Source organism: Engystomops pustulosus, chromosome 2, assembly GCF_040894005.1.
Source record: "Engystomops pustulosus chromosome 2, aEngPut4.maternal, whole genome shotgun sequence".
Classification (NCBI taxonomy): Eukaryota; Metazoa; Chordata; class Amphibia; order Anura; family Leptodactylidae; genus Engystomops; species Engystomops pustulosus.
Genome location: NC_092412.1, coordinates 57,675,142 through 57,747,230, shown reverse-complemented (window position 1 = coordinate 57,747,230; position 72,089 = coordinate 57,675,142). Strand labels below are relative to the sequence as shown.

Sequence of the window (72,089 nt, the reverse complement as noted above, 5' to 3'; positions counted from 1 at the left end):
AAATTTACATATTTAATATATTTAATTTTATGAAGAACCATTAATGTATATACAGCACCCACTTATTTATCTATTTATATACAGCAACTTTTAATTTCAGTACAGCACCCCATAATGATTTATGTATTTACAACACTTCACTCATTCATTTATTTATATGGACCACCCCATTAATTAATTTAGTGAGTAATGCTGTGACCAGTTAGGCCCCTTCCACACTTGCGTTGCAGATCACATCAAAGTCTGATCAGGGTGCGATCAGGGTTTGGTCAGTGAAAAACGCACATTTTTCATCAGAGTGCAGTCAGTTTTCAGTCAGAGTTTGTTCAGTGTCTCAGTTTTTCACGCGCGTTTTCAATGCATTTTCAATGCGTCCTGGAAAGGACTGAGTTCTATTTTTTTTTTATGGCAATTGATGCGTGAAAAACGGATTGCACTTGCATTGCACTTGCATGTGTGTCAGTGTGTAATGTGTTTTTGATGTGTCTCCATAGACTTGTATGGTGCGTTTTTCACCCGCGTGACTTGCAAAAGTAGAACATGCTGAGATTTAAACGCGCGTGTGTGCAAGAAAAAAATGCACGTCTGAAAAAACCCATTGATTACAATGGATCAGAGTGCAATGCAAGTTCTGCATGTCAAAAGCACGCGCAGAACATGCACTTGAATAACACAAGTGTGAAAGGGGCCTTAGGGAAGCAGGATGCCAGTCATGGACCACCAACATTACACATTTTGGTTTCTTTCACAATATGGGAGTTGTCATGTGCTTTCCTATGCTTTTCATTGACAATCCCATATAAACAGAGCAATAATAAGCATATGAGACCCTTAGTGATTAAACCCTTAGTGATTAAAGTGCCATTCTCAATAAACTGGAGGATTTACTGGGCTCAATAATCACAGTGGAATACAGAAGCCCATGTATAAAATGATATAACATCACTCACCTGAAAGAGAAGCAATGGATAGAAGCTATCAGGTGAGGATAATATTTCATGTACAATGTAAGAGTTGCAGAACACTTCAGGAAGAACACGTTTCTAACAAACTATAACACGTCTATAACAACTTCTTCTCTTGCTGTGTCGATTGTTTTGTATTTAATGGTTGGTTATACTATTTTATTACTTTATATTCTTCATTGCATTATTTTGAACCCTTTTCTAACTTTTTTTTAAATGAAAATTTTAATAAACATATAATTATCATTTTACCAAAACAGAAGTGATAAATTAAGAACAATGAACGTGTCATTTAGAAAATTGTGTCTCATTAGTAGGGCTGAAGAAATTGAGATCTGGACTTCTTAGTCATCAGTATATGACAAGTTATGCAGAATAGTTTTCCCACAAAACTAATCCATACCTTCCAGAGATAGCAATCTGCTTAGTTAATTCTACTGTATAACATGCTGCCTGCATATACAGCACTATGTACAATCTGCTGAGTTCATCCTGTTCTATAACATGCTACTAATCGATAGACCACTATGTACAATATGCTGAGCTCCTCCTGCTCTATAACATGCTACTAATCGATAGACCACTATGTACAATATGCTGACTCCTCCTGCTCTATAACATGCTACCTGCGGATAGGACACTATATACAATCTGGTTATCTCTACCTTGCCTATGAAGTGTGTAGGGTGCGCCAGATTCATGAATTGTGGTGCACAGTCTTTATTAATCTGGCGCCCCCTGCACTCATCTGGAAGTGGGCACCATTCTGTTTTGGTGCACATTGTTCATGCTACAGAATTGTGGTGCAAGGCCCGTTTAAGCACTAACATGCCCTATATGAAGCATGTTTGTTCTGTCTTGTTGGACAGCCGTGAAACAAAACTGACACAAACAATTTAAAAATACATGTGCAAGCAGTTTGCACATGTACAATCTGCTCAGCTACCAGTTCTCTGTATCATGCTACCTGCACATTGGGCAATATGTACAATCTATTCAGCTTCACCTGCTCTACAACATGCTATCTGCAGATAAAACACGAAGTACAACATGCTCAACACCTTCTGCTCTATAACATGCTGCCTACAGACAGGACACTATGTAAATTCTGTTCAGCTCCTCCTGCTCTATTACATGCTGCCTATAGATAGAACACTATGCACAATCTGATTCTAATTGCTTCTGCTCAATAACATGCCACCTGAAATGATTTTGCATTTTCATGGTGAAAGGTTATCATCAAATATTTTCATAGCTTTACTCTAAACATATATGTATTTAAAAATTACACTGATACAGAATATAATATTGAGATATTCCTGATAATTAAAATTGGTTATGTGATTCTTCTTGGCAACAGTTTGATTGAACATACATTACTGCTTATCTGTACAGTTTGGGCAATGTGATCTGCTCTACTAAATGTCATAATTAAATGTCAAGGACAATATAGATATTGATTTATAATGGCAAATGTCATGGCTCATAACCTTCTTCTGCTCAAGTTCCTTAGCTGAAGCTAGTTGTGATATCAGAAATGAGAAAACATAATGTCACAGCAAATACCTAAAGTAAAAACTATTCCGATGTCACTGCAAAATGATATCACATGTCACAGCATGTTACCTGTCTGAAATCCTCCTGTGACCTCATAGCAGTTTCTTCACTTTTGTGATGTCACACAAGCTGACAAGTTGTTTACCTGATGATGTCACAGCAACTTTACTGGCTAATTCTGGCTTGTGATGTCACAGTTATGCAACTGAAACAATTGTGATGTCACAGCAAGTTACCTAAGTGAACCCACTTGTTATGTCACCTGGGAGAAAAAATACTTGGAAGAAGTCAGGCCGGTACAATCCTGACTTATACATGCTTTAAGGGAAACAAAGTGTGAACAGAGCCTTAATATTACAACTGAAAACTGTATTGTGTGCTAATGCTTGGACAGGGTAATATATGGGAGAAAGATGCCTCGGCCCCAATAGAGTTAGTCTTAGCCCCAATTGCTAATTAAAAGGACGTATTCACACCTATGAGAGCTTGTAGTGCGACCTGGTAGAGCCCAAAGGAAGGAAAACCAGAGTACTGTCATCATGGCCATACTGAAGAGTTTAGAGTTGGAAATGCTGTTTGTCATTATAATATGATGGAGAAATAAAGAAGGTTTCTTTTTTAGTGCTGGAATTTTGGACATTTATTTTAGCCCCAATAGAGATATCTTATTGTTTATTACTTGTCTTTGGTCTTAGCTTTGCCTCATACTAGGTTTGGTTGTACATTTCTAATCCAAACACTTGTGATCTGATGTAGCATTTGTTTCCATTGCACAGGGTTCTGTTTCTTCATGAAGATGAAGCAAGATAAGAGTATGCAGAATGCCACCAAACCATCTTACTTTGTACTTTCTGGTCTTACGGATGACCCTAGGCTGGAGCTCCTTCTGTTCACCCTATTTTTGTTATTTTACGTAGTCACTTTGCTAGCTAATATTAGCATCATTGTAATCATCAGTGGAGACTCTCGACTTCATATCCCAATGTACTTTTTTATAAAGAACCTTTCTTTTTTAGACCTTTGTTACTCTTCCGTCATACTACCTAAGACCTTGGCTACTTTCCTTTCAGTTACAAAGACAATTTCCTTTGTAGAATGTGTAATGCAGATGTATCTGTTCGGAGCTTCAGTGAGCCTTGAATGCTTCTTGCTAGGGGTAATGGCCTATGATCGCTATGTTGCAATCTGTAACCCATTGTTGTATATGATACTAATGAAGAAAAGGTTCTGTGTACAGCTAGTGGGCTTTGCTTACCTTGGGGGTTACCTTAATGCATCCATTCATACATCCTGCACTTTTCAGTTACCGTTCTGCAAAAGCAACAAAATAGACCACTTCTACTGTGATGTCCCACCACTGTTGAAGCTGTCTTGTAGTGATACCACAGCAAATGAGCTTGTCATGTTCATTTTTGGAGGTCTTGCTGAAATCAGCTCATTGACTACTATTATGGTGTCTTATAGCTATATTATATCAACTATATTAAACATCAATTCTCAGCAGGGCAGGAAGAAATCTTTCTCTACCTGTACGTCCCACCTCATGACAGTTGGCATATTCTACAGCACCATTGTCTTTATGTACTTACGGCCATCGTCTAGCTATGCTATGAGCCAAGACAGAATTGCCTCTGTGTTCTACACTGTGATTATCCCCATGCTAAATCCCTTAATTTATGGTTTAAGAAATAAGGAACTTACAAGAGCATTCATGAAAATCAGAGAAAAATATACACCCTGGTTACTGTTATTATAGTTATTGTCTACTATTAGAGGCAACTAACCGTCTACATATTGCGTAAAGTTTCACTTTTCTTTTTAAAAGAATAATTTTTTGCAGGATATGATTTTTTAAATGCTTAATTAATGTCCCATGTAATCACGATTCCATAGTTTTTTGGGGAATTTGTACAAAAGAACTTTTGTAAAATGTGACACCATTTTCTGCCACCTATCACTCATCTATGAAGCGATTAAGGGGACAAGCTGTAGATTTTATTGGTCTCTCTTATGTATTACATACAACTTTTTTAAACTTTGTATTTCAGTAATATGAAGGGTAAATAATGCTTTATGATATTTTGAACAGGTTTGGATTTGCCAATATAACATATGTACCGACAGCACAAGGCCCCCAGTAAATAGGTAGCTCAGCACATGCCCCCGAGTAGATAAGTAGCCACAGCACATGCCCCCATTGGATAGGTAGCAACAGCACATGCCTCCAGTAGAAATGTAGCCCAGGCACATGCCCTCAGCAGATAGGTAGTTACAGCACATGGCCCCCAGTAGATAGGTAGTTAGAGCACATACCCCCAGTAGATAGGTGGTCACAGCCCATGCCCCCCAGTAGATAGGTAGCCCTAGTACATGCCCCTATTAGATAGTTAGCCCCAGTACATGCCCACGGTAGATAGTTAGCCCCAGCACATACCCCCAGTAGAAAGGTACCCCAGGCACATGCCCTCAGCAGATAGGTAGCCACAGCACATGACGCCAGTAGATAGGTAGCCCCAGCACATGCAGCCAAGTAGATAAGTAGCCGCAGCATATGCCCCCCAGTAGATAGGTAGTTACAGCACATACCCCCAGGAGATAGGTGGTCACAGCACATGCCCCCCAGTAAATAGGTAGCCCCAGTTCATGCCCCCAGTAGATAGTTAGTCCCAGTACATGCCCCAAGTAGATAGTACGCCCCAGCACATACCCCCAGTAGAAAGGTAGCCCAGGCACATGCCCTCAGCAGATAGGTAGCCACAGCACATGATGCCAGTAGATAAGTAGCCCCAGCACATGCCGCCAAGTAGATAAGTAGCCACAGCACATGCCCCCTAGTAGATAGGTAGCCACAGCACATGCCCCCAGTAGATAGTTAGCCCCAGTACATGCCACCAGTAGACAGTTAGCCCCAGCACATGCCTCCAGTAGAAAAGTAGTCATAGCACATGCTCCCAGTAGATAGGTAGCCACAGTAAATACCTCCCAGTAGACAGGTGGCCCCATCACATGCCCCCAGGCCCCAGTAGATAGGTAGTGACAGCACATGCCTCCCAGTAGATAGGTAGTTCCAGCATATACATGCCCAGTGTAGATAGGTAGCACCAGCACATGCCCCCACTACCTGCTCTCCCTTCAGCGGCTTCTCATCACTCCCACTCTCTTCTCTATGACCCAGGTGGCGCTGCCAACATTGCTTAGGCAATAATGGCTGAGTAATAGAGAGGAGTGGATGCCACTCTACTCGAAGACACAGGTGCTGTCACCTAAGGAACGGCACGACAATGGCACCTTGGGCAGCGGTAACATCCCTGTCTGCATCCATTGATCAACGCTGTGTGTGTCTTAATTAATCAATGATTTGTCTGTGGGCCAGATGCAGCCATCAAAAGAGCCACATCTGGCTCCTGAGCCATAGGTTCCCGACCCCTGTTCTAGGGTCTACTGGGGACTTTTCTTAACATATAAAGTAGGTACCAAAGGTATTCATACACCTTGAACTTTTCTTTTAAAAGCATTACAGCCTCAAACTTAGTATCAAGTATTTGTGACGTTTAACCCCTTAACAAACAGGCCCTATTTGGTTTTTGCAATTAAATTTTTCACTCCCTACCTTCAAAAATCCAGAACTTTTTTATTTTTCCATGTAAAGAGCTGTGTAAGGGCAATTCATAATGACAATTCACAATGACAGTATTTAATATTCCATGCCGTGTACTGGGAAGCGGGAAAAAAATTCTATATAAATATATAGTGAAATTGGAGAAAAAAACCTCATTTGGCCATTTTCTTGTGGGCTTGGATTTTACGACTTTCACTGATTGCCCCAAATGACATGTCTACTTTATTCTTTGGGTTGTCACGATAACGGGGATACCAAATATATATAGGTTCTATAACATTTTTATACATTTACAAAAATGAAAACCTCCTGCACAAAAACAAATTCTTCATTATGCCATGTTCTGGAGCTAATAACTGTACGGAGCTGTGGGTGGTGTCATTTTTTGTAAATTTTATGATGTTTTCAAAGCTACCATTTTTAGGACTGTATGGCCTTTTGATCACTTGGCCTTTTCTGACTTTGATCGCTATTTTCTGTTACAGGGGTAAACGTCAGGTATAACAATTATTATATTTTCATAGATCGAACATTTTGGGATGTGGGGGCACCTAACATGTTTATGATTTTTACTGTTTATTTATATTTATATCAGTTATAGGGAAAGGGGGGTGACTTGACTTTTTAGGGGGTTTTATTTAAAAAAATTGTTTTAATTTTTAAATTCTTTTTTTTACTATTTTTTCAGACCCCCTAAGGTACTTTAACTGTAGGTTGTCTGACTGATCCTACCATGTACTGCAAGTTTACACATCGCAAATCACACATTGTAAAACATAACGTGAAACGAGACAGCCTTGGCTCTTTGTGTGACCGAAGGCTGTAATAGCAAGGGATCAACCGCAGCCATCGTGTGACATATGACTATGCCACAAGTCGGTAAGGGGTTAAAGGAAACATATAATCAAGATCACACATTTTTACCTAATGACAGGTTCTGTGCTCTAAGTAATTCTTTGTCAGCTCACATCTGTAGGAGGGAGAAGGAGAAAGAGCAAGCAGAGCAGAGAGGAGAAGATGGTGATGCCCCATTACTTGATCCATTTTGGAGGCAGTCAGTTAAACTTTTACCAACTTTTAAAAGTTATTGGAAGCAGTAATGTTAATTATTAAAGCATATTGGGAAATACTATTAAAAAGGTTATGGGAACCTGTCATTAGGTGAAAATGTGTGATTCCAATGACAGGTTCCCTTTATTTGTGCTTTTGCAATTTACTAATTAGGTTACTTTTAAATTAAATTGAACTCACTGGGGGGGATATGTTATATGTAATGCATCTTGCAACAGCTTTTAGAGTCTAAGGAGCTGTGTTTTTATTATGATTTGTAAAGAGCTATGCAATTTGATTGCGCTATATAAATAAAGATTATTATTATATAGTGGGTTAAAATACGTCATAAATCAGACATATGAGGTGTTAGGCATTTCAGTGTACTTGCAGCTTGTAAAAAGTCACACAAAACGTTGCAGATTTTGTCTCAACCAGTTTTAACTATTTTCTGCACCAGGAGGGAACATGAGTAGATTTGCACCAAAATTTACAATATTTTAAAAAGTCTCACGTCATAAAACTGACTTGCACATCTGCAATGACTTGTATTAGCAGGTATAACTGAAAAGTGGAGTAAGTAGGCAACAGTAGCTAAAAAGGCACAAATAAGATGCTAATCAGCTGAGGCAGTATATGTACGCCCGAAATTTGGGCTGAACACAATTATAAATTCCCTCTGGTGTATTTTATTTAGGGCTTTGTGCCACGGAAAATACCAGTAACATAAAAATTTGTGGCTGCAATGTTTAAAAATTTTGGAAAAGTTCAAGGGGTGTGACTACTATTGTAACCAACTGTATGCTTGGTTTATATTGGTTTTATGTATTCCTTCTTTAATGGATGTATGGTGAAACATCATGTCTCCCGTCTAATAAAAATGTTAGCAATAGTTGTACAGTATTTGGGATTTAGGGAAAAGCCTGTAGAGGACTTCACTGCAAGTGAACCATTAACAATCTGTGATCCAAAAGATTTCTTGTACTTCATCAAATGAATGAGGGGTGTCCAAATGTTATTTACCAAAACTAAATTCATCCAAGACCATTAATAACAAGTGTGGAAGAGGCCCTCTTATCAGGGAGAAATAAACGCCAGGCATCAAACCTTTCCAACTCTGTAACATTGATCTATAAAGCGCTGTGGAATTTCATGGTACTATATAAATAAAGATTACCATTATTATTATTTATTTGAATGAGATATAATAAACCATTTATAGCCAACAATAATTATAGTTACAGTTCTTTAGTGAAAGCCCTTAGCCTCATACACATGAATGTTTTATGCTCATGGAAACACGGCCTTGAGCAGGAACACATAGAAAGGGATGGTGATGTGTGCTTTGCCCAAAAACAATGGCTGCCACACATCCCCAATATTCGATTATGTGCATATGGCTTTATATAGTGCTATCAGAATACCTAGTAGTGTGTTCCCTAAAGCAGAGGTCCCCAACCGCCCTGCTCAACGAGGGGGCGGCACCGGCCAGCACTGAGCTCCTGCACCCGACGTCCCCCCCTCCAGGCTCTCGGCTCCCCCTGCCCCCGCTCAAGCTCCAGGCTCCTTTCCCGCTCCCTCCGCTAACGTCCCCCCTGCTCCCTGCTCTCCGCCCCCCGCTCTCCGCTCCCTCCGGTTCCTTGTTCTCCGCTCCCTCCGCCCCCCCGCTCCCGGCTCTCCACTCCCGTCTCAACCTGTCTCCGCTAGTATGTTAGTGGCATGCTGTGTGCATTTTATACTACTTGGTGGCACGCTGGATGCATTTTATACTACATGGCGGTATTCTGTATGCATTTTATACTACATGGTGATACGCTGTATGCATTTTATACTACATCGCGGTATGCTGTATGCATTTTATAGTACACGGTGATACGCTGTATGCATTTTATACTACATGGCGGTACATTGGATACATTTTATACTACATGGCGGTATTCTGTATGCATTTTATACTACATGGTGATACGCTGTACGCATTTTATACTACATGGCGATACGCTGTATGCATTTTATACTACATGGCGATACGCTGTATGCATTTTATACTACATGGCAATACGCTGTATGCATTTTGCATTGCTTTATTTTTACACCAAACCAATATGATGGACCTGGTCCGGACACTCCCTGATATCTTATATTATAAGCTCCACCCCTCCATAACCCCACCCCATATGACCAAAGCCCCGCCCCCACCCCCACCGGGCCATGGAAAACTGATCTAGCTTAAAGCCGGTCCCTGGTGCAAAAAAGGTTGGGGACCTCTGCCCTAAAGTAGCTGTGCCGACAGTGTCACCTAACATAACTACACAATAAATACTCCTCCCATAATGTGCCCATTAAAGTTGTTGCAACTGTACCATAGCAGAGGTCCAAATGTGCCCAATGTTTTCTCAAGATTACCGCAACAAATAAGTGCTCCTAAATAGAGTAAGATCATATTGGTCTACAGGATGCAATGTATATGTGAACTGCCTTACAGGCCACATGATTAGATTGGTCTTTGGCTATAAAGGTGGATAATGGGGAATAGAATCAACGGGCCCTCCATTACTGTGTCACTGAGCTTTGTCTGTGACCAAAGGACCCCCAAATAATTATGTGTTTCCAATCTGCCGAGCCTGTCAGTGAATAAGTAGACGACAATCATAATGAACAAGTTTCCAGACCCTTTTATAAGCTAAATCTTCAGCAGATGAAAAATATACAAATGAAAAATAATGAAAAAATAATAATAATAGATAATAATAATATCTAATAATATTTTCATTACTCAGGTGTTTCAACTAGGAATGCTCCCCTGGTGGATTTGATGCTATGAGAGCACCATTATTAACTAAGCTCCCATGCTATTTGTTACTCTAGAAAGCTAAGACAATAAATATAAGACTCATCCAGCCTTAATCTGAAGAAACTGAACCATAATATTGTGAGTATCAGTTTTGCTTGTGCTCATGTATATCCTCTTAAAATACAGTCATGTGCTCCTTATTACAATATTGACTTTAAAAAAACATTGTAGCTTTTAAATTTGCTTACCATTTGTGTTGTTCTAATATGTCTTAGGGTATTGATATAGTAGTTAAAGGGTTATTCTCATCTGGGCATTCACATTTAATTTCATATGCATAAACAATTTGTTTCTCTGAGCAATTACTCCATCAGTGGTGTCTGTATCCAAGAACAGCTGTCCTCTGCTTCTAGGAGGACAACATGGCTATGTTTAAGGAAAATTATCTTCACACGGGTACATTATTTTTTAATAACATCCGATTGAAGAATTGTATCTATATGGTAGATAAATCAAATTAAATGGGAAATGTCGAGATGAGAATAACCCTTTAAGGTTAACATTAATTTCTGACTGAAGTTCCTTTAATCAACAAGAGGAAATTATATTAATGTATAATTCAACCCATAAAACAGAACATAGCCCCTACAGCATAAGTCATCATATATGGTCACTAATGTATAACCAAATGTGCTTAAATTAATAGTGCAAGAGAATATAAGAAACCTTGTTCTATTAGAGAAATTTCTGCACTTCAGGAAAATTTCTTCCATCTCACCTCCTTAATGTACATTCACTCTCAAAATCTCTCTTGAATCCATCTTGGTTTACCAAGATGGAATGCAAATCACAAAAGAATCAAAGTGTTTCCCTATTGAAGAGTACATAGGGGAGTAACCTAGTAAGAGAAAAGGACTTCTTAGGGCACAGAGGTTTTCTTAATTCCAAATGTTTTTTTCCATTTCTTCAAAAGATAAACTGCTAAATTACTATTATATCAAATTTTGAATAACTAACCTGTTGAACCGTGTTGGTTGTATTTTGATGTAATTGCTTTATGTTAACTTTTGAAAATTAACTAAATGAGTGAAAGATAAAATTGGAATAACCAGAAACAACAGAAATGTACCATTTGCTTTTATGTATTATGAACAAAACATACCTTGAGAATGCTGTAGCTACACGGACGCAGAAACATATCTTGTTAAATTCCCGAGCTGAGTGGATTTCCTGAAAAATTGATTAGTCATGTCTGGACAGTTCAGGAAGCTCTGTGTGTATTTTTATAATAGTTTTTTTCAGCAAAACCACTCAGCTCAGGGATTAAACAAGATATATTTCTGCATCAGTGTAGCTACAGCATTCTCAAGGTATATTTGCTTCATAATGCATTAAAAAAATTGTAGATTTTCTTTAAGGAATTAACCAGGAAGACATGCCGACTATAGCAAAACAATACACGGTCATGGTTTTTATTGATTTAAAACTGTAAGTGTAATGTTCGTGGACATATCCCTGCCAAAAAGAAAGGTACATATGGACCTTGGGGAGTCATGCGGATAGTTTATACATGTCTTGTCTTTCAAAGTTGTTCAGAGCTGAAACAATACATTGCCAGTCTTTGTTAGGCTTCTAGTGAATTGTAGAGAGGATTTTTATTTGCCAAATCCTGGACTTTTCAATAAAAGTAGCACACCACACTTTTTCACATAAATCCCCTTTCTGGCCATCTGAAGCCTATAATGTTGTCTCTTTAATGTGTGTGAAGATGTATCACTATTGTCTATCACCTTATAAATCCTTTTATCTCTTTATGTTTAGTTTTAATAAAACTATAGGTCATGAGAAGCATGAGCAAGAGGAAAAGAAGGAAATCTGTATTGCCTTTCTGTGAATCTGATTTTCAGTAACTACTAGGATCATGTAGAGAAGTTTCTATGTAAAGAGCAGTTTCAGTACAAGATATATAAAATGACTGTACAATCGGCAGATAAAAGAAATAACGAAACTGCTATGTGCAGGTTTGTTCTCTTAGGTCTGACTGATAACAACCATCTACAATCTTTCCTTTTCATTATCTTTTTCCTAATATACATCCTTACAATCGTGGGAAATATTAACATTATGCTTTTGGTCCAGCTTGCAGCGGGTTTACAAACGCCTATGTACTTCTTTCTGAGCCACTTGTCATTTTCAGATCTCTGTTACTCTACTGTCATCACCCCAAAGCTCCTGGACATCTTAATGGCTGGGAATACGTCTCTGTCCTACAATGCCTGTATGCTGCAGCTCATTTTGTTCAGTGTATTTGGTAGCCTAGAGTCCCTTATCCTGGCACTGATGTCGTGTGACCGCTGTGTGGCAGTAAGCAGGCCGCTATTATATCCCTGTATCATGAGGACATCAGTATGCAGACAACTGGTAGCATGCTGCTACACAGTTTCCATAATGACCTCACTATTAAATGCATCCTATGTGTTACGGCTCTCTTTCTGTGGACCGCAAAACATTCACCATTTCTATTGTGACTACCCCCCTTTGCTTAAACTTGCATGCTCTGACACCTATGCCAATGAGCTGGTACTCTTGTCCTCAGTGGCAATGGTCAGTGGCATATCAGTGGTTACTATTATGGCTTCTTATGGTTATATCATATATACTGTGCTTGGTATTAGGTCCACAAGTGGCAGGTATAAGATTTTCTATACCTGTTCATCTCACCTTACTGTTGTGACCATGTTTTATGGCACTATACTGTTCATGTACCTGCGCCCTAGTGTGCAATATTTTTCAGAACAAGACAAAGTGGTGGCTGTTTTTTATACAGTGGTAATTCCTGCATTGAATCCTATCATCTATAGCTTGAGAAACAAGGAACTGCAGGCCGCTGTCAAAAAAATGATAAGGAGAATATGCATTCAGGTATAGCTTCAGGTAATTATTTCATAGGGATATTTTTGACTTTTGTTTAAGCACTATGTTGGAAGTAAGCCAACATATCAACATCTACTACGGTAGAGGCAATATCTCAGCAGAAGTTATAAAATGTGGTAACACATAGACTATATGGGAATCCATAGCATAGCATCCATCAGGAACTCCCCACTGGCCAAGAAAGACTTGGTGCCTCTCCATACCCTTTGTATGACACTTGGGCCAATTGCTCAACCCTATGTATTGGCATCCAATTTGAAAAGGGTAGGGCCGGGTTGTGGAAAAGGAGTTAAAACCAAGTCCAAGTGGGCACCTTGAGGATCTAAGGTATTTATTTATCTAATGCCTAGTTATGGTGCCACACCATTATTTGTAATAAAAGCAAATCTGGACAAAAGAGCTGCTCATCATCATCATAGTAGCCCATTGTTGTCCAAGAGTTGCCCAAGGACCACTGTGGAAAGCTACAGAAAGGGCTGGAATCAGCATCTACCATGGTTCAAATCAAACAATAAGTGATGAACTCAACTTTCATGGCCTTTATGCATACTCACCATGAAAGACACCATTGCTGAACAAAAAGCACATTCAAGGGCATTTAACTCTTTGGATCCTATAATACATACCATGTTTGGACCACAAAAGGCACCACATATTACCCCCAAAACACCAGACCAACAGTGATGTTTTGAGGTGGGAACAGATTGGTGTGGGCCTGATTCTCCACATAAAGCACTGGCAAAATTATTGTAGGAAGGTTTAATGGACAAACATACTGAGAAGTACTTGATCATTTCTGCTGCCATCTACAAGGATGATGAAGATGAAACAATAGTGTGAGTACATTTTTACAAACACACAGCCAAAGAAACTCTCAATTGGCTCCAGAGAAAGAAAATAAAGCTACCAGGGATCAACCAATCACTGGACCTGCATCCAATATATAATCTATGGAAGGAACTAAGCTCAGAGATCGTAGAAGGAACCCAAGAAACCTTCAGGATTTGAAAAGTGTTTGTGTGTAAGAATGGTTTAAAATCACACCTAAGTAATTCATGCTACTAGTTTCTCCATACATAAGGCTTCCTGAAGCTGTCATAACCACAAAGGCTTTTGTACAAACTATTAAATTCATTTCAGCAATACATAATGCTCCACGCCGTACTATTACAGCATGGAGCTGTTAAGCATATATGGAGAGGGCTCATATACCTACCGATAACACCCTGCTAGCACTATTGATTACCATAGGCCAAGTTGCTGGCGACAATTAAAAGATGGTGGTTGATCGTTAATACCTGTGATGACAGACTCGGGTCTTTGTAATAAATCATGTGTAAAAGCACCATATACTGTAGTAGAGTAGTATTGCAGTATATGGTAGGAACAACCAGAAAGTCTAGAGGGTCTAAAAAAAGTAAAAAAAGAAAAAAGAAACTTAAAATAAAATCACCCCCTTTTTCCTAAACTGATATAAAAATAAACAAACAGTAAAATAACAAATAACTCACAAGAAAATAGTCGGCAACTGCTTCTGATATAGTGGATACTTGATTGTTAAAAACCTCTGGTGGTGCTTCATTCACAGAGTTCAGTTTCGTATTTGAGTACTATATTATCAGAATACAGAGATGTGTATCAAAGTTTTTCGGCTGCCACTTTTTCAAGTTTCCTGAAGTTGGCCTACTTAATCATTGCAATGTATCTTAGATTTTTCCCTTTGTGATACATCTGATGAGTTGCCTGTTTAGTCTAATTTTTGCTAGCTTTTGTTTTGATGTGCGACTTTTTAGTCCCAAATAGTAGCTGTCATAGTAACTCTGGGTCTAGCATGCTCTGTTTTGTGATGTCTCTCTATTCTGATGTTATAGTAAAATAACAAACATGTTAGGCATCCCCATGTCCCAAAATGGCCAATCTATTAAAATATATACATGTGTTGAACCCCAATATATACATGTGTTGAACCCCAAAATGGAAAATAGTTGTCAAATGTCCAAAACACCCCTTTTATTTCATAATTTTTAAAAAAAAAGTGATCAGAAGTTCATACTGTCCTGCAAATGGTAGCAAAAAAAACATCAGCTTATCACACAGAAAAGGACATATTACACAGCTCCATACATCGAAGTATTACAAAGTTATTAGAGTCAGAATAAGGCGAAACTAATTCTTTTTTTTTTCATAATTTTTTAACATTTATTAAAAAACTATAAAACCTATATAAATTTGGTATCACCATGATCATACCAAGCCAAACAATTAGGTAGACAAACCATTTGGAGTGCACATTATCAAGCATGCCCACGAGAAAATGGCGCAAATAGGTTTTTTGCCAATTTCACCACATTTGGATTTTTTTTTCCAGTTTCTTAGTACAAGGCATGGAATAATAAATATAGTCACTAAGAAGTACAATTTGTACAAGTCCACCCCCAGCTCCTTACAAGAAAAAATGAAAAAATGATAGATTTTTGAAAGTGGGTAGCGGTACATGAAGTAAAAAAGGCTGCAAAGGGGTTAATCTACACAGGGTTGGAGATGTATGTCAGGCGCACCACTTAAAATTCATCTGCTGGAGTATATAGGACCTGCAAGGAATACTTGATAAGACATGGATAAGACAAGTTCCAATAGTCATCTGTTTTTGTCTTGCCGTTTCCTGGGCTGAAGATTTATCAAAATTGTGCAAGTCTCTTTTAGAGTTTTCAGTGAATTTTGGCAAACTGAACGAAAGCACAGAAAGTCACATATGGCTCACAGTTGCTGGTTTTGTTCATTTTAAAATTTTGCAGATATTTACAATTGGTAGTGAAAGAGCTCTTAAAGGGGATTTCCAGTGATAGCAAGTTAATCCCTATCTACATCAGGGGCTAAGTTGATGTTTGGCGGAGGTCTCAGTTAAGTTCAGTGATCATGAGAACGGGGGTCCGGTGTACCCCAGATGAATAGAGCAGCCAGTCACACATGTGCCCTGCTGCTCTATTCATCTGCGTCAGTTCCACAGTGATTGGGGAGGCAGTTTGAATGTGCAACTGGCTGCTCCATTCTCTTGGGCTGCAAGGGGAAGGACCTCTGTTCTTGTGGGGTTCCATAGCTTAGCCCGAATCCACTGTATAAGGCTAACTTGGTAAGTTGCTGTCACTGGACAGTCCCTTTAAATTTAACATCATTATACAAAAAAATGCCTCTCAATGATTATTGAGTCTGCCATAATTTCATTACTCCCTCCCCCTTGCCAAATGTTTTCGCAACTTAAATATCAGAACCTATTAAAGTTTTCTATACTTCCCTTTTTTTTCTACAACTCTGATTCATTTCAATGAAAAATTATTTTATAGTGTTTAATGTAGAGAAGCATAAGATGGCAACTACCCCCTTTTTCATATGCTACCAACTGCAGCTTATTGTCATCCATGCAATTACACTGTAATACACTCTGGAGTCAACACTGTCTGCGGCTTGAACTCTATTTAAGGGTGCTCAATCCTCACAGTAAACAGCAACATATAAAGATAAAGAAAACGGGAGGGCACTCCCCAGGTAAGTAATGTTTTGGTTAGCTAACAAAGGGAAATGTGCCTGAAGAAAAATCAGAAACTGCATCTTGTTGAGTTCCCTCCCATTTTCTTTCTTGTCTATATTATATATTATTTACAGAAACCTCACAACCACACGGAGGGTGGACATTATGACATTTAAAATACTAGGGGGAGACCTCAACACTACACTGTCACCGGCAGAAGACCAAAAACAACACACATCTAGCTCACAGCCCAACAGCAAGACACAAATCCAGAACAGAATTCGCAACACCCTGATGGAAGGGAATATACACATTTCTCACATCCGCACTCTAGCTGGTCACGCATAAACTATATATTGTTATCAGACAGTGTATGCCCACAATTGCTATCATCAGAAATTGGTGACATGGCATGTCCGATTATGCCCTGGTACAAGCCAACCTACACAGAGTACACCCCAAGGGCACTGACATACTCTGGCTTCCAGCATTTATAAAGAAAAGAGTCAAGAAACAATATGAGAAAGCTAGTGAGGCACTATGAAAGACATACACAACATACACAACGGCAGAGTTCTACAACGCCCTGAAAAAACCCAGTACTGACATTGCACTTCAACGCAATACTATACCACAGCACGCTTATATTAAACTAATCCCAAAAGAAGGAAATGATCCACTGGAACCGGGGTCATATCGCCCAATAACTTTGTTTGACCAAGATATTAAACTATTATCAAAAATAATGGTGTATAGGCTAGCACATTGCATGCCAGGTCTAGTGGGAGAATCCCAATTAGGTTTCATAAAGCTGTTACTTACATCAGGAAGGTACTGACAGTGTTAGATAGAGTAAATATCAGCCCACAGGAGGGAGAACAACCAGCTTTTCTGGCACTGGATGCCGAGAAAGCATTTGACAAAGTCAGGTGGGTATGTCTAGCACTAGACAGGTTCTGCAACTTCGGAAAATTCCGCAATCTGCTACCAGGTACCGCTCGCGTACATACACCAGGTTTTGTATCTTCCCTATTTGAACTATAAAAGGGAATGCAACAGGGATGCCCTCTCTCGCCGCTGCTATTCGACCTAGTGCTAGAACCCTTAGCCAGATCCTTAGAGGACTCTGATTAATTTGAGGGCAACGCGGTTAGAGAGAAAAGAGTGAAAATCGCCCTGTTTGCGGATGACTTAATGACATCTCTCACTTTGGTACATTTGCGGAATTCCACATAAACGCAGGCAAAAGTGAGGTGTTCAACCTTCTCAACAGGCAAGATAGCCTTAAAAGAATCTATTCTGCTCATCAAAGTGGTGCCCGCATCATACCAAGAGATACGCATAGGTCACACACCCAACTCCATCTACACACTGAATTACCCGCCCCTGATAAGCAACATGCAAGAGGAACTCTCTCGCTGGCATCAACTTCCCCTCACAGTGATGGGTAGGTGCCATCTAATAAAAATGATCACATTCCCCAACCTGCTACAACCCTTACAGACCATACCAGTGCTCCGGAAGTACAAAGATGTGGGGAAACTGATGAAAGCATTCCACCACTTCATTTGGTGAGGCAAGAGACCTCGGATTGCTGATGCTAGTATCAGTATACATTTATCTACATTAAACCTCATCAACCATTTCTGCCCACTCCTCAAGCTCCCACAAATCCCTCTGTAATGCTAAACTATCGACCTCAGTATTTATTACATTACACAGCTTAGTATCATCTGCAAATATTGAAACTTGACTGTGTAAACCCACTACAAGGTCATTAATAAAAATATTAAAAAGAAGTGGCCCCAATACTGACCCCTGTGGCACTCCACTGGTAACGTCTATCCAATCTGAGAATGTGCCATTAATGACGACCCTCTGTTTTCTATCACTAAGCCAATTACTTACCCAAATACACAGATTTTCCCCTATTCCCAGCAGTCTCATTTTATATACCAACATTTTATGCGGCACGGTGTCATATGCCTTTGAAAAGTCCAGATATACAACATCCGCAGCGTCCCCCAGATCCAGTCTTGAACTTACCTCCTTGTAGAAACCAATCAGATTAGACTGACAGGACCGATCTCTCATTAACCCATGCTGATGCTGGGTTATAAGGTTGTGCACAGTGAGATACTCCAGTATAGAATCTAACAAACCCCTCAAATATTTTCCCCACCACAGAAGTTAGACTCACGGGTCTGTAGTTTCCAGGATCGCTTTTTGATCCTTTTTTGTATATTGGTACCACATTTGCTATGCGCCAGTCCTGTGGAACATAACCAGTCCTCAGTGAATCTTCAAATATTAAAAATAACAGTCTGTCTATCACGGTACATAGTTCATGCAGAACCCGGGGGTGTATGCCATCTGGCCCAGGTGATTTATCTATCTTAGTGGTTGCGAGGCGGCGCCGTACCTCTTCCTGGGTTAAACTGTTGGCATTCCAAAGAGAATTTACATTATTCCTCATTTTGTCTTCCACCAGGGGATTTTCCTGGGTAAAGACAGTTGAGAAGGCGACATTCAGTAGATTGGCCCTTTCCTCATCTCCTTCCACCATGACCCCCATGTTGTTTCTAAGGGGGCCCACACTCTCTGTTTTTAGTTTCTTATCATTTATATACTTAAATAATTTTTGATTATTTTTGCTCTCCCTGGCAATATTTCTTTCAGTCTCTATTTTCGCGGCCTTTATCTGCTAAGCAAGGAGGAGGGGTGTGTGAACTTCCCTAACATTAGAGGCTACAACTTAACTAGCCTTCTAAGACATATCATAACAAACCAGTTATTCCAACACTGAATTAGAGAGGGCTCTGGCGGTGCCACATGCACCTTATGCACACTAGCTAATCAAAGTGGCTTCCTATATTGAAACAGTCCTTTTCCGTGACACACTGGTGACATGGAAGGAGGTGAGGAAGCTGCACAGTCTCCCCTTTCCCACTATACATTCCCACAGGGACTTCAAGCCTGGCGCATAAAGCAGGCTATTCCTCTCGTGGAAGGTGAATGGGATTAGGAAGATACAAGACATGCTGCAGAGACAGAGCCACCCTGGCTCACGGAGCAGGAACTCCAAAACAAATACTCACTAACGGGGTGTGTGACCTTCACTTATTACCTGATTTACAATTTCATAAAGACTAGGGTTACAGATATCTAGGCCTTAGAGACTTCCCTTACCTCACTTCTGTGCACAGCACCAAGCAACTGATGCATATCAATATTATATTGCGACTTAAAACAACAAATACTGAAAAATACCTCAGTACAAGTGGGGAGAAGATGGGTATGCAGATTTGCCAACCGGGAGTTGGCAGAGAGCTTACTGGGAGGATGGAAACAAGGAAGTGTGTAATTAGCGAACAATGGCGGGAAACATACTTCAGAATACTCCGCCATGCATATTACAGTTTTGACCTGCCAAAAACATCCTGTAGACCAGACAGGATTACGGAATGCTCCAAGTGCTCAACCCCTAACACTGATCTGTGGCATGGGCTATGGACATGTGACCACATTCAGGTATTTTGGGAGAAGGTCAGAGATCATATATCTACACATTGGATAGTAAACCTACACTTAGACCCTCTTGATTTTCTATGATGTGGAGAACAAGGAAACACAGGGGGATATACAATCAGACAACATGCCTTCCTCTTGGTGGCTAAGCGCAGCATAATGAAACATTGGATACATCCCCCAACATCAACTATATCAGAAGTAACAACACAGGCTGGACAGAATAGAAATGTTAGGACACAAAGAAAAAACAAAACAAAAGTTTTTTTCCCATAAACTGAGAAAATTCATTATGATGTATATGTCTAGGGCAGAAATTGTGGAAGTGGTCACCCCATTCCGCCTTACACAGTGGCCTTAACCCCGATATAGAGTTCCACTTAAAGCTATGATCCTACTCTACCCCATACATGTCACGTTAGACATAATGGAAACGATACTGGATGCAACCACAGACTGAGCTCATGATACACTTGCACAACTATAGAAATGTTTGTAATGAGTCATATCAAAGTGGTGACCATTCCCGTGAACCATGCATAGCACTTTTTTGTTTTGTGTTTCTGATTTTGTTTTGAAAATAAAATAAAATGTTGTTTCAAAAAGTAAACATTATTTTATATAAATTGGAAGACCAGCATATTTTTACCACATATATTTACACAATCATTACATATATGCACTGCATACATGCACAGGCACAAAAACATTCTTATAACATGTAGTCATACACATGAATGCTCACAAGCATGTAGCTCATCAGCTTTTTACCACTGGCATCTTCATGGTCAGTGAAATATTGGTCCAGTTGGCTGTAGGGGTAAGTCACTGTAAACCCAACTGCCCACAATCGCATAATCGCACAGAGGTGTATAAGGGAATAATCAGAGCCGTGGGATACTATCGTCTCGTGCATCTCTGTGTCATCTTATGACCATAGAAGCTTTCCATGGCCAGAAAGCAAGCAGAGATAGAGAAAACTATGAGCAAATGATGCAGAAAGTATATTGGAAAATAATATAACTTTTTATTACGCAAACCCAAACTATCAATTATTTGCTGAAAGTGGACAAACTCTTTTACAGTTTGGATATTTACTTTTGTGAATATAATTCAGTTCATACATGATGATCCAAAGTAATATTGATGGCCAAATTTCACATAAAATGGTTTCTGGAATAGGACATTTATTTTTATACTTACACTGAACCTTATATATTATTTTATTTCAGATTAGAAATTTCTACAACTGACTTGTGCAGTAAATCACAGGTATCTGCACTATTTGATTGAAAAGTTAATAAGTAATGTAATGTTTTTAAAAGCAAAAATTATTAAAAATCAGATCAAACAATTATAGCAGTATCATCTTTCTCTGTTTTATTACAACAAAAATATATTTAAATTGAAAAAAAAATCTTAAAAGAAATCTACCACCAGGATAAAGGATTGTAAACCAAGCACACTAACATACTGGTGCGTGTCCCCATGTGTCAGGATCTGCTCTTCTTTTAGCTTCTTAGCTGTTTTAACAAAAATGAGCCTGAGGGGCTCCAGGCTCCATTGGCATCTAAGGAGCCCCTCAGACTTATTTGCATAATTTTTCAAAACAAGAAAGCTTAGAAGCTAAAAGAAGAGAGATCCTGCCAGAGTTGGCACACAGTTTACAATCCTTTAAAGCTAAACTGGGCTCTACACATGATCCTTTTTATTTGCCTTTACAGCAATATTTAGCCCTAATTTTCTTTAAGGCTTGTGCTACTTCATTGTTTCTCAGGCTATAAATTAATGGGTTAAGCATTGGTATAATGACGCTGTAGAACACTGAGGCAACTCTGTCCTGGCTCATGGAATACACAGAAGAAGGTCTTAAGTACATAAAGAGAATGGTGCTGTAAAATATGGTGACAGCCGAGAAGTGAGAAGCACAGGTGGAAAACGCTTTCTTTCTTCCTTCTGCTGAGCGAATCCTAAGTATGCTGGATATAATGTAGGTGTAGGAGACTATGATGGTGGTGAGGGAGCTTGTTTCTGCAAAACCTCCAAATATGAACATCAATATTTCATTCATGGTGGTCTTGGTGCAAGACAGCTTCAGAAGAGGAGGAACATCGCAGTAGAAATGGTCAATCTTGTTGGTCCTACAGAATGGTAGCCGGAAGGTAGTGATGGTGTGTAGGGTAGCGTTCAGGTAGCCTAGAGTATATGCACCAGCCACAAGTTGTACACAAATCTTTTTACTCATTACAACTGAATATAGAAGTGGGTTACATATTGCCACATAGCGATCATAGGCCATAATGCCCAACAAGAAGCATTCAGTGGTCACCGAAGCAGCAAAGAAGTACATCTGTACAGCACATTCTTTGTAACCAATAGTTTTTGCCTTTGACATAAAATTCACCAATGTTTTGGGTGTGATAATAGTGGCATAGCACAGATCTAGGAATGACAGATTGTTGAGGAAAAAATACATGGGAGTGTGTAGTCGAGAATCTGTCCTGATGGCCACAATGATGCCTAGGTTACCGGTCAGAGTGACAATATAGAAGATAAAGAACAAGACAAAGAGTATTACCTCAAGTTTAGGGTTATCGGTCAGTCCAAGAAGAATAAATTCCGTAAAATGTGTTTGATTCCAGTTTGCCATGTAAAATATTTCTACAAAGAACAGTGAAATGTTTACATTTTTGAGTTAGTATTTTTCTCTTTAAAAAAACGGTATAAAACCAAAAATACACATGCAACCCCTTTAATGGAAAAATGAGCCTTTTGAAAATAATGTATGATATTTCACAAATAAGAAAAACTTAAGTCATCTAATAACTTTACAGACCGTGTTCTTTTAATTACTTTCTGTTTTCTACTGAAATAAAATGTAGATTGCCAGATTTGTCCTCATGCACCCGACTGTATATAGGGACATAAGCTAGCCACACAAATTGCTGCAAATTCACAGCCCTAATAGAACCCTGTTGTGCATGGGTGCACGGTGCGGTGAGCACACCTTGTCTTATTGCACTGTGTCCGTGATAGGTGGACTTGTCGTGAAATATAGAGCAGGTCCTAACCTTGCCTTTGGGATGGCCCAGCCTCACAGCTTCTATGGTGATCGGAGGGGTAAGCAGCTCTTAACTGTTCCATCCTCACCTGGTCGAAATAGGTCGAAAACTTTCCAGTTTTGGGCACGTTGCTTTAAAGTGATGGTGGTCATGTTAGTCTTTGTTAGCTATCCTGCATGTGATGACCTCAATCGTCAATCAACCTGACTGTATTATCCCATCAAATTTTACAGTTGGCACAATGCATTCAGGCGAGTAAGTTTATCCTGACGTGCCCGGGACGAAGTTCTATAAGGTTTGCATGCAGCTGTTCAATCATGGAAACCCAACCCATGAAGTTCGCAGTGGGGCACAATTTTCCTTTGCAGTTGGTGACCCACTCTGTAGCTCTATGTGGTTTGCACTTTGTGGCTGCGTTACTGCGGCTTCTAAATGCTTCCATTATTTTTCCTAAATACAACTTACAATGGATTGTAGAATATTTAGGAGGGCAGAAATGTCTTTTTCTTTGGTGATATTCCATTATAGTACCACAATAGAATCCTGTGAGCTCTGTACAATAAGCCACAGAGCTGGAGTTTTACACATGAAGATACACCTGAAATTAACTATTAAGATGAACCTTTAGTTGATATTGTGGTATGTCATGTTCAGTCATAATAAATATCAGAACACTATATCACTATAGTCTTTTTACAGATTAACAGATTACCTGCATTATCTTGTTTGTCCACCAGCACCAACATGCTTCATAGTGGGGATGGCGTGATCAGGGTGATGTGCAGTGTTAGTTTTTTCTCTACACATAATGTATGGCTCTACACATAGCGTATATTTTAGTCTCATCTGACCAGAGCACCTACTTCTATTTTCCTGCTGTGTCTCCCAGATGACTTTTTGCAGCCTGCAAAAGGGACTTTTTATAGATGGCTTTTATTGTTGTCACTCTTCCATACAGCCCTTATTTTTGTAGTACAGATTTTTGTAGTACATGACTAATAATTGACCTCAGTACAGATTCTCTGCACATTGGCTACTTCTCTGTTTAGTGCTCTCCTTGTCTGAGCTGTCAGATTAGGTGGACAATCATGTCTCACTAGGTTAGAAGTTGTGCCATACTCCATCCATTTACAGATGATAGCTTGAACAGACTTCCATGGGTTGTCCAGAGCTTGAGCTTGGTTTTCTTCTTGTTTTCCATAATGCTATTTGTTCACAAATGTTATCTAACAAACTGTTACATACTTCAACAGGCTAGACAGCAGAAGATATACGGCTAGATGAAGAGCAGGTGTGTGCAAAACAATCCGTCACTGTAATTGTGCACTTGCTGTACACCTCCCTGTGATTGGTGATTGACGCAGATTTTTTGTCTTTTTTTTCTATGTTTAAAATGCACCACAAAAAAGATGGTGAACTCTGTCGGACCTGAGCGGGGAAGCGACACATTCATGATTTCAGCCGCACAATCTTAGTGAATCACCGACGCTGCATTATAGACGGACAATGCACTTTCAGTGAACTCCAGTGACCGGGTAAGTAAATGTGCCCCATTGTGTTATCCTATCTATAATGTTTAATGGAGGGTTCTAGTTAACAATTGTCACATGAAATGATCACGCAGCACCCACCTGATAATTATTTAGCTCCACAAAGAAACGCTGATTTATGGTTGTAGATATATCAAATCTGAGCCCTTTGAGGCCCATTTTCCCCAAGGTTTTCAGATCCCAGTGTGAGTCCTTTGTTTTTAAAGCTATTTATATTTCTAAATATTGAGAATTTATCATGTACATTGTATGATATAAATAAAACCAAATATTCAATTGTATAGTTGCACATTAAGTGTTGTTGGGTACTGCAGATTAGGGATCCTACCCCATTATATGTCATTGCAAATAAAGGCAGTATTTTTTTCCTGCCAAGGTTCGTGATGCAGCCTTTGTCAAACACCATAGTTGAGAGAGTGGAAGAATAGCAAGATGGCTGTAGGTTGCCTACACTAAAGTGCTTTTCCTACTAGATACAGAGATACCATTCCATAGGTGGTAGGCAACCTACTGCCATCTTGCTACTCTTATATTCTCTTATCTCAGTTATGGTGTTTAACAAAGGCTGCTGTGACGCCCCGGTCGAATAAATACTACCTTTATTTGCGATTTTGGATTCTTTGATTGCTAAATAAAACCAAACATTGAAACCTATTTTGATTTTCTAATGTACAGGCGGTCCCCTACTTAAGAACACCTGACTTACATACGGACCTGTGGATGTTGGTAATTACTGTACTTTAGCCTTAGGCTACAATAAGCAGCTATAACAGTTATCACAGGTGTCTGTAATGAAGCTTTATTGTTAATCCTGATTCTTATGACAACCCAACATTTTTAAAATCCAATTGTCACAGAGACCAAAGTCTACACATGTTTATTGACATCTATGGGAGTTTTCTAGACATGCTCTGTAATGCAGACCGCAGAGGTAACTGAGCAGGGAGTGGGAGTAGATAAGCTACAAACGGGACGCAAAAAAGGGACAGTTTGTTTTAATGAAATAATTTGGAGCATTCAGGACCTTCTGGACATAACAATCAGAATATTTTGGATATGCCAGAGAGGGGCACTGGGTTGGCTGGGTTTGTGCATGTTCACGTAAATGCCATCCCTGCTTTGGCATCACTTCCCATAGCTAATGTCACAACCACTTCGGGAAAAAGCTGAGAGGATATTACAGATGGCCTCATATATATCTATTAGCCCCATATCTCAGGGTAGGAAGAAGCCAGAAGAATGATACAGATATAGTTGGGACAGTTGCCAAAGTCTCTCTCCAGCTGTGATAAAACTATTTTTTGTCAAGTAACTTTACAGTTACACTCTAAGGGTCTTTTGGAGCCTTGGGTAAACCTTCTGGATCTTGCCTAAAAACAGTGCTTAGACCTTCAGAACCTGAGTGACATAACCTGGGTGCTGTTGGGTCTTTGTTGAGTGGGGCAGTGATTAAGGATTTGCTTTTAATAGTTTATGTCCCTCTGGGATAGTAAAGAATTTTTCCTTGATTAATTTTCTGATGTTTTGTCTTCTCCTATCCATTAATCCAGTCACATTGGGGCAGATTTATCAAGCACTTGCATGCTCTGTGGCAGTGCTTGATTTTGGTCACGGCCCCAGCCTCTTTAAATGTCTGGCAAGGTGGACTTGCTACTTTGCCCGTTGCGTAGTATTGCGCTATAGCCTGCTTCTGGCACAGACCCGTGCTCAGGGCACACCGACTCCATGACCTGGCACCATGCCTCCTCACTGGTCTGAGAGGGTCTCTCTGTATGTGGCCGCATACTTGATATGGTTATTATATCTCAGGCTGTAGGTACTATTGATGTATGTATTTCATGTTATATTATCCTTTGTTTACACTATTCAATCTCCGCGGCAATCAATATACCTTATAATTTATTATGCTACCATTTGGCATTACTTTCCTACATAAATAGGGCACACACCTTTTAATTGGATGTTCCCGGTCTTTGCTGTTCTATAAATGCTTTTTGTATCTAGACTAATAAAGTTTATTTTTTGAACTTAGAAAGTGCATATTTTTCTTCTTTTTGTTCAAGTTTTGGCATAATAGACATAAAAATTAGTAACCAAAAGTAAACATCAACACATTGGGGGAGATACATCAACTTGTCTCTGCCAGAATTCTGGTGTAATTTTCACCTGAAATACAGAGCGCCACATTATGAGTTTTAAAAATTTTTGGACACCTTTTGACTCATCCTAAAAAGGGAGTGGCACCAGAAAGTTTATTTGGTGCGCAGCAAAATTCTGGTGTAAACTAGACTACTAATCACTGACTAATAGGTAGTCTAAGGTCTGACTCCACAGTCTAAGCCTTAATTTTTTGGTCTAGTTTTTGCAGCGCAAATAAATCCATATGTTTCCCGTATATTACCCTATGCCTCAGCAAGCAAGCCATATCCGCAAAAAACGTAGACTTCTATGGAGAGACCATATTGCAAAAACGTAAAAAAAAACAGGACACAGTTTCTATTTTTAATGTTGCAGTCTAAAGGCCAGTTCATGGTGCAGTGAGAAATGGGGTAATCATACAAATATTTGCATTTTCATTAGAATTAATGGGGCTGTTTTTTAGACACAAAAAAACCTTGCGGTGGCTGTTTTGCATGTGGAAAAATGGTTGTGCAAATGAGACCTAACACTGCACCAGATAAATAATTCATCATGATTTATCTGGTGCAGAATACAACTGTGGAGTCGGACTCTGCACTAATGTATTCACTGATAGTTTTAATAAATCTCCATATTCCTACATCCAAAAATTGTATATTGTAGAAAATGAAAGCCAAAAGGAGATTCAACATCTATCAATGAAAGCTACAGTTATTCCTGCAAATAATCACACCTTAGAGGCTTAGACAGCTCCTTCATGGAAGTATAAAGGTTACTGGTGACAGAATATGGGAAATAAATGAGGCCAAGTTCACAATACCGTTCCTTACTTCCGTTAAAAAAGTACAGAGCGGAAGTTTAACAGAGATTTAACGTTTTAAATCAATTAACAATTAAAAATCCCATTGACATCAATGTAAATTTTATGTAATCTGTTATGTTCAGTTTAGGCAGGGATCCGTTATCCATAGGTTATTTGGATAGAAAATGGCGGAGGCTGCTGTACTTTTACTCCGTTTGAAGAGAATGCATGAATAACAGATACCTGCCAAACTAACCATAACAGAGAACATAACATTTATATTGATGTCAATGGGATTTTTCAAGTGTTAAAGCTTTGTTAAAGCTCCGTTCTTTACTTTTTTTAATGGAGGAATGGTAATGTAAAATGAGCATAAAAGGTATAAATGGACATAAACTGTATATTTGGTAAAAGCGATTGCACAGACTCAAAAATTAAGGGGATAGGGAAATGCATTTTTCAATACATATACTGTAATTATTTTTTTTTGTTGCTAATTTTCCCTCTTAACCCAATTACAGGTGGAAACCAGTCTCTTAACAGGCACTGCAGATGTGATGTTGTTCTAATAGCCAGTAGCCACCTGGAATCAGATCACATGACTGAAGAATGAAATGCTGTAGCCACTAACTAACTATTGAGAAACGTCCCTGCAAATTTATACAGACATTGAAGACATTAAGTATGCAGAAGCATACACAAGACAGCAATGTCCATATCAGATGATGCATTTGTTTAGGTTTACTTCATCAATGTGCTGTAACGATTGCACTGTAATTACAACATATTTCTTAACAGTAATATTAATAGCAATACACAGTGGAATCTGTGAATGCTATAGAGCATGTAACAAGACCATGTGATCCCAGGAGATCCGAGGTTTCTAATGCTCTCATGTAATTAAAAATAAATGCCCTGAGCTTTATTGCTCATAACAGAGAGATATTAATGTCTGGAGATATTATCTGGTGTTGATCATTAAAAGTGACAAATTGAGAGCTGCGGGTTTAATTACATCGAAAGGAATCATCAGAAATATTGCATTGTAAATATCACTCCAGGGTATGGGGCTTGGCTTGGGGACATTATTATTTTAGATTAACCAGTGTAAAACCAAACTATTTACTCTAGTAATTAGGTACATTCAGTCTAGAATACAGTAATGCCATAGACTAGTAACTGGTTCTAATACAGTTACAGGCGGTCCCCTACTTAAGAACACTCGACTTACATACGACCCATAGTTACAAACGGACCTCTGGATGTTGGTAATTTATTGTACTTTAGTCTTAGGCTACAATAAACAGCTGTAACAGATATCACAGGTATCTGCAATGAAGCTTTAGTGTTAATATTGATTCTTATGACAACCCAACATTTTTAAAATCCAATTGTCACAGAGACCAAAAAAGTTCTGTCTGGGATCAATGATAAAATATACAGTTCCGACTTACATACAAACTCAACTTAAGAACAAACCTACAGACCCTATCTTGTATGTAACCCGGGGACTGCCTGTATTTGTAAAAGTTTTTTATGAGATATTAGAGCCAATGCTTTTTTAATATATTGGCGATCTCCTTGAACTTATCATTATATCTAGTGATAAAATTGAGGATATATTTTTCATTCTTTTTTATACATTTTTCATTTTTTGACAAACATTCTTGTTTGGTAAGACCTACAGTTTTGTGGTAGGCTTGTTTTAGGATACGGGACGGATAGCCCTTTTCCAAGAAACGGCTTTTTAGGACTGTTGCTTGTTCCTTAAAAACAGGTCTGTACAATTCTTTCTAACCCTTTTATATTGACTGAAGGGGATGTTATCCCTCCATTTTTTGAAATGGACACTACCGTAATTGAGATAACTATTGGTGTCCACCTTTTTAAATGTGTGGATGTGGAGATGGAACCAATGTTAGAACATAATCTTAAATCTAAGAACGTAATAGATGTTTCTTGGTATTCTGTTGTAAATGAGATCCCCCAATCATTATTGTTAAGATATTTCGCAAAAGATTCCGCCTCTGCTTGTGTGCCTGTCCATATTAGGAACAGGTCATCAATGTACCTTCTATAGAAGTGAATCAAGTCTCTATACGGATGGTTGGACTGTATGTACTGTGCTTCAAATTTGCCCATAAACAAATTGGCATAAGCGAGTGCTAGTCGTGTGCCCATGACAATGCCACATTTTTGATGGTATATTGCTGTGCCTTATGTAGAATAGTTGTTCTCAAGTACTACAGGCGGTCCCCTACTTAAGGACACTCGACTTACAGACAACCCATAGTTACAGACAGACCCCTCTGACCTCTGGTGGAGCTTTCTGAATGCTTTACTATAGTCCCAGGCTGCACTGATCAGCTGTAAAGTGTCTATAATAAAGCTTTATTGATAATCCTTGGTCCCATTACAGCAAAAAATGTTTAAACTCCAAATGTCACTGGGGCCAAAATTTTTTTTGTCTGGGTCTACAATTATAAAATATACAGTTTCGACTTACATACAAATTCAACTTAAGAACAAACCTCCAGACCCTATCTTGTACGTAACCCGGGGACTGCCTGTATTGTGAGGAAATCGACTATTATTATCTTGAAGTAAAACATCATTAACGCATTCTATACCCCTTTCATGTTGCATATTGGAGTAAAGCGCGTTCACATCTAGTGTCAAGAAGGAATATGAGGTGGGGAGATTTAGACTATTCAGATCTTTTATTAACCCCTTCCCAACTTGCGCCGTACTCCGGCATATTGCAGCAAAGGCTTACCGGTAACACCCGCAATCGGTGCTAGCAGTGATCGTGGGTGTTTTCCCGACAAGGCGCCGCCATCTTGCCGAGGATTGTCGCTCCCGTGACATCATCGGGGAGCGGCGATCTGTCACCATGAAAGCCTCCGGTCTTTCGAAGACCCGAGGCCGTCTCATTTTAACCAGCACATTTATCAGCACATTGTAATGAATGAGGAGGAAAATCCCCATATACTGCCATACTGTAGTATGGCAGTATATGATAGGATCGATGAGACAACCTTGGGTTAAATGCCCGATCAAAATATAATAACGTTTTTTCACTGTTTTACCTCGTAACAGAAAATAGCGCCCAAAGTCAAAAATGCCACTTTAAAAAAAATATTTAAAAAAATCTATAAAAAGTACTCAAAAGGTTGCGCAGTCCTAAAAACTTTAGCAATGAAAACGCCATCAAAATTCTCAAAAAATGACACCACCCAAAGTATGAAAAAGTTATTGGCGCCAGAAGATGGCAAAATTAAAAAAAAACATTTTTGTACAGAAGGTTTTAATTTTTGTAAATGTATGAAAAACCTATACAAATTCGGTATCCACGTGATCGCACCAACCCAAAGAATAAAGTAGACCTGTCATTTGAGGCGCACAGTGAAAGCTGTAAGATCCAAGCCCACAATAAAACGTTGCAAATGCTTTTTTTCACCATTTTTACTGCATTTGGAATTTTTTCCCCGTTTCCTAGTACACGGCATGGAATCTTAAATGCCGTCACTATGAAGTGCAATTTGTTACGCAAAAAATAAGCCATCACAGAGCTCTTTATGTGGAAAAATAAAAAAGTTATAGATTTTTGAAGGTAGGGAGTGAAAAATGGAAGTGAAAAAACTAAAAAGGGCCAAGTTGTAAAGGGGTTAAGGAAGCCCGATAGTTTTATGATATACGATTGTAAATATAAATCCACATAGTGAGATATATTAGTGGTGATGGAACCAATGGCCGATATAATTAGGCGACCGGGCGTTTTTTTTTCTTATTCTTGTGTATTTTCGGAAGAAAATAAAAGTAAGACATAGTAGGATACTGGATAAATAAAAATTTAGCCTCTTCTTTTGTGATGGTTTTTTGTTTCACAGCTTTATTTAGAAGTTCTTTTATATGTTTCTTTAGATTTGGTATGGGATCGGTTTTGATTTTAGTATAATAATAGGGATCTGATAATATGTGTACCGACTCGTATTCATAGTAGGAGTAAGATAAAATGACCAAAAATGTGTTCCTAATGGTCTTATTTTCTTTTTCCATGCCACATGTGCAGTAGCTCCAGCTAAAATACAAGACACAGGGCGCTAGTTAGCAATTGCATGCGTTAGTCCCCCCTGTGCGTTTGCGTTGTGTTAACAAACTCTACACTAGTGGAATGTGTGATCACACCCCAAAATATTTTTGTATTTATATTTGCCAAAGGACAAATCATTCATATAATTCCAAATATCTTTCTGTGCAGGTCTACATCCAATAGGGCCCCCTTCTTGTCCTCTATGTACCATTAATATTGCCATCAGTTTTCTGCCAAGTTAAACCTCACACATTAAATTTTAGTTAACCAAATGTAGTAACCTTTTGCAATAATTATCAAAATTATAAACCAGAATTAGTAAAATCTCTATATGTAGGAGGTGGACACCCAAGATGCTAAATTAGATTAAATTTAGCGAAATTCCCGAACCAAATCTCCTGAAGTCTGATGCATGATGTCAATCACAGAGAAAGAGGCGTTCAGAGCTCACTTCAAAGTTGATTTTCTGGATGATGTGACCACACTGGACCATGAAAGAAAAAAATGTGATGGTATTACACTACTTGACAATATAATGGTAGTGGTTTTTTAAGTCATTTGCTTATGACAAGTTTCCTTAAAGCATCCTGCCCATTAACACAACCAGCAGCCTCAACATCAAGAAAAATGTCTCATCTGATCCTTCCTCAACCTAGCAAGTCTAAAAAATTGCTTGTCCAGGCCCTCATCATCTCCCACTTGGACCACTGCAATATTCTTCTCCCAGCTATCTCTCCAATCCATCCTCAACTCTGCCCCCTCATCTGTATCCTCACTTCTCCTCTGCTAGTTTATCCACTGGTTACTTATTGTTTATTGTTACCTACTGTTTAACCCCTTATCACCGACACTAGTTTTCAGCTCTATGACCAGACTCGATTTTTCAAATCTGACATGTATAATGGATAATTGGTTATAACTTCGGAACGCTTTAACATATCCAGGTGATTTGGAGAATGTTTTCTCGTGACACATTGTACTTCATGTTAGTTGTAAATTTAAGTGATAAGTTTTGCATTTCATTCTGAAAAAAAGTGAAAAAGTTTCTAAAAATTCTTCATTTTCCAAGTTTGAAATGTTCTGCTTTCCAGGAAATAAAACTACCCAAAAAGCTTGATAATTAACATTTACGGAATGTCTTCTTTATGTTGGGATGATATTTTATGCGTCCAGTCATTTTTCTAGGATGTTATGAGGCGCAGAACTTATTTAATTACCCCACTATAGAAACTTCACCCCTCATGTATGTAAAACAACTTCTATTAAGTCTATTAACCCTTTGTGTTTTGCATGGGTTAAAACAATATGGATCTGCGATTTACAAACTTTTGAATTTTTTTGGAAAATACATTAATTTAGGCCAAAACTGACAGTTTCATAATAAATAAAATGATGAAACGCTCTGCACCGTCTAATGCACAATTTCTCCCGAGTGTACTGATACCCCATACTTGGTGGTAAACTGCTGTATTGGCGCACGGCCGAGTATAGGATCAAAGCAGCGCTATTCACAGCAGATTTGTATTGTCACATTGTACGAGCTATAACATTTTAATTTTTTTTGGTAATGCGAACATATGAGGGCTTATTATTTGCGTGGTGAGATATAATGTATAGATAATTCATTTTGGGAGTCTAAAGCTTATTCAGGAGATTTTATTAGCTATTTCAAGGGTGACAAAAACAAAATCATCAATTTTTATTTTGATTTTTAGCACTTTTTTCCATCGCTCACCATAACGTAAAAATAATATTTTATCTTTATTCTCTGGTTCACTATGATTACGGCGATACCTCATTTATATCGTTTTTCTCATCTTTGCTCAATTTTACTGAGCAAAACCAATATTGGAGAAAATCGCATTGTTTTTACGATTGACAACATTTCAGGGCCATAACTTTTGTATTTTTCTGTTGTTAGTTCTGGTTGAGGGCTTATTTTTTGCGAAAACAGTTGTTCTATTCAGTCGTATCATATTAGGGAACGTAGCTTTTTTTGATCACTTTGTGACGGTCATTTTTTGTGACGGACATTTTTTGTGACGGTGTTTGATGAAAAATTGTATATTACGGAAGTTTTTCGTTGTTTTTTTTTTTTTGTCCTTCACCGAGCGGGTTCAATATTGATTTATTGTACAGAATAATACGGACGCGGTAATACCAAATGTGTACATTTTTCATGTGTTTTTGTGTTTTATGTTGTGTAACTGGGGAGATTATGGGACTTAATTTTATTTATTTAATTATTATAAAATGATTTACTCTTTTTTTTTAACTTTCATACATTTTCCATCTTTTGGCGGATGATCGCTTGTTCAAGCCTCTACACTGCAATACACTTGTATTGCAGTGTATAGTGTAAGTATATGCTCAGTTACATACAGCCGAGTCCTGCCAGGAAGGCAGAACCCGTCGAGAAGAGGAGCTGGAAGCCTCCGGTCACTCGCCAGACCAGGGGGCAGCGGCAGGAGGGATCAGATCCCCCGGTAAGCACACGGGGGAAGGCCGATCCACGTGGGACACAGGTGCACGCCGCGATCAAGTATGAGGGGTTAAACACCCGGGATCTGAGTTTTTCCGATCCCGGGTGTTAGTGCCAGGTCTGGACTGTGATATCACAGCCCGACACCATACTGACCCGATGTCCCGAAATCTTCTTCTGACGCGGCGCCGTAGAAAGGCGTCGCGTCAGAAGAAGTACCCTTAATGACCGACGTAGATTCCCGATAGGGCGGTCATTAATGAGTTAAAATATTAACCCATTTGGCAGTCAGGAATATTGTTCAATTAAGAGACACAAGTTTGTAATACACAGACTTTTATTATAGATGATGAAAAAACAATCCCGTTATAATGTTTATAATTTGCAGACACACAAATTTTGCCATATCCACTGAATTTAAAATGAAAAAAGGTAAAAGGATAAAAAAAAAAACACAGCAAAGATAAAACAAAAAGCAGAAAGTATTTTTTAAAATCTGGAACATTGTAAACAAAAAATACAATAAAAATGTAGAATTTGTGAAAAATCATCTCCTGGCTTCAGACCATGCTCTGTTTATGATGTGAACATCAGTAAAGGGGCCAAGTGTTAAAGGTAGCCGGTGCATGGGTGGCAAAAAAGCCACAGAGTATACCTGCTCCAGGAGTTCCAATCTGCAGCTCCTGGCCAGAAGTGACTGTTGTTCTTGGAGTTCCGTCACCACCCCCTGGCACTTCTAGGAAGCAGAAGACGGAGTAGGGCAAGTATACTTTGTGTTTTTCTCTCTGCAGAATATCCAGAACACCCCTTAAAAGATACCGATGGCCTATCTTGGGTCATGACCATCAATATAAATTCTTGGACAAAACCTTTAAAAACTAATGACAACACAGTTTACAGATATGTGGTTCATATTATTGCAAGCAGTTGCTACACTGTACAGGAATTTCTGTATGGCTGTCATCAAAAATATACAGCACAGCAAGTGTTTGTGCCTTCCTATTTGTGGGAGTATATTTTAATAATGTGCACACAGATTTAGGTATGAGATGTCCCACTGATGACGCTCATGGCATATCTAGTGATTTATCATACAGATAACATCTGAAATGTTTAGTCAAGTTTAAGCTCGGTTCCTAAAGCCCCTACACAGAAAAAGGGGTACAGTTTTTCAGGCACTTTCAGAAAATTAAAAGTGAAAAGGTGTTCCTGGCTAAGAGCATTGTAAAAGGAAACACTGCCTTCATCACAGTTCAGGTAGACTCCAACTCTTTCAGGTTGCTCCTTAGGATTCAAGAGAGTATCAGGACTGGTAAAGGCGTAGTACCTATCCGAATACATGCCAAGCAGACCAATGGCCCATATTCCTCTCTGTGGTTCAATTCTAAACATTCCTTTTCTGCGTACAGACTGCCTAGCGATGCCAATGGTCCAATATATTCCACCTCCTACCTCCACTTCCCAATAATATTTCCCCAATCTGAATCCAGTTGTTGCCAAAACACATGGTTTGGAGTCAAACCTCTCTAGACATGGGGCCAAACGCAGAGGCTCTTCCTGATATTTCACACATTTATGGTTGCCGGTGACCAGGAGATTTTTGTTGACAGTTTTCAAATCCAGGGATAACGAAACTAAACAGAAAATAATTAGAATATATTTAAGAATAATATTACATCTTAGATATTTATCTGGTGTTAGGACAAGAACATAAACCTGAAATGACCATACCCTGGAATAAATGGTAAAATTCAAGTCTTCTCTCCTTAGGTTGAGGAACTTGAGGAGGAGTAGGTCTGCAAGAAAAATAAACATCACATCATACAAAAATTGGAAAAAGGAATGCTGTCAGTGGGACAAATACCTAAAAAAAAAATAAAACATTTCATAAAAACTTTAAAGCATACCTAGAGTGATGCACACAAACCTGCAACCCCTTAGGATAAGCAGCTCAGTTTATAAAAGTTTCTAATCTAGAATGAAAAAAGAAAAAGCAAGATGGCTACAATAACGTCATAACTGTAGAAAGAATTTTCTAGCTACAAAAGTCCTTACAGGGCTGAAGCACTGTTGCACAAGTTCTCCCTCTCTGTAGTGAGAGAGGGCTGTATGGAAACAATTGGGCACATTTACCAAGGGTCCTGCGGCCACACTTTCGGCGGATATTCTGACGATTTCCATTTTGCGCCGCATTTAAAAGAGGATTTTGAAGCATCTTCGCCGGCTTTCATCGACACAAATCGTGGGGGAGGGAGGTGAGGGCCAATTCGGAATAAGCGCTGGGCTTAACATGCACCGGGAAGAAGATGGTGAACTCCAACAGACCTGAGCGGGGAAGTGGCACATGCAGGATATCGGGCGCACGACCTACTTTGATCTTCATCGGACATTACGGATCGGGGATTGCGGAAGGACCGGGTAAGTAAATGTGCCCCAATATACGACTGGAGACTCGGAGGGGGCAATTATCATGCCTTGTTAACCAGTTTACTATTATACAAGGCGTGAAAGTGTGAACCCCCTCACCGACTCCTGCCCACTTTTTTGAAATGTGGGCATGGAGGGTCAGAGCGCAGCTTTACCTAAATTCTATGCCAGAATCTGGCATGGAATTCATCTGGATATATTAAGAGGCCGGAACCTCTTAATATATCCAGCATACGACTCTCCAGTGGAGGTGGCAAATTAGGGAAAAAGTCAGAAAGCTGGTGCATAAACACCCCCCCCCCCCAAAAAAAAAAGTCTAACAAATTAGTAAGCATGCACCAGACAACCTGAAAACTAAACCAAACACCACTGTTTGGTGGGTGTTTTTGCGTTTGTCCATGGGTTAACAGCCAATCATAGCCTGCTTGTGTCCAGGGACAAGGAAAGAGACAGAAGAAATAATCAAAAACTATTTTTTGCGGGTCAGACAACACATGGTTTGATGGAATCCTGGAGATGCAAACACACAAAAATACTAAGAATATAAAAGGATATCTACCACCAGGATGAAGGCTTGTAAAACAGCGACTCTTACATGTTGGTGTTTGCCTCTCCGTCAGGATCTGCTCTTTTAGATTCTTATGCCTTTGTTTTATGTAAAATAATCTTTACAAATTATGCAAATGAGGCTCAATTAAAATAGAACAGCCATTTTTGTTAAAACAAGTGCATAAGGAGAGCAGATCCTGAAAGAAGGGGATGGGGGGGGGGCATGTTAGTGTGCTTGGTTTACAATCCCTGATCCTGATGGTAGTTGTGCTTTAAGGAAATCTACCATAACCTGAGCTGGATGACTCATACTCAGTTGCGGGATGGTGCAGCGATTGATTACTTCTGCCTGTCAGGGACAACACAGTGATGACTTATTCTTGGCTTATGCTGAGAAGGGGAAGGCTGGAGCAGTGCATAATTATGGTAAGAGGAGAAACACTGGGGAAGCCACAGGAGTCTCATTATCATATGTTTATATTAGTTTTCTTGCAAATCCACTCAGTTCAGGGATTAAACAAGATATGTCTCCGCATCACTGTAGCTACAGCATTCTCAAGGTATGTTTGGTTAATAATGCATAAAAGCAAAAACCATATCTAGAATGGTAGAACGGTAGATTTGGTTTAATGGTAGATTTCCTTAAAACCATTCACAAAATTGATTTTTTGTTAAAGTAAATCCTATGCCAGGTATAGTGAGAGGGTAGAAGACATAGATCCCCCAAAAATAGCGGCAGGAGTTTAACATGGTCATATCCTAATTGCTTAACTTACCCTAGTCCCTGAGTGCAGGGGACCACGAGTCTCCACAACAGAGAGTGGCCTAAGGCGGAGAAGTTTCTTCATGGCTTCTGGAAAAGGTGTAACTGATATACTACTATGATTGTGCAATTTTAGTACAGTTCAATGGAATGGTGCATTATTGCTTGACACTTAAACCAAATGTTTTGTTTTTCTTTATTAGCCAAATATTACCATTTAGGTTTGTCATGTGACTCACGCCAGGTGGGAATGAATGAGCAGAGATTGCACTTCTCTAAATGTATTTGGTCAGGCCTTTTAATTTTATCTACGTAACAGACATAACTATGCTAAGATTAAGGCAATACAATCTAGTGGTCCTGCTAGTCACTTTCTTTTCCAGCAGTATTCATGATGACTATCTGCAAGTAACCAATTCCGCCAATCCCGGGCCTCAGTGGTGATAGGTAACCGGGAGAAGTGGGGATATTTCATTACAATTCCTGCTCTCCTCGATTGCTTTTTTTTTTATTTTTTTTTTTTAAATCCTTGACAAACCATTTAGCCCCTTGCCGCCAATGTCCTTTTCAGTTTGTGTGTTCATCCCCTTTGTGTTCATAAGAAAGTTCAACATTTACCTTTTCCAGGAGAAATTTTGAAAAGATATTCATCCCTAAAGAAAAATCTACCGTCAAAATCTATCATGGATAAATCAGGGACACTTACTCATAGATCCAGGTACCAAGACTGCAGTAATTTTATTAGATTTGTTATCCATTGCCTGCTTCCTTCTAAAATTAACAAATAAAAATATGCTAATAAGCCAGAAGGGCTTGGGGAGGGGGGAGGGGGGTGGTGGCGTGTTAGATACCAGAGTCCCACCGAGCTCTAGCTTCACAGGCAATTTCCCCCCTCCACTGTGTAAGATTACATTAGACGGAGGGAGGGGGGAGTAGTGAGGGAGACAGTCTAACTTGTGAAGCTAGAGGCCGGAGGTGCTCTGATAATGCCTCTCCAGAGTCCCTTATGACCATTAGCATAATTTTAAAAGTTGATCTTAGAAGCTAGGAGGCCATGGATAACAAATATAAAAGATTACCACAGTCACGGTGCCTGGATCTTTAAAGGGAACCTACCACCACGAATCTATCTATAAAGGTAGATCGGGTGGTAGGTGGATGTAAGGGACGTGAGGAGAGCTTTTTTTTAGAGCTAATCCTCACGTCCCCGCTAACTTTTGGGAAACTTTATTAACCTAATATGTAAATTTAGTTATGCGGCTACTGGGGCGTGGAGTAGCCGGCACGAGGCTACACAGCGCGGCTACTCCACGCCCCAGTAGCCACATTACTCCTCCTACCCTGTTGTGTCCGGCGCGTCTGCCAAGCCGGCTACTGAGCATGCGCAGTAGCTCCGACCTCGGAGCTGGGACTGCTCAGCCGGCGTTCTGCGCATGCAGAACGCCATCATATCGGACGAGGGCGCGCAGGGTAGGACACAACAGGGTAGGAGTAGTAATGTGGCTACTGGGGCGTGGAGTAGCAGCGCTGTGTAGCCTCGTGCCGGCTACTCCACGTCCCAGTAGCCGCATAACTAAATTTACATATTAGGTTTATAAAGTTTCCCAAAAGTTAGCGGGGACGTGAGGATTAGCTCTAAAAAGAGCTCTCCTCACGTCCCTTACATCCACCTACCACCCGATCTACCTTTATAGGGTAGGTTCTCTTTAAGGGGTTGTCTGGTACAGCGCCACATCTCCTGTTCAGTATGCAGCCTGGTTGGTATATATAGCTATTTTGCACGATGCACTTTATTTTGTCTTGTTTGGTTTATATGACCTCCTACCAGGTTCCATGTTATTTAGATTAGGTTTACGTTATAACCCCTCGTTTACACTTGTAATATATTATATTGATTGACTTGTGTGTTACATTGAAACCTTATGTTTACACTTGTAATGAATTGACTGACTGTGGTTTACAATGTGATTGTACAGGATTGGCGGTGTACTTCTAGTCCACCAGGGATTGATTTTATGGGTTGTTTTTATTGCAGTGATCATATGTGTATTATTATTTTGTTCAATAAAATTTTGTGTTTTCTATATTATGGTATTTATACATTTATTTTGTGTACTTTGTTGTACAAGGCCTGTATATAGGTACATATAGTTGGTGTTCATAGCAGTCCTTGCTTTCCACACATTTTCTGGATAATTGGTATTGACTCTTTAAGTAACTGTCCCAGGTTATCATGATTGATTTTGATGGTAGATTTCCTTTAAAGGGGTTGTCCAAAAATATTCATTTTTATTTATATGGCAGGGGAGGCTTTAAAAATAAAAAAAACCCTCTCCCCGCTCTTGTGGTACCGCCCATCACTGCCAGCTTCTTTTGAGATGGATATCCATTTATACATCCATTTCATGTTCAGCCACCCATGTTCTGCCCAGTGATGGCTTCTCCTTGCAGCTTCTGTCTTTCTTTTGCTTGAAGGTCATGTTTTGACTTCTGGGAAACTTTCACAGTACATTTGTGGGTGGATAGTGACAAGTTTATATTCTTTGGAGAACAGTGCTTCTTAGAGAAAACAAAACTGCAAACGAGCCTGTCAGCATTATTTTGGAAAATAGTCTAGGGGAGTTTCTGGGAGGTGCTCAAAGTATATTCACGCTAACCTATAATATTTTAGTATTTTATCACCTTTTACGCCACATGCGAGGTATATCTGTTTGCTATATAGAAGGCTTTGCACCTTAAATAAAGTGTGATTCCAGTTACGACCCCTGAGCCAAGTGTCTTCTGTTATACTCCTTCTGTCATCACCAGTACTCGCAGCCATTTTGTTTTCCCTTACAACAACCAATTTGGAGATCACCTAACAACTGAGGAAGGGTGGTTGGAGCACTACTACTTATTGCATGAGTTTCAATACCACTCGCCCGACCAATGTTCATTTAAAATGACTGCTCATCCTGGAAATCTAGGGAGGAATAGGGCCTATTCTCTAATCTGCAGTGCTGTGAGAAACGGGGCATGAACTGCTCGGTGAACATGCACAAAAGAAGTCAATGTGTGGTGTGAGCTTGACGCCGTTTGTGTGGCTACCTCATGGCACACAACCACTGTCGTGTGCTGAAGGCCTGAGGCTGTTTCACTATTCCCATAGACCAGGGGTAGGGAACCTATGGCTCAAGAGCCACATGTGGCTCTTCTGTTGGCTGCATGTGGCTCTTTAATAAAAAGTGATGGCTGCTGTGTTTGGATCATAAACACCCAGATTTCCATTTATTCATCAAGTTTGTTTGATGAATAGCAGAGGAATTGTACAACACAGAATTAAAAAAACAAGGCTCCCTAGTTCTAATTTCACAAGAAGTATTTATGGTCACTGCAAAATGCTAAGTAGGAAAAGATTTGAAAAGAGGCATCACCCTGGGACTTGACCAGGACTTGTTGGCAGGGAGCCAGGTAAGGTTTAACAGGGGATATTACATGAACAGAGGGGAGCAGAACTGTGAATCTGTTATGTAATTTACTATGCAGCCTATCGGGACCTGTTACCAGTGAAATTCAACCTTCTGATGACAGGTTCCCTTTGAGTCTTCTAGGATGTTCGTATTTGCCTTAAAGGAAATCTGTCACCAAGAGACTCATTTTTAGCACTCCCCCAGTCCCCACAGAGCATAGTACATACAGTGCCAGTGTTTTTGTATAAAAAAGATACCTGGGAATCACTGGAAAGGAGCAGTGACCCCCCCCCCACCCTTGGGAAACCACTCCTCCATGTGTCCTGTTCAAATATATGAAAAAATCCATCACTCTGCCTCGCGACGCCCCCTGCTCCTCTACAGGGAGTTATATATTTGAAAAGGACATATGGAGGAGCAGGTTCCCAAGGGTGGAGGGGAAACTGCTCCTTTCCAGCCAATGCTCTGTGGGGACTGGGGCAGTGCTAAAAACGGGTCTCCTGGTGACCGGTTCCCTTTACAATAACAAATTTTTAAAAATATTTTTTACTTTTACATACAATGGTATAAAACCCTTGATATTTAGAATTTTAGTCAAAATTAGAAAATATCGTTATGTACAATGGTAAAAAAAAAACATACCTTTTCTCAATCTCTTTCTGGTCCTGTATTAGAAAAAAAAAAAAGAACGGTTTTAATAATTCACAAGTTCAGGACTTGTGTGGCTAAAGAGACCCCACTATAGTCGATGGGGGTGTCTGCTTATCGGCTGTTGTCCAACATACAAGAGATCTTTTACTTCTCAAGTGAAACAGATAAACATTAAAGCAGATGTGGCCTTAACCTGCATTTCTTTCTGCACGGTCACATCACATACATTTCCTTGTTTGGAAGCAACAGAATGATTGGCAAACTCTTACTCTTGTCCAGCTACTGACCTTTTTATTGTTTGTAGTTATTTTTGTTATGCAAATAATAATCTTATGCACACATTCTGATACTTTTGGCTTTAAAGGGGTTAGCTGCTTTCCTTCAAAAATAGCACCACACCATGGTTCGTGTTGGTATTCCCGCTCAGCTGTATAAAGATGAATGGCGCTTAGTTGCAAGACCAAATACTTCCAATGGTCAGAAGAGGATATGTTTTCGGAAGAAAGCAGCCATGTTTTTCAACCTCTGGACAACCCTTTGAGGCCACAACAAAGACCCACATTTTCTTAAGGTTGAAGCATAAATGTGATTCTAATTTTTCTTTTAAAATTGTGTTGGGGGCAGTGTTAAGAAGCCCCCTTGGTAAACTATTTTATTAAATTTTGCAAACTGGCTCCCCTTAGCAACACTCTTACTGAGCTTAGGTAAGGAGAGCCCTTATTCATCTTGGATAATTTGTGTCTACAGAGGCTGAAGGTTACATGCAGTTGAAGCTTAAGCTTGTCTCTGCTCTCTCTACTCCAGTATATATAATGTTTTGTACAATGATATACAGCCCCTTTCCAGCTTTACTACACCTGCCTGCCTGTAGCTTGGTGTTAAAGGAAACCTACCACGAGGAATCTACCATCAGAAGTAGATGTGATGGTAGATTCCTCCTGCCTGCCTCACTTCGTACTTTAATAATCCTGGAACCTTACTTGTTAAAAAAAATTATTTATTTAAGTAATATGCAAATTAACTACAGAGGCTACTGGGGCTTGTACTAGCCTGGCCAGGGACTTGGAGCTATGGCTAATACACACCCAAGTAGCCTTTTTTTTAACAAGTTAGATTAGGTTCCAGGATTATTAAATTACAGATTAGGGCAGATGCATAATATACATCTACTTTCAATAGTAGATTCCTCATGGTATGTGTCCTTTAACACTAACTACCAACTCCACAGCTTCTCACTCCCTGTATTTCTGACTTTTACTTTTGGCTGGCAACTCTATGACTTTTGCACACCAATGTTCTGGCTTAACTCACCTGACAGATCTGGCTGCTCGAAATGGTAACATTTTTTTCAAGATCAGTAATGACCTTCTGGAGAGAAGAAATTTTTTCATCCAGTCGGCTAACACTTTCATTTCTTCTCTGCTTAATAACCCTCTCAATGTTTTCCAGGCGGTGATTGATGTTGGTTTCTTCATCAGCCAGAAGTTGCCGCAAACTTTCAAAGCCTGCAGTCACCATTTTGCGTTTGTTTAACACTTCAACCTTCAAGAAACAATAACGTTGGTCAGACAACACAATATGCCAACAACCGTAATAAACGACATGGCCACAAATCATCTGAGTTTTTTCTATGGTTCAAATAACTAGTGTGGATTATGTTCTAAAATAAAATCACATAAAAATTAAATTTTGTTTTGCAAAATCCTGTCTGGCCAAAAAAATAATAAAATTATTTAATGTCATTCAGTTATTCAGAGGCGCTGGGAGATGCAGAAACACCATCTATGGACAGATGATGATATTTCGGTACATTGCGCAACCGTAGTCACAGCACATGTGACAGAATTACAATGATGCTTATGCAAAACAGAGATGTTTCTTTTTGGCATAATTAAGATTAAATAGGTAACCTTGATCACCCTATATGCGTCTATGTGTGTACTTTCTAATTGTTTTTAAATGTCATGCGTTTGTGTTCTGATATGTTGTTTTCAATAAAGATTGTAATATCTTTTGTACCTTGGGTCCAATATAGCACACTTCTATGTCTCCGTTTTCCAATAGTGTTGATTTGTAGTGTGTTGACCAATATTATCTAAACAGTGCACATCCCCTCTTTTGAGTCATTTTTAGAACTACAATGAAGTCCATCTATATTCTGGGAAATTCTGAATTGCACAGAAAAGAAAATTTGAAAACGACAGGGCCTAAGGCAGCCACGCACTGCAAGTTGTCACAATTTATTTCAAGCTCGCCTTACTTATGTCCAATAAGTAGATCATACCAAGCTACCTTCAGCAGCTGCTATCCAGCTTTGTGATTATGTACCTTGACTAAGGGATATCTATAAAGCCAGGACGGGACATCCCACAATGACTTTTCTCCATCCCTGTGACTCCTTAACGGAGTCACAGGGGTGGAGTTAAGGGCTAATCCTCACGTCCCAGCACTTTTTTGGTAACTTTTATCAAACTTTTATGCTAATTTTATTATGCAGCTACTGGGGCGTGGAGTAGCCGCATCTGAGGTTACACGAGGCGGCTACTCCACGCCCCGGTAGCCTCTTTTCTCCTCCTGCTCACCATCTGCTCGTAGCTGCGCGCCCTCGTCTGCGCGGTTACTGCTCCGAAGCCAGGGCTGCATAGGCTGCACAGGCGGACGAAGATGGTGAGTAGGAGGAGAAAAGAGGCTACCGGGGCGTAGCCTCAGAGGCTAAAGAGGCTAAAAGGGCTATCCTCACGTCCCATTGATCCACCTACCACCCGATCTACCTTTATAGGTAGATTTGTGGTGGTAGGTTCCCTTTAAATCCTCACGAAAAGTTCCCTTTAACATGTTTTGGAATATCTTTACTAAAGATTCACAAAGCAAAGGAGGGCCAATACGTATCCCACTGTATGCACACACAGTGGGATATGTCACCTAATCCTCTCCATAACAGTGGGAGAAGTTTCCCCAGTGAAGTAACTGTCCTGATTTAGACAGGGACATAATTTGGGACCCCCCCTAGAGCATTAGATCAGCTAAGGTAAATTACTTTCTCTCTCTATCAAATGTTTTCCACAGTATGCAACATATAGTGGCCAAATGGAGACTACTTCTGCCAGTATATGAAAATGGACACGCTGACCATATAAGCTGGAAGCTTTCATAGCCTATATACTAAACATAAAAAAAAAAAAAAAAAAAAGAAGGTGAAAATGCAGCCCCAATAAGTAATATGTATTTTTCTTTGGCTTATTTGAAGCCATGTGCTTTTTTTTCTTAAATGACTTCTACAACACTGATGGAGTATTGTAAGAAGGCTTTAAAAACACAATGGAGCCCAGAGCCCCTAAGGCTCATTTGCATAATTGTAAAATCTTTTTTTTGTCACATACAGTGCATAAAAGGCTAAAAGAAGATCAGAGCCTTCCAGAGGGGGCACACACCAGTATGTCAGTGTGCTTGGTTTAAAATCCTTGACACTTGGTGGTAGATGACCTTTAATCTTTACAAAGTATGCTCATAGGCTCCCAACTTATAAAATCCACAATATTTTTGGTCACATTGATTTATAGGATTTTACTGTGCAGTATTTCACTTTACAGCTTTTGGATAAGTGTATAACTGTACCTCCAGTTCTTCAGCTTTTTTCTCTTCGGTAGTTTTAAGTTGGACAACACTGGCAAGCTCCTTTTTTAATGCCTGCAGACGATCTTGAACTTCCCCCTGTTTAATGATGATAAATAATTCCGACTTATCAATATCCTGATTGCAAATAACATATTAGAAAATACCAGAAGATAAAGTCATTGCAGAAATATATTTATGCTCCAAACTACTAGAGCAAGCTCATCTACAACAACAGCTAAAAGTTAGGAGTACCCAGCACCTGGAAGAACTTGGCTATACACTAAAGGGCTCTTTCAGTTGACTGTGATTGGTCCCGGATTTCAGAGAGCAACCAGGACTCAGAGCAGTATAGTGATAAAGGATAAAAGGGGTCCCTTAGTCCCTGCTGTGTAGTGTAGCTAAAAATCAGAGTCTGCCACTGTGGTCATACCTACCACAGAGCTAATGTTAGAGTCATTTGAATGTTGCGCTGCTCCTTCCTACAGCCTCAGTTCAGTATTCACACACAGCAGATAAGAGAAGTTAGACTGGTTTCAGGATTACAGAAATCCAGTGTTTCATCAGATTTCAATCAGTTTTGGGACATGGGAAGGAGAGAAGTATAGCATGTTTGTTATTTTTACACCCTCCAGGGCCCAAATGAGGATAAAAACCCTATATTCCTTTATAAGGCCCAAGGTTGTCTCTTTTTTCTGAGGATGTGTTACGATGTGTGATTTGCAGATTGTAATGGATGATGTTGGAAAATCCACATATACTGTCATACTTTAGTATGGCATTATATGGTTGGATCAGACAACCCAGGGTTAAAATCTGTAAAAATCAGTAAAAAAAAGAAAAACCCACTAGTCCAAATCACCCATCCCTTTTCTAGAACTGATAAAAATAAAGTACAAGTATAAACAAGATTGGTATCACCGGGTCTCAAAATGTCCAAATAGAGAAATATAATAACGGTTATTACCGGCGTTAAACCCTGTGAAGGAAAATAGCGCCCAAATGTCCGAAACGCCACTTCATAGTATAAAAAATGTAACAAAAAGTGATAGAAAAGGTTGTACAGTCCTCAAAATGGTAGCAAGAATAAAGTAGTGGTGTTATTTGGAGAGCACAGTGAAAGCCTTAAAGGAAACCTACCACCACAAATCTACCTATAAAGGTAGATTGGGTGGTAGGTGGATCAATGGGACGTGAGGATAGCCCTTTTAAGGGCTAATCCTCACATCCCCACACTTTTTTGATAACTTTTATTACACATATATTCAAATTTACTTATGCGGCTACCGGGGCGTGGAGTAGCCGCATCTAAGGTTACACGAGGCGGCTACTCCACGCCCCGGTAGCCACTTTACCCCTCCTACTCACCCATCTTCGGCGCGCAGCTCCGCGCCCTCGTCCGGCGATCCTGCCGTCTGCGCATGCGCAGAAGAGCAGGCCCGCGCCTGTTTCGGAGCAGTGACCGCACAGGCGCGGGCCTGCTCTTCTGCACATGCGCAGACGGCAGGATCGCTGGACGAGGGCGCGCAGCTACGCGGAGCTGCGCGCCGAAGATGGGTGAGTAGGAGGGGTAAAGTGGCTACCGGGGCGTGGAGTAGCCGCCTCGTGTAATCTCAGATGCGGCTACTCCACGCCCCAGTAGCCGCATAAGTAAATTTGAATATATGTGTAATAAAAGTTATCAAAAAAGTGTGGGGACGTGAGGATTAGCCCTTAAAAGGGCTATCCTCACGTCCCATTGATCCACCTACCACCCAATCTACCTTTATAGGTAGATTTGTGGTGGTAGGTGCCCTTTAAAAACCGAGCCCACGAGAAAAATAAAAAAAAAGGCTTCATCCTTAGAAGGTTAATAAAGTATATTACAAGGTTTACTTTACTTTTATTATATATATTTTGCTTTTATTTTCTCCAATTCACTGTTATGAACAAAAATGCTGAATTTCAGGTGAAGTCCAACCGGTCTCTATCAGTCCTGGTGTACACAATTTCAGTTGCCCCTAGACACGACCCTGTAACTTTTGACTTAGGGTCAGGGAAGCTATCTTGGATTTCTGTGTGACGGCTGCGCTGCCTAGTTTCCCTCTCTGCTCCCTGCACTCTAGCCCCACCCCCCTGCGCTCCAGGACGGAGCTCATTCACTGATACACAAGCAATCAGTTCGTGCCGGCAGCAGTAGCATGAGGAGAACTACAAGCTACAAACCTCTGGGGAGGCACAGCAGATCTAGTGTGTTGTGGAATAGCAGAAATGTAGCTGAACTGACAGTGTGTAATAGGAATCTAACGGTTCTCAAAATCTCTGATCCGTCTCATCTCTCTTTCTACGGGTCAGTGTGTTAGTACAATGTCAAGAAGCTAAAAGAAATTGTATATAAACCTGGACCCTAATAATGTAATCACATTGCCACTCCACAGAACTAGATGGATCATAATGTGTCTGCTTAGAGAGTCCCCTTCCACACCGTGGGATTGTACACTGACTAGCCTAGGGAGCGATGGGAGCTAAAACAGCAATAAAACCGAGTAAAATTGTGAAGTACAGGGTTAAAAACAACCTTTATTGTGTTAAAGGAAATCTACCATTTGATTTGATGCATTATGAAGCAAACACACCTTGAGAATGCTGTAGCTGCACTGATGCAGGATGATATCTTGGTTAATCCCTGTGCTGAGGGGTTTTGCTAATAAAACAGATATAACCTTATGATAATGAAGCTCTGTCGCTTCTGTGGCTCCTTCAGCGCTTGTCCTAGCACGCGAGTTATGCACTGCAGGAGAGGATGATATGATCTGGCTTGTCCATGAAGGCAAAGTAATCAATTGCTGCACCATCCCCCAGTTGCTGTGGACGAGTGATCCAGCTCAGGTTGATTAGTCTTGCTTGACTAACCTCCATTTGTAATTACAAGTTTATGTGTAACGTCAGCCAGCCTGACCCAGCTTTCCCAAGGTCCTGAATGTTATAATTGTTTTTTCAGCAAAACCACTCCGCTCTGGGATTAACCAAGATATTCATCAGTGTAGCTAAAGCAGTCTCAAGGTATTTTTGCTTTACAATGCATCAAATCAAATGATAGATTTCCTTTAACATCACTAGGGGATTGAAATTTGAGAATGTCCTTTCATGGGAAAACCCCTTTAACTGGATGTCCACTTAAATAGAATTTTACTTTTTGCACCAGTTCACAAAAAACGTCCTTTATAATTAACTTGACAAAGTGCTATTTTCAATTCTATCGAACTGACTCTATCGAACCCTTATGTTCTTTAGTCCCAGAAAGTAATTGATATGTTATATTCTACTATACTGTTATACTCTATTCCACTGCATGAAACTACTATAATATGTTACCATTCGCATTCTGTCACCAGACTTTACCTGAAATTCTTTGGTTGTCTCCTCTATTGGAATGACCGTATGGCTTCTGTGATAGACGGACTCTCTGCAGACTACACAGATTTCTTCTGCGTCGGTCTTACAATATAGTTTGAGAGGCTCTTGGTGCTTTTGACACGGTTTCTTGTTTCCTTGACTTTTGTTTTCGGCCAGCAGATGAGATGAGATTTCCAGCACATGCTTCACAACACGATTAGGTCTTAGAAACTTCCATTTTGACACCTTCCGACACTGAGGGCACGTGAAATTGTTCTGAACGCCTCTCCATGTTTGGGAGATACAAGCGCGACAGAAGTTATGACCGCACTGTATAGACACGGGGTCTGTGAAGTTATCAAGGCAAATTGGGCAGGTCAGTTCATCCTGTAAATCCTTAACAGGGTTGGTCTGAGCTTGTGCCATAACTAGAGGAAAGAAGTAGAGTTATTCCTTATCACAGGCATAGAATCTGTATTTACAAGATGCTGAATGCTTCATGTTGTAAAATCTACAGACCCCATTACTTTCTATCAGGTGTCATCAGTGCCAGTCCTCTGACTGTACAAGGTATTCCAAGAATTATTATGCATGAGCCGTCATACTCATATCATGCATGGGTCATAATAGTAAGGGTCAAAACCTTTACAGGATAATCAGATGATACTACCTATGGGTCTCACTTGTATATATCCAGTAAATAATCTGTATAGCATATTATAACCAGCATACAGTGAGTTATAAATGTATTTTTACTCCTTGAAATGATCCTCATTTTAAACAGCGAATAACTTAAATGTACAGTATTTTATTTATATTTTGTGTGAAAGAACAAAACAAAGTATCAAGTACAGAGGAACCTTCGATTATGAGCAGAATTTATTCCGGGACTGTACTTGCAATCCAATCGCTTGTATAGCAAAGCAAGTTTTCCCATAGGAAATCATTGAAATGAAGACAATTTGTTCTACACACTAAAAATATTTAGTCATACAGCACCATTATTTTTACAATACTGTATTATACAATTTTGGGAGAGAAGGAGGTACAGTACAGTAGAGGGTGGGACGGGCTCACATATTGCTTGCATTATATAGTGCCTAGAGCGCACAGTGGCCAGTACATAGTAGTGCCTAGAGCGCACAGTGGCCAGTACATAGTAGTGCCTAGAGCGCACAGTGGCCAGTACATAGTAGTGCCTAGAGCGCACAGTGGCCAGTACATAGTAGTGCCTAGAGCGCACAGTGGCCAGTACATAGTAGTGCCTAGAGTGCACAGTGGCCAGTACATAGTAGTGCCTAGAGCGCACAGTGGCCAGTACATAGTGTATACAGCATATAGTGGCCAACATATAGTGGATACAATATATAGTGGCAATTATACAGCGCATAGAGCATATAGTGGCCAGTATATAGTAGTGCATATAGTGGCCGGTATACACTCACTGGCCACTTTATTAGGTACACCTGTCCAACTGCTCGTTAACACTTAATTTCTAATCAGCCAATCACATGAAGGCAACTCAGTGCATTTAGGCATGTAGACATGGTCAAGACAATCTCCTGCAGTTCAAACCGAGCATCAGTATGGGGAAGAAAGGTGATTTGAGTGCCTTTGAACGTGGCATGGTTGTTGGTGCCAGAAGGGCTGGTCTGAGTATTTCAGAAACTGCTGATCTACTGGGTTTTTCACGCAAAACCATCTCTAGGGTTTACAGAGAACGGTCCGAAAAAGAAAAAACATCCAGTGAGCGGCAGTTCTGTGGGTGGAAATGCCTTGTAGATGCCAGAGGTCAGAGGAGAATGGGCAGACTGGTTCGAGCTGATAGAAAGGCAACAGTGACTCAAATCGCCACCCGTTACAACCAAGGTAAGCAGAAGAGCATCTCCAAACGCACAGTACATCGAACTTTGAGGCTACAGCAGCAGAAGACCACACCGGGTGCCACTCCTTTCAGCTAAGAACAGGAAACTGAGGCTACAATTTGCACAAGCTCATCGAAATTGGACAGTAGAATATTGGAAAAACGTTGCCTGGTCTGATGAGTCTCGATTTCTGCTGCGACATTCGGATGGTAGGGTCAGAATTTGGCGTCAACAACATGAAAGCATGGATCCATCCTGCCTTGTATCAACGGTTCAGGCTGGTGGTGGTGGTGTCATGGTGTGGGGAATATTTTCTTGGCACTCTTTGGGCCTCTTTGTACCAATTGAGCATCGTTGCAATGCCACAGCCTACCTGAGTATTGTTGCTGACCATGTCCATCCCTTTATGACCACAATGTACCCAACATCTGATGGCTACTTTCAGCAGGATAATGCGCCATGTCATAAAGCTGGAATCATCTCAGACTGGTTTCTTGAACATGACAATGAGTTCACTGTACTCAAATGGCCTCCACAGTCACCAGATCTCAATCCAATAGAGCATCTTTGGAATGTGGTGGAACGGGAGATTCGCATCATGGATGTGCAGCCCACAAATCTGCGGCAACTGTGTGATGCCATCATGTCAATATGGACCAAAATCTCTGAGGAATGCTTCCAGCACCTTGTTGAATCTATGCCACGAAGAATTGAGGCAGTTCTGAAGGCAAAAGGGGGTCCAACCCGTTACTAGCATGGTGTACCTAATAAAGTGGCCAGTGAGTGTATAATAGAGCACGCAGTGGCCAGTATATAGTAGTGCACAGAGCACGCAGTGGCCAGTATATAGTAGTGCACAGAGCACGCAGTGGCCAGTATATAGTAGTGCACAGAGCACGCAGTGGCCAGTATATAGTAGTGCACAGAGCACGCAGTGGCCAGTATATAGTAGTGCACAGAGCACGCAGTGGCCAGTATATAGTAGTGCATAGAGCACGCAGTGGCCAGTATATAGTAGTGCATAGAGCACGCAGTGGCCAGTATATAGTAGTGCATAGAGCACGCAGTGGCCAGTATATAGTAGTGCATAGAGCACATAGTGGCCAGTATATAGTAGTGCATAGAGCATATAGTGGCCAGTATATATTGTATACAGCATATAGTGGTCAGTATATAGTGTATACAGCATATAGTGGTCAGTATATAGTGTATACAGCATATACTGACCATTATATAGTGTATAATGTATATAGTAGTGCATAGAGCATATAGTGCCCAGTATATAGTGTATACAGCATATAATGACCAGTATGAACACTCTGTATAATATCAAACAGAAGAACTACTGAACTTTTTTGCTACAATGGCTCCGTCCCTGTCGTAGAACTACAACAACCAACATACTCTTATAAGCGGAGCCTAGGAATTATATTTGCCCCGGTGCAGAGCCACCGTCTCGTAGACACTATATTTCCTATCCCCGGTGTCTGACGCAAAAACACCCGCGCTCCCTACCTCTGCACACGAAGGCTGTTCCTAGCAGGTGTGATGACGCAGCAGTCACGTGCCACAGTGGTGGTCATGTGACGTACCTCTCGGCCTATTCTGGACTTCTGTGCTCACGTGATATGCGGAGTCACGTGGTACAGGAACCCGAGCTGGCCGGTGTGCGGGGGGCTGAGGCTGTTCTCTGCTGTGGCGTGAGTGCTAGATGGGGGGGCTGCATGATATATAGACGGGTCAGACGCTGTTGGGGAGGGGGTTGGTATTATTCATTAGGGATTGCAGTGGACATACAGGGTCTCTGATAGATCATCATTGTTATCTAGGACAGTGATCACAACATGTACCAGGTATAGGGGGACACTGTGCTTGTATCCCTCCATCTATTTTATAGGGGGCGTCAAGTACCAGGCCACAGGAGATATAGGGCAACCTGGACGTTGTCTTTCACTTATTTTTTATAAACTGACAAATCTCTCCTCTGTCACTACTCTAGAAAGAAGTGGAGCCAGAGGTGATTGGTCAAAATGTCAGATTTTTATACATTTGCTTAAATAAAAAGAAAAAACAACTTTCTACATCCTGAAAAAAAACCTGGAAACATGGAATGTGCACTAAAATGCTACATACGTCTCCCCTTGTCACCTGCCTGACATAAATTTTAGGCGTATTGTAACTTTTTATGTTATTTTATAAAGACTTTTATAATCATTGCCAGATGAGTGACTGTGAAAAGAAATCTGTACACTTCTACTGTGTCATCACCTGCTGTGCATGTAGTAACTGTATTGTCTGGCCCTACCTGCACCTACCTATGTTATCTGCACGTGGGGTCCAATCTTGTGCCGATGACCGTAGAGAAGACTGTCCAAACTGCAAACACAGGCACTAATAGGATCTGTTCTGACTTCAGCGGCTAAGGTATTTGACACACATAGAGCAGTATGTATAAGCCCTTAGATTTGGGCTATATTGTCTATGTGTCATCTATTCAATCAGCCGGGAGCCTAAGTGACCAATTCCATTATCTTATTGCCTAGTTCTGCAGCTTGGATCAAATCCTCTACTGTCATTTCCCATAGAATAACAATGTGAAGATACTTTTGGTTTAAAGGGGTTGTCTGACTGTTATAAAAATGTATAAGCCAGGCCGGGGAAGGGCTTTTTTAAAAAAACAAAAACAAAAGGAAAGCTGTACTCACTTGTTCCAGCGCTCCTGGTGACCGCCTGTACCAGGCACTGGAACAGAAGACTGGTGGATGTGCCAGGCCGTCCAGAAGTTCTTCCTTGCCTCCATGCCCCTGTAAACAAACAGGGGCACTGGCTAACCAAGGACTGGCTGATAACCCCTTTTAAATGTATTTTTATCCTAATTCTGTGACTTTCTATTTTTATTCTCAGAATGAAGCTGCAGCGAGTGCAACTGAAGTGCAAGAATCTGCATGAATTTCTTCAAGAACTCAGCCCCGGTGTTCTTGATCGCTTATACAATCATCCTGCCACATGTCTGGCTGTGTTCAGGTGAGCTACAATTCTTCCCTTTCAGTTATCTCTGATGTTTGGTGAAAAATGTTTGAATGTTATTCATGGTCAGACACGTCAAAGAAGCAGAACAGAACATACTCCATTGAGCCAAGGCTCTTAACAAAGGCATTGGCATCATAGCTGCTACTGAAGACTGCCCACCTTATAGGCCACTTGGGTCTATTGGCAGGTAGCTGATGTAGAATAGGCCTCCAGAATTATTTTATCTAATTGGCTTATGGTACCATAATCTAACACTGATGCTAAATATGATGTATTACAATGCAATATATTAATAGAAGGCAAATAAATCACTACTCCTGTCTATTGCAGCCCAGGCCCATACTCTTCAGTTTTGAGCTGCAATTGCAGACACCACCCATAGTCCAGTGTAATACTGCTAGTTAGCTGGCCACTCTTTTACATAAAATATGCCTAGTTGACTTTCCCATCATGATGCTTTACATTGCAGCTCTTCTTAAAATTGTATACAGTGTATATGTAGAAGTATATTATTAACTCTGTTCGTAGAGAACACGTTTCCACTTTTAAAATGAAATGTAAAATGCAAACGGATAAGTCACAGTCCATTAGATATTCGATTTTTAAACCAATTAATTGATCCATTTTTGCCACATGCAGAAGTCAATTGTGGGAGAAAAACTGAAAAGCTGCTTTTCCTAAGGTGTCTATAAACTTTAACATGCTAAAAATGTGCAAATTGGATTCATTACATTAAAAACTGAAGTTTGTTAGAAAAGTGAACAAAGTTTCTTGACAGACCTGTTTTTCGCTGATGCTAAAGACGATTTTGTTATCATAATGTAAACTCAACTCAATTTAAAGGGAACCTGCCATCAGAATTCCCTTTTCTGGTTCCCACATGTCCCCCATAGAGAATAGTGTACATATTGCCAAAGAGTTTTTATAATAAAACAGTTTTTTTTTTCAGTAACAAAGATAAGTTAGATGAAAGTTTCCGTTCTGTATGTCCCATGGGAGTGGCCAGTGAGGAGTAAGGCAGACATGTATGATGTTCTGAGGGGGGGGGGGGGGGGGGGGGCGACAGGGAGGAGATATTGGGGACATGGCAGGTTTTTTTGTATTTTAAAAGGATGCATGACAGAACCGGTTCCTGAGGGGGGGGAGGGGTTTGAATCACTCCTCACTGACCACTCCCATGGGACTAGTGACACAAAAAGGTAAACTTAAATCTAACTTACCGGTATCTTTTTTTTTTTTTTTTTTTAAAGGCCAGTTTTTAGCAATGTGTACGCTATTCTCTATGGCGACATGGTGAAAGCAGAAAAAGGGCTCCTGATGACACGATTCCTTTAAAGCTGCTTTAAATTGGAGCTTGCCTTGAATTTCTTTCAGATGAAAATTTAAAGTACAAAGACAAAGTAAAGTAAACCATTTAAAGTACAAAGACTTCAGTTTACTGTCAAAAAAATACTGATCAGTCACAAATGGATTAGACATTTCTTAAAGAATGGGAGAATGTCACAATATGACTGCTGGGACCCCCAGCAATCTGAAGAATGGGGGAGCCAATGTTACCAATTGGTGGAACGGCAAGTCAAGCATGTGTTTTACCACTCAATTGAATGATATAGAAATGTTGGAAATTGCTGAGCACAGTTATCAGGTATCGCTGTCACTCCCAGCCACTGTATGTAAGTACTGGAGATAACCCACTGCTGTGCCCTGCAATTTCTATAATTCTATTGATTTGGGTGGGAGGATGCGTGCTCAACCTGCTGCTCCATTGTACAGATTGCCGGGTCCCATTCTCGTTATTCCCTTGTACCCTATTGTATTTCTTTTCTGCTTTCGTGGTTGGGTAATGGTAATATCACATATTGTTTTATTTCTCTCTTTTTACTATTTGATTATCTTGTTCTCTCAGGGAACTCCCGGGCTTGGCCAAGAACTATGTGATGCGCATGCTGTTTCTGGAACAGCCATTGCCCCAGGCAGCTGTTGCTCTGTGGGTTAAAAAGGAAAATCACAAGTAAGAAACCTCACCTTGGTTATATTGAAGAATGTCAAGTAGCAATGAATAACTTATGAGATGGCTGTTGGACGAAATGGCATGTGTTATGGATGGAGAGACCCAATAGCAGAATCTTCTACCAGTGCCTTATCTCTCTAGAATAAAACTCAACTAGACAGAATTAAACATTTCCACTTGTGACGGATCACTATCTGTGCTTGATGGCCCAGACAATCCACCAGTAGAGAGGAATGTTTGATCCTCATTCACCATGTGTATATGTCTTGTAATGTTCTGGATTGCGGTGTCAAACTTTGCCAATATACATCTATTAAAAGTTCTTCTCTGCTTTCTTTATATGTACAGTGAAACTTCCTGTCTTTTACCTCATCAGCCAGACATTCTTAACTATAAAATGGCCGCAGATGAAGGGTCATGAGATCTCTAACTGTCCATGAACAATTTCCTGATGAGGTAAAAGACAGGAGGAGATTTACATATAAAGAAAGCAGAGCAGAACTATTAATAGATGTATATTGGTAAATGACCCAATATCCTGGCCCCCACACTTACACACATGTCACAAAAAAACATGATGTAAAGTGGCCAACCCCTTTATGGCCCGTGGCTGAATACGGCCCACCACCTTATTTAATTCAGCCCAATCGGACATTGGCAGCTGTCGGACATTTCTTGGGGGTGTTAGTTCTTTCTGCCAGTAAGTGTATTATGATAATTTGTCCAGTTGGAAATTACCATTGTCCGGATAAATAATGAGATAAATCGGTGGGTGACAATGGAATGGTAGTATAGTATGTAGAATTTGTAAGCAGACAGTGAGAATCAATTTATTTCTCTTAATTCACTAGGGAACATGAGGAAAACACACAGATTCTGTCTGGACTGCGACTGTGGCACACGCAACAACTTCCAGGAGGCCTTCAGGGACTTATCCTAAATCCAATTTTCAGAGAAAACCTGAAGATTGCTCTGTTAGGGGGGTAAGTATAATTTTGGGAAAGGACAATGACATTTCTAAGTGCAGGGCATTTAAGATTGATTTTTGTTATATATTAATCAATCTCTTTACATAATTTATATCTTTCCAGGGCTACCTCCCTGCAACATAAAATTCTTACATACCGTGTTTTTCGAACTATAAGGCGCACTAAAATCCTTTGATTTTCTCAGAAATCAAAGGTGCACCTTATAGTCCAGTGCGCCTTATATATGAACCGTACTTACAGACAACAGCTGCCTTGAACTGTGCACAGGTCTGCCACCTGCTGGTCATTCATCCTTATAATCCGGTGCACCTCATAATCCGTTGCGCCTTATATATGAACCTAGATGTTTTAGCAGGCATCTATTGATGGTGCGCCTTATAGTCCGAAAAATACTGTTATTTCCACTTTTCTCTAGTTTACCAGACAATTCCTTTTTTTAAAAAAAATTCTGGTGATTTGACTTATTTTTGACATTTCTTTCCAAAGACTGCAGTAATAATAATAATAATAATAATAATAATCTTTATTTGTATAGCAACATCAAATTCCGTAGCGCTTTACAAATCATTGGGGACATATACAGATATAATATTACATTACAGAGTACAAACAGTCATATAGAACATTAGAAGTGCGGGCCCTTCTCACTCTATGAGGATGAGGGGGGCACAAGAGGAATAAGAGCATGTATAATGGTCCAGCCATTCTTTATAAGGGAACAATATAAAATAATTTAATAAATAAGTTAATAAATAAAAATTCTGCTGCTTGAACCAGCCATAAGCCGCCATCTTTTTTACAGGGTCCAAGGTAAGAGTGACTGCAGAGAAGCCTGGAGCTTGATATAGATCTGCTGTTTGCAATTTGAAGCTTTGGAGGGTGGTTATTAGTATGATAGTCCAGGGAAAGGGGAAAGGCATTCCAGAGTATTGGAGCAACTCGGGAGAAGTCCTGGAGACGTGCAGGAGAGCTTCGAATTAAGGTAGAGATTAATCTAATATCACTGGCAGATCGAAGAGCATGGAAAGGGCAATAGACTGAGATGAGAGAAGAGAGGTATGGAGGTGCAGCATTTATCAGTGCTGGACACTGTAGGTCAGTCTGCTTGCTTGCTTGCTCTGGGTGACCTTTGTAAAAATGTAATTCACTATGATGGTTTTGTAATACCCTGCAGATACTCAAGTCAAAATCTGGATCTAAAATCTGCACAATATTTTTTATTATTTGTCATCTAATTTATAATAAATCTTTATGTTCTTTGTCCATAGAGGAAAAGCTTGGGCAGATGATGGCAGTCTACTTGGCCCGGATAAACATGGAAAGGATGTCCTTTCATTGGATAAATATGCAGAGAGCAGATGGGAGGTGAAGTGATACAAAGAATGCAATACATTGTAATAAATGCAGCGCAGACGTAAATTGGTAGTAGCCACAGTAGAATCTAGAGATTCATATCATTCTGTGCATTATATATAAGATATATATTGTACATATATGTTATCTTATCTAACATTTCACTTTTATGTTTAGGTTATATTGCAGTTTATGGTCGGGTCACCTAGTGCTACTGTTAGCCAGGATTTGGCACAGCTTCTCATTCAAGCTGGCCTCATGAAAAGGTAAGGTTTTATTTTTTGTGTAAAAGGCCCCTATATTCTCTATATGGCCCACCCGAGAATCTTGGATAAGTCAAGATTGTCTTGTCAATATTTTTTTTAAGTCTTAATTTTTTTTCATACTTCATGTTACACACTGCAAGAGAGGGTTTATGTATTACGTGTGGTTAGCACAGTGACTTAGTGGTTAGCACTATAGCCTTGCATCGCTGGGGACTAGGGTTCAAGTCCCAGGGTCAACAAATCTGCAAAGATGTATGTTTTCTATGTTTGTGTGGGTTTCCTCCGGGTTCCTCCCATACTCCAAAACATACTGGTAGGTCAATTAGATTGTGAGCCCCATTGGGGAGTGATTTTCCAAGCTTTGTGTAGCGCTGCTTACATAGTCATAATAGGCTCTATTCACAGCCCTTGCTGTTTATGGTAGAAAAGCTGGAAAGCCCCTCATCAACTATATACAGAACTCGGATCCCTCTGCCTCAGGTTACTATACACTCACCGGCCACTTTATTAGGTACACCATGCTAGTAACGGGTTGGACCCCCTTTTGCCTTCAGAACTGCCTCAATTCTTCGTGGCATAGATTCAACAAGGTGCTGGAAGCATTCCTCAGAGATTTTGGTCCATATTGACATGATGGCATCACACAGTTGCCGCAGATTTGTCGGCTGCACATCCATGATGCGAATCTCCCGTTCCACCACATCCCAAAGATGCTCTATTGGATTGAGATCTGGTGACTGTGGAGGCCATTTGAGTACAGTGACCTCATTGTCATGTTCAAGAAACCAGTCTGAGATGATTCCAGCTTTATGACATGGCGCGTTATCCTGCTGAAAGTAGCCATCAGATGTTGGGTACATTGTGGTCATAAAGGGATGGACATGGTCAGCACCAATACTCAGGTAGGCTGTGGCGTTGCAACGATGCTCAATTGGTACCAAGGGGACCAAAGAGTGCCAAGAAAATATTCCCCACACCATGACACCACCACCACCAGCCTGAACCGTTGATACAAGGCAGGATGGATCCATGCTTTCATGTTGTTGACGCCAAATTCTGACCCTACCATCCGAATGTCAGCAGAAATCAAGACTCATCAGACCAGGCAACGTTTTTCCAATCTTCTACTGTCCAATTTCGATGAGCTTGTGCAAATTGTAGCCTCAGTTTCCTGTTCTTAGCTGAAAGGAGTGGCACCTGGTGTGGTCTTCTGCTGCTGTAGCCCATCTGCCTCAAAGTTCGACGTACTGTGCGTTCAGAGATGCTCTTCTGCCTACCTTGGTTGTAACGGGTGGCGATTTGAGTCACTGTTGCCTTTCTATCAGCTCGAACCAGTCTGCCCATTCTCCTCTGACCTCTGGCATCAACAAGGCATTTCCGCCCACAGAACTGCCGCTCACTGGATGTTTTTTCTTTTTCGGACCATTCTCTGTAAACCCTAGAGATGGTTGTGCGTGAAAATCCCAGTAGATCAGCAGTTTCTGAAATACTCAGACCAGCCCTTCTGGCACCAACAACCATGCCACGTTCAAAGGCACTCAAATCACCTTTCTTCCCCATACTGATGCTCGGTTTGAACTGCAGGAGATTGTCTTGACCATATCTACATGCCTAAATGCACTGAGTTGCCGCCATGTGATTAGCTGATTAGAAATTAAGTGTTAACGAGCAGTTGGACAGGTGTACCTAATAAAGTGGCCGGTGAGTGTATATTGTTATACTGTACTTTGTTTTACTGTATAAAAAATTGTTGTCGACTACACTTTTCCATTTTGCGGAAATGGTATATTTCACTGGTATTTAACGTTGGAGTCAGTAGTTTATGAAAAAAGCAGGGTACACAATGGTTTTCAACATTAATAATATTAATTCTTTATTTATAAAGTGCACACAGATTATGCAGCGCTGCATAGAGCTTGTCAAATTGGTCCCGGTCCCCATGGGGCTCACAATCTAATCAACCTACCAATATGTTTTGGAGTGTGGTAGGAAACAGGAGGACCCGGAGGAAACCCACGGAGAGAACATACAAACTCTTTGCAGATGTTGACCCTGGGACTGGGACCCAGGTCCCCAGCGCTGCAAGACTGTAATGCTAACGACTAAGCATTTGTGCAAATGTACCATATGATACATTATTAAGCTTATTGAATACAGGTGTAGAAGCTCTTGCTACTCTCTAGTTGTTAAAATTATGTCTTGTAATAATTCTGCAGTGACGCTGGGGATGCACCAAGCATTTCTTCTGCTGGATTTCAGTTTTTGCTTCTGGACACAGCATCTCAGCTCTGGTATTTTATGCTTCAATATCTTAAAACGGCAGAGGCAAGTATAACCCCCCTCCCTCTTTATATTGCATGATATTGTTACTGATTATACATTTGTGAGGAAACCTCAGCATCGTGTTAGTGTCTTATCAATTGGTCCTCTCAAATGTAAGGACATTTATACAGATGCTAAAGATTAGACTCTGTTCACACCTATGCCGGTGGAAAATAAGAACTTAAGGTGAACGGTAAATCACTGTTCATCTTCCATTTCCTTTCCAATTCAATTATAAAAGCAGAAAAAAGACGCAGGCTGCTGCCTTGTAGCGCTAGTTGTTTAGCTTCCCTCCCTTCCTCCTGTAGTGCTAGCTGTCCCCCCCCCCCCCCAACCCCACAAGGGGGCATAAATTAAAATACTAGGCTCCCTGAGGGGCTCATGTAACGTACCCCAGAGTAATTAGCATAACTGTTATAACTCTATATTTCCATGATCGCGGCACATAGAGTTCTAATAAGTGATGTTCTTCAGGACTTCTTTTATTAGGACACATCTACCACTAGTAAAACTGATAAAACTGATGGTAGATGCCCTTTAAAGAGTTTATGTTCATTGTGTAGACTATCTAATACATGTAACTCTCCTTCCATTTTTGCCCCGAATTGGCTGCAGGTCGCATAGAACATGGAAGAGCAGAAATCTGCTGCAGAAAAACTGCAGATTATTTCAATTTAATATGTGCAGAGTAACTTTGTAACGTCCTACATCTATTGCAGGGCTACTATTGGCTGCAGATTTTACACATTCTGAAAATCCACTGCTTTGATAAATCTTGTGGTCAGTTTGAATTCTTAGTCCGATCCTAATTGAAGACTCCAATAGAAGTGCATTATGACACTTGCAGCTCACTTATCTATCAGATCACCAATACACAGTGTATGACTGTTGGTCTTTTTACAGCCATTGCTCATAACCTCCCCATACACATGCACATTTTCATGAAGTTTGTAAAATTTGGGACCTACATCTAATACAGTTCTAATGGAAATGGTAGGGTTGACTGACCCTACCATATTGTAAAATGACACCTCATTTAGCCTTCACTTATATATTCCTGTCTTATACCAACAGTCCCGAGGGATGAACCTGGTGGAGATCCTGTCCTTCATGTTCCAGCTTAGCTTTTCCACACTTGGAAAGGTAAATTGTGATGAGCAAAAAACGTTTTTTGATGTATTTTCCAAGAGGAAACTTTTTTTTTTTTTTTTTTTTTTGCAAAGATTGAATAAATGTACAACTGTTTTTTGCTTTATCATCACAAAGGACTACTCTGTGGAAGGGATGAGTGAATCGCTGCTGACGTTCCTACAACACCTACGAGAATTTGGACTAGTATTTCAGAGAAAGGTTAGCAATTCTGTATCCCTGTCGTTATATTGTACTACTGTCTTTCAAGGGTACAAGTTTTTTGTATACTTGGAGATAAAAAGTTTAAAAGGGTCTGTCAAAAGGTCTTGAGTGAACTGAATGATCACTATGTTAGACTGCTAGGGTTTGTATTCTAAACTTAACACAGCACATACTAAGCTTTACAGTCAGGAGCCCTGACCTACATGAGGAGCCTGGCGGCATAAGATACGTGGGCAGCACAGACAGTACAACTCTCTTAACTGCAAGAAATCCTACTGGACTCTCTTTCGATACAACATGTGCAATACAACATTTATTATAACTTCTTTTCAGACGATTCTAAAATGGCCACATTTAGGGTGATGCCACACATGGCGTTTTAAACCCGTTTTTGGTCCATTCTTAAACAATCCGTCCAAAAACACATGCACTTTTGGACAGACTGTTTAAAAACGGACCAAAAACAGGTTCAAAACGCCATCTGTGGCATCACCCTTAGAGGGTCATTTGAAGAATGCTAAACCCGCAGCACAATGACACATTGGTGGTAGTTTAGTTCCCTAAAATGTAATTGTAGTTTTTTCCCCTATTTTTTTTATAATGTAATAGGGTACAGAACCTGCCTAGTGCAAGTGTGAACTGAGCCTGTCAACCTCAATAGAGTTTCTTTCTCTTTAAAGGGGACCTGTTACCAGATTTATACTAATAAGCCCAATATCAAGCTCCCATAGCACTATACTAACTCGTGCCTACACTGTTTTTAGCTAAAAACAAAATGCATAGTTCCTATGCCTCAAAAATGCAGTTTGTAAGTCTACCTGGCTGCTGGCCTGAAGGAGTTAGGTGTCCTAAGGACGTGTGCTATTATGTAAGGCAGTGTGTCTCTCACCTGTATCTGCTCTTCCCCCTCTCCCTTCTGCAGTGCAGAGGAGAGGATGACTCATCAGTCCAAGGACGGGGAGGAGGGTCTTGCCAGCAGACATGAGGTGAGACAAACAATCCCTTGCATGAATAGCACATGCCATAGGAACGCCCTGCTTTTCAGGGTAAAAACTTCATTTTCTGGGGATAGGAACTAAGCATTTATTTAGGTAAAAACTGTTTGGGCACAAGTTAGTATAATGCTATGGGAACTTGTTATGCTGCTTATTAGTGAATCTGGTGAACCAGTTCCCTTTAATAATGTTATTGCATTACATTTTCAGAGAAAGTCTCGTCGCTATTATCCAACACGTCTAGCGATCAATCTGGCTTCTGGAATCTCTGGCAGTACCCTGGACAGCCATAAGCAAGGATTTATCGTGGTGGAGACTAACTACAGGATATATGCATATACAGGTTGGTAACTGTAGACACTAGTATGTGACTGTTCATGTTCTACAGCTACAAGAACTGTTCAATGTCAATCAATGCATGTAAATGTTTGTAGTAATAATAATAATGATAATCTTTATTTATATAGTGCCATCATATTCCTGTAGCACTTTACAGATCATAATGAACATTTACAAATAATAATCAATTGCAGAGTACAAGCAGTCATATGGAACATGAAGGTGTGACATAAGAGCTTGTATAATGGTCCTGCCATTCTTTATAATGGAACAGTAAAAAATAATTTAATAAATAAAGATGCAGCAGCTTGAACCAGCCATCAGCCGCCATCTTATATACAAAATCCAAGGTACCTGCTGTTTGCCTGATAACAGATGCAAGAAGGACACGGGATGGGTTAATAAAGAGAGTAAATGTTTCATGCAGTTAGTTAATGTTATAGACTTGCCTAAACAAATAGGGTAGGGCATTCCACAGAGCTGGTGCAACTTGGAAAGTGTGTGTGGGGGTGGGGGAGGGAGGAAGTCCTGGAGAAGTGAATGAGAAGTTTTAATTAGGGTTGAGCATAATCTAATATCACTGACTGGTTGAAAAGCACGGGTTGGGGGGCGATGTACTCAGATGAGAGAAGAGAGATAGGGAGGTGCAGCATTATGCAGAGTTTGGTCTGAAAGAAGAGCCTGGCTGTTATAGATTGTAGAGGAGAGAGTTTAGTGAGTGGAAGACCGATTAGTAGGGAGTTACAGTAGTCTAGACGAGAGTTAATCGGAGTAACAATTAGTATTTTAGAGGTTTTAATTTTAAGAAATGGGCGGATTCTGTAAGATGCAAGCGGCAAGACCGAACAATTGAATATGTGGTGCAAAGGAGAGGTCCGAGTCCAGGACAACCTGGGCCTGCTGCTTTGGGGTAATGCTGATCCCACAGACTGGAGACCAGAGATTGAGAGGTCAGAGTTTGGTAGGTTAGTAGATGGTGGAAAGACAAGAAGTTCAATCTTCAAAAGATTCAAAAGGTTTCAAGACAAGAAAGGACGTGATGTTAGAGACAACAGAAAGATAATCACTGGTTTTCTGGTGTAAGGCAGGGTGATTTTACATGCTAAAGTATATAGTTGAGTATCATCAGCATAAAGATGATACCGGAAACCAGTAGTGTAAAATCGGCATGGCACCCATCTTCTCTTTTGTTCACATAATTAATTCTATATTCTTAGATTCAGAACTACAGATTGCACTCATTGCTCTCTTCTCTGAAATGCTGTATCGATTTCCCAACCTAGTAGTGGCACAGGTCACTAGAGAAAGTGTTCAGCAAGCTATTGGAAATGGGATCACTGCTGAGCAGGTAAGAACATCAGAATACATGGGAAATTGGGGTTTGGTAAGCATGTTTTTGGTTGTAAGTGCAAAGATGAATTACTTTATTATAAGGACTCTATTAATGTAAATGTATTTTGTTAAGTGCCTGCATGTGTATGGATTATCTACGTGTAAATGCACTCATGTCAGACATTTTTGCAATTTGTTCTATAATAGTCCCTATATCAACATTAGGCTCCTTTCACATAAACATTGGCCACCCCTAGAAGTGCATTGGGCGTGAGTACAGTACAGTGAGAACACCATGTGTAGCTCTTCCATACTGCAAACATATAGAGTATGCTTTATCTTTTGCTGTACGTATGGCATGGCTGCCTATGGAGAGGGAAGGGGTGAGGAGGGCTCACCCCTCCCCTTCTCCAGCCAGCTGTACCCTACGCTCTGGTTCCTGCCCAGCGAGCATACGTTTGTCTAAAACTGGCCATAATCACAAAGCGTAGGGATTTTCCGGCACAGGAAAGTACAGTAATTTTTAGTTTGACGATTAACTGTCTAAAGGCTTATTCACATTTGGTCTTTGTGGACCTTTCTATACTAAAAACATCATTAGCTAGGAGACCTAGATAATTTTAATGGTTGGAGTCCTGCTCCTGGGGTAAAAAGCTCTTCCTTACCTTGGTTTATCCCTTTATCTGTGCTGCTGTTTCTATGTGTGGTAGTGCTGTGGATTGCAGTCAGTTAAGGGTTTTGCTTGAATTTTTTAAAACCCAATTCAAGCTAAGATGAGGTCACATCTGTATGGTCAGTTGAATTTTCTGATCGGACAGAAGCCCTATAAGTACATGAGACTGATCCTTCCGATACATTCTGATGAAATCCCTTCCTCTGAATTCCTAGATAATCCACTTCCTTCGGACCAGAGCCCACCCTGTAATGTTGCAGCAGGTGAGATAACCTTTAATTTATGTTGTATAGACTATGCTAATTTTTACATTTATGGCGTCGTTTCTAAACAACTTTCTGTATTTTGCAGAATCCTGTGCTTCCACCTACCATCACTGATCAAGTTCGTCTCTGGGAACTCGAGAAAGATCGCCTCCGATTCTCTGAAGGTGAGAGTGTTTCAGAAGTATTGGGATCAATGGGAACCTGCTTATTACTCACTCATGGGACTGTGGTGCTTGTGTGATTTGGTAGTGAATAGGATGATCCACAGAACCAACTACCAAATGTTGTATATACACTTTACCTGGGTGGCTTGGCATCTGGTAATTGGAAGGGTTTCTAGTCTGATACTGGCAATCACAGTTAATGAAACTGAAATGGTGTCCAGGGTGAAAATGATGGATCTGAAAAACGAATGTAAGAATGGAGACTGATGTAGCCCAGTGAAGAGGAGGCTAACACTTGTATGGACCCAGATCACTTATGTTGTTATATCTATTTTTTGCTTTCTAGGCGTATTGTACAATCAGTTCCTCTCACAGGTGGACTTTGAATTACTGCGAAATTACGCCCGTGACCTCGGAGTCCTCGTTTTTGAAAACCCAGCGAGACGAGTAATGGTGGTTACACCTGCTGGCCATTCAGATGTTAAGCGTTTTTGGAAGAGACAGAAACACAGCTAGTGACATGTAAAGTCATAAGAGATGTCGGCTGTTGGATCTGTGTTTGCTATTGATTTATAAATTGGGCAAATTTTTGTACTACCTTTCGTTACTGGGCTCCCACATCCCTGTGATGGTCACCGGGCTCGCTGCCTTTAAAGAATACGTACACTTCTATTTTTGTGTCTCTGTTTTGTTCACTGGGAATTTTTCAGGCCACAGTGATATTCTACATCTATCTCCTACTTGGATTTCATAGTGTTATAATCTAGAAAGCTTTTACTATTTATTGGACATAAGAGATGTAACTATTGCAGTCACCTACATGACTGACTGAGATATAGATGAGATCTCTGAAGACCACAACATGTTTTCTCTCTAATGGCTTCCTTCATAAATAAAGCGTTTAGGAGATGTAATGGTCTTCTGCAGTCAATCAGAAGATACCGCATTTGTAAAGCTGCAGATACCATGCTACAAGAACTAGCCATTATTCTACCACTTTCTTTTATACAAGTTATAAGAATGTTTTATCATGGATTATATTATTAATGAATATCTTGCCCTGCAGTGATATACAATAATATACACTGCTTATCTGCTGTTTTTTGGTTTGTATGTATGTGTATATATATTTACAGATGTATCACTGGTTAACATGATGCTGTGATAACGTATTGGGTGGAGCATGCATTATGTGGGTCCAAGAAATATTATGGGAATGTTGCAAATTGCAAAGTACATCGATAGGCTATCTCTGGGATTCCTATTCATTGTCTATCAATTTCTAACACTCACATTATTGTTCTGCCGCTCCACCCTTTAGATAGAAATGACCTGTTCTCATGATTGGTGGGTCCAGCAGTCGGACCCTCACAGTGGAAGAGTGACACATATAAATTTGGTACAACCCCTTTAACCAACAGAAAGGTACCCTGTATTTCCTAACATTACAGACTGTGTTATCTGATTTGGTTAATGAGTTGAGCCTGTCATGTTGTATGACATGCATGACACGAGTGCTGCATATCAAAAATCCATTAGTACCAAACAAGCAGCATTATCACATAGGGAGCATGCCCCTGTGGTCTTGACACACCAGACTAATCAATCAAAATGAGGCTACAAATTTGAGATGAAAAATTAATAAACATAGTGCTTGGGTTTATAAAGTACCCACTTGATAATTTACACCTCAAATTTGGAGTGCAGTCTCATTTTTTCATATTTTTTCTTATATATAATGTATTCAAAGGCAGCACTGACAGTCACTACTCAATCAATTATTGGTCACACTGTTTGACTATGTTAAAGGGAAAGCTGTCAGCAGAAATTGACCCAATAAACCACTAGTATGTTGTCAAGTAGATTAACACCTTCATGAGCGTTTATCTTTCATGGTCCAGTATGGTGGCATCTTCTAGAACAGTGATGGTAAACTTTTTAGAGACCAAGTGCCCAAACTACAACAAAGACCCGCTTATTTATCGCAAAGTGCCAACACAGAAATGTAATTTGTGATTTATACTCGCTTCTCTGTCACAGTTTTCATTGATACCAGCACCTGAGGACACCAATAAAGCAGAAAATAGTCCCAGGTAGAGCTGTGCACAGCAAGTCCTGGGCTGTCTGGGACTGCAGGAAGATACCTAGAGTCATCTCTGGTGATGGCCTGAGTGCCCACAGAAAGGGGTCTGAGTGCCACCTCTGGCACCAGTGCCATAGGTTAGCCATCACTGTTCTAGAATATCAAGTGAAATGTCAATCAGTGTTATAAAATCAAGGAGGCAAAAACATTAGCACTGAAGTCAAGCTCTCTCCACCACAGAATCCCCCACTTTCACTATAATTGACAGCTCTGCTTCGAGGGAAATCACTCACCAGCTGTCTTGAAGTCTAGTAAATGATGTCAGTCACAGCAGAGGGTGTGCTAATAAGGCCTCTTTCATCCGCGGAGCATACAGCAGCGCGCTGGAGCTCGACTGTAAACACGGGTATGGTACGTCGCCACACAGCCTAAGCAGGAAGAGACTGACCTTAAGGCCGAGCTCTCCATGACTTCATACAATCAATTTACATCTTAATTCAACGCTGAGACATGAAAGAAACATGAACTGGAAGGTGTTTAGTTACTTGACATCATACTGGTTTGGACAAGTTCCGTTTCATTTTAAAAGAGATTAAACAGTTCACTTATCCAGAAATGTATAAGGCCGCATTCACACGAATGTATGGGCATTTGTTCGCTGCGATGGAGAGGAGGAAGGGGGACCCCTTCCCTCTCCATAGCGGTGCACGGTGCCGTAACACGGGGAAAAGTAGGACATATCTTTTCAAGTAATAGTGCAGTAATTTTATATGGAAAATCGATGAGTGGCACATTAGTATCAGAGTAGTAGCTACGCTAATTGTTATTGTGCAATGAAAATCTCAGAGTTTTACAATAAGCAGCAACAAATTCCTTTGGTTACGGCTTCACATACATCTGCAAAAAAAGAAAAGTGGTAGTTCTGTTCCACCCTTCATAGCAAACTGTAGATTTTACCTGCAGTATATATTCAGTTCCCAGACTAGACAAAGTTGCATTGGTTGCAGCTGACATAGGACGATGCAAAGTCACTTTGACTTATACATTGTGGACATGCCCCAAGACAGACATAAACATTCTTAAGAAGTATGCAAAAACGTTTTCTAAGGTGTTAAATGGAAAACAATACCTCCTTTTGCTACCTTGAAAGGCAGCCCCCTAACATCAAGTATGACCTACAAGAAGTCTAAAAGCATGATGTGGGATTATGCCAAACCGGTATATCTATTCCAGAAGGAACAGACTCCCAACTATAGACAGCACTGTTTTGACCTGGTTAGGTCTCAGTACAGTATAGGGAACTGGATTGGCTGTGTGGGGAGGCTATTGACTAGGGTAAGACAGTAGGTGTTCTCCTTATGGAGAGATAAGGTAGCTTTAATAGGCAATCTCTCCATAAGGAGAACACCTACTGTCTGACCCTAATCAAAATTCTGATATGATACTGGATTATAGGATAGGACATGACTTTGGCTCCATCTTGTGGTAAGCTTAGAGTATAACAACGTCTTTAAAGTGTTATCCACTGACATTGTACAGCGCTGTACAATAGGTTACAATGTAAAGCTACATACAACTTGTACAGATAAACATTAAGAAAACTCACAAACCATTTCTCTACACCCAATCCAAAAGAGCTTTATGCTATTTGAGCATGTGTATGAGCCCAGTGAAATGCATAGGGCAAAAGACAAGCTTTGTGTACAGGTACCCTTGAGAGATTGGTAATCTGAGGAAGCAGAACTGCAGTGTCCAGCCATGTTCACACTACTGTAATGGATTACTTTTCTAATGAAAGACATTGTGAAGTGAAGGATTTCTATTTCAATATACAGCAATAGTCTATGATTTTCATTGCCTTTGATGGCAGCAGTCCATATTTGGTATCACAAAAGAAGAGGGGTTGTCCAGCCAAATCCATATGGTAATTCGGTGGTTTAAAATCACAATTTATTTCATATTTTTAAAAAACTTTTCTCATGACAAATAAAGAAAAACTGGCGCGTTTCAGATCTAAGCGCTCCTTAATCGATTAAGGATCGCTTAGATCTGAAACGCGTCAGTTTTTCTTCTTTTGTGATACCAAATACTGACTCCGACTCAGATACTCTGTGCATCGGTCTGGCGGGACATCGGAGAGGTGAGCTGAAAAGAAACTTTAGTTTTTTCTTGTAATCAGTCCATATTGACTGTGATTAAACTGACTATAGCGTCTCTCTCTATTCGCACTCTCAAGTCATTTTTTTTTTTATAAAGGGCTGACACCATTAAAGGAATATCCGTCTTCTTAGTGAAGGGGACAGATCTATTTCCTAAGGCTCTTTTATGCGGATGTTATTAGTACAGACAGTAAGATAAAGGTACAATAGTCTACGTACAAGGTCTTTGTAGACTTCATTGATATCCTGTAGCAGTATCTTCTATAGTTCTAGTGTACAAGGTCAATGTACTGCATAGAACAGGAGAGGTTACTATACAATAGGTGATATTTTCTGTCGAATTTTTTTGTAGGCGAATAGGAATGCCATTAGAGATGTGCTTTCAATAAGAGGTATGACTTGTAATGGGAAATGAAATGTCACAGACCTGCAGCTGATTGTGGTATCTGCCAGTCACATTTACTTTGACTAAGCAATTTCTATAGTCTTCTGAGCTGGGAAAAGCAATGTATGGCTAATATCTAATCTACTGATGACTTATGGTGTAGGGATTTTCATCTATCATATATTTATTCACTTGGTTACATCTAGCAGCAACTCCATGGACAGCTAGGCAGTATGCTATAGGTCTACTAGCTCCACGACATTGTCAGATCAGTGACTTGTACTTCCTGGGGCTTAGAATTATACAGTAAATATATGTCTACTCAGTACTGAATTATAATATAGGCGGTTTGGGCAGTAGCCCGGGGCCAAAGCCATCTAGGGGACCCATGACCTGCACTCATGAATTCTCTCATACATCTGTTCCTGCTCTCAATACAGATATATACAGGAACAATTTCAGGACCTTTAAAAGGTCCTCCAAGGGTCCTGAAACCGCAAATTGAAAGCAGGCAGAAGGGACACATCCTCCATTAGCCAGGAAGCTGATTCTAATACCATGTGTTGTAAGTGAATTCTGGACTTGTAGGGGCTATAATATTCATAAAGCCAATGGCAGTCTGTATCCGCCCCTGACCATTCTCTATGAGGTGAAATCCGCAAGGATTTAGATGTCAATCTAATTTTGATCACCTATGCTATAAATAGGTAGCATCTCATTGGGATACCTATGGCCCACTCCAGTACAGTGATGTGCAGAAAATCACCTGACACCCCTTAAGGGTTTTTCATTCATTTTTCGCTCTCCACCTTCAAAAACTTTTTCATTTTTTTGTGTACAGAGCTGTGTGAGGGCTTATTATCTGTGTGACAAATTCTACCTCTCATTTTCTCAACATAAAATTTTACTTCTCAGTGAGCTTATTTACTATTCCATGCCACGTACTGGGAAGCTGGAATAAAATTCCAAATTTGGTGAAATTGGCAAAAAAACGCATTTGCGCCACTTTCTTGTGGGCTCAGTTTTTAAGACTTTCACTGTGCGCTGCAAATAACACCTCTGCAATATTCTTTGGTTCGTTGTGATCGGGGTGATACCAAATTTATATAGGTTTTATTGCGTTTAATACATTTTCAAAAATTAAACGAATGTGTAGGAAAAAAACCCAATTTGGCAACTTCTGATTTTTCATACTATGGTTTACGGAGCTGTGTGCAGTGTCTTTTTTTTTTCAAGATGTGATGACGTTTTCACTGCTACCACTTTGAGGACTCTGCGACCTTTTGATCACTTTTTGTGATGTAAAATGGTGTAAAAGTGGCATTTCGGACATTTGGGTGCTATTTTCCGTTCAGCACAGGCTATAACCGTTTTTACATTTTGATAGATAGAGCCTTTTGAGAGGTGGTGATACCTAACATGTTTGTGATTTTTACTGTTTTATCTAGGACTTAAAACAGTCCTTACTTCAGTTGCACAGGTGACTTTCAAATCAACTCTTTCATAGCCAAAAATGGCTCCCTGGTACCAGGATGAGAACAAACCAAGACACATCAGTCTCTAGTGTATGTAGAAAA

General features: G+C 40.1%; 5 protein-coding genes and 1 long non-coding RNA gene across 7 annotated transcripts; 4 read left to right on the top strand and 2 right to left on the bottom strand.

Moving 5' to 3' along the window:
• Positions 1–3,312: 3,312 nt before the first annotated feature.
• On the top strand, positions 3,313–4,278 carry LOC140117031 (olfactory receptor 5AP2-like). The gene has a single exon (XM_072133463.1). It carries the CDS (start codon positions 3,313–3,315, stop codon positions 4,276–4,278), a length of 966 nt encoding a protein of 321 aa, XP_071989564.1.
• A 7,678-nt stretch (positions 4,279–11,956) lies between these two features.
• On the top strand, positions 11,957–12,913 carry LOC140117029 (olfactory receptor 5AP2-like). The gene has a single exon (XM_072133462.1). It carries the CDS (start codon positions 11,957–11,959, stop codon positions 12,911–12,913), a length of 957 nt encoding a protein of 318 aa, XP_071989563.1.
• An 8,768-nt stretch (positions 12,914–21,681) lies between these two features.
• LOC140116506 (olfactory receptor 5G9-like) lies at positions 21,682–22,623 on the bottom strand. The gene has a single exon (XM_072133021.1). The coding sequence runs from the start codon at positions 22,621–22,623 to the stop codon at positions 21,682–21,684; it is 942 nt and encodes a 313-aa protein (XP_071989122.1).
• A 3,703-nt stretch (positions 22,624–26,326) lies between these two features.
• LOC140116505 (uncharacterized) lies at positions 26,327–28,469 on the top strand. Its single transcript, XR_011852781.1, has 2 exons — positions 26,327–26,412; positions 28,048–28,469. It is a non-coding gene; the product is annotated as an uncharacterized lncRNA (long non-coding RNA).
• Positions 28,470–34,445: 5,976 nt separating this feature from the next.
• On the bottom strand, positions 34,446–52,451 carry LOC140117728 (E3 ubiquitin-protein ligase TRIM39-like). Of its 2 annotated transcripts, none has more exons than XM_072134727.1 (7): positions 52,308–52,451; positions 48,934–49,355; positions 45,556–45,651; positions 43,252–43,482; positions 41,932–41,954; positions 35,833–35,897; positions 34,446–35,735 (listed from the first exon to the last, which is right to left on the bottom strand). In XM_072134727.1, the coding sequence occupies exons 2-7, from the start codon at positions 49,351–49,353 to the stop codon at positions 35,215–35,217; spliced, it is 1,356 nt and encodes a 451-aa protein (XP_071990828.1). In that variant the 5' UTR covers positions 49,354–49,355; positions 52,308–52,451; the 3' UTR covers positions 34,446–35,214. The 2 variants fall into 2 exon arrangements, with proteins under 2 accessions (XP_071990828.1, XP_071990827.1); XM_072134726.1 differs by having other exon boundaries at positions 52,197–52,322.
• On the top strand, positions 52,334–66,966 carry GTF2H4 (general transcription factor IIH subunit 4). The gene is made up of 14 exons (XM_072134725.1): positions 52,334–52,492; positions 53,697–53,816; positions 55,729–55,833; positions 56,685–56,816; positions 58,091–58,187; positions 58,353–58,441; positions 60,658–60,766; positions 61,838–61,906; positions 62,030–62,113; positions 63,322–63,454; positions 64,668–64,798; positions 65,671–65,718; positions 65,807–65,885; positions 66,232–66,966. Exons 2-14 carry the CDS (start codon positions 53,698–53,700, stop codon positions 66,399–66,401), a joined length of 1,365 nt encoding a protein of 454 aa, XP_071990826.1. The 5' UTR covers positions 52,334–52,492; position 53,697; the 3' UTR covers positions 66,402–66,966.
• The last annotated feature ends 5,123 nt before the right edge of the window (positions 66,967–72,089 follow it).

Excerpts from the sequence above, each read along its gene's own strand:
- GTF2H4 (XM_072134725.1), top strand. The coding sequence starts at position 53,698 with ATGAAGCTGCAGCGAGTGCAACTGAAGTGCAAGAATCTGCATGAATTT. Across the intron at positions 56,817-58,090 it reads AAGATTGCTCTGTTAGGGGG|AGGAAAAGCTTGGGCAGATG; the intron begins GTAAGTATAATT and ends CTTTGTCCATAG. Across the intron at positions 65,886-66,231 it reads TCGCCTCCGATTCTCTGAAG|GCGTATTGTACAATCAGTTC; the intron begins GTGAGAGTGTTT and ends TTTGCTTTCTAG.
- LOC140117029 (XM_072133462.1), top strand. The coding sequence starts at position 11,957 with ATGACTGTACAATCGGCAGATAAAAGAAATAACGAAACTGCTATGTGC.
- LOC140117031 (XM_072133463.1), top strand. The coding sequence starts at position 3,313 with ATGAAGATGAAGCAAGATAAGAGTATGCAGAATGCCACCAAACCATCT.
- LOC140116506 (XM_072133021.1), bottom strand. The coding sequence starts at position 22,623 with ATGGCAAACTGGAATCAAACACATTTTACGGAATTTATTCTTCTTGGA.
- LOC140117728 (XM_072134727.1), bottom strand. The coding sequence starts at position 49,353 with ATGGCACAAGCTCAGACCAACCCTGTTAAGGATTTACAGGATGAACTG. Across the intron at positions 45,652-48,933 it reads AGACAACCAAAGAATTTCAG|GGGGAAGTTCAAGATCGTCT; the intron begins GTAAAGTCTGGT and ends ATCATTAAACAG. Across the intron at positions 41,955-43,251 it reads CGAGCAGCCAGATCTGTCAG|GACCAGAAAGAGATTGAGAA; the intron begins GTGAGTTAAGCC and ends TTTCTAATACAG.